At 44.0% G+C, this 72,089-nt stretch overlaps 1 protein-coding gene across 3 annotated transcripts; it reads right to left on the bottom strand.

Moving 5' to 3' along the window:
- Positions 1-23,585: 23,585 nt before the first annotated feature.
- On the bottom strand, positions 23,586-71,698 carry ANXA4 (annexin A4). Of its 3 annotated transcripts, none has more exons than XM_088470824.1 (13): positions 71,453-71,698; positions 50,749-50,802; positions 46,288-46,375; positions 44,016-44,110; positions 40,558-40,671; positions 39,986-40,076; positions 39,482-39,561; positions 38,515-38,571; positions 35,048-35,141; positions 34,159-34,254; positions 32,073-32,131; positions 23,922-24,044; positions 23,586-23,760 (listed from the first exon to the last, which is right to left on the bottom strand). In XM_088470824.1, exons 2-13 carry the CDS (start codon positions 50,755-50,757, stop codon positions 23,701-23,703), a joined length of 966 nt encoding a protein of 321 aa, XP_088326950.1. In that variant the 5' UTR covers positions 50,758-50,802; positions 71,453-71,698; the 3' UTR covers positions 23,586-23,700. The 3 variants fall into 3 exon arrangements, with proteins under 3 accessions (XP_088326950.1, XP_088326953.1, XP_088326952.1); XM_088470827.1 differs by lacking the exon at positions 71,453-71,698 and adding an exon at positions 71,068-71,087; XM_088470826.1 differs by lacking the exon at positions 71,453-71,698 and adding an exon at positions 65,325-65,345.
- Between the last annotated feature and the right edge of the window lie 391 nt (positions 71,699-72,089).

Below are 72,089 nucleotides of genomic sequence, written 5' to 3'. Positions count from 1 at the left end.
CTGTCACAATTGGAAATAGCTCTGGGTGTGGTGCAGTGCAGTCCATGGAGTGTTAGGCAACTTACGCATCCATTCAGCGGACACTGAGCAACTCTTGAAATGAAGGGTACTTTGAACATGAGTCAAAGATCTCCAGTGACTGCCATCATCATCATAAGGCAATATGGGCAGCACAGATGGCGTACCGGATAGCATTACTGCCCTTCATGGAGTTTGTATGTTCTCCTTGTATTTGTAAGGGGTTCCTCCCACAATCCAAAAACATTGCAGAAAAAGTGTGTACTACATAAATAACTGTTAATGAATGACTATAAAGTGGGTATACTTACTGATGTTTCTCTGGCTGCCTCCAGGGGATTCTGGAAAGGGGGAGATCCATATGGGCTGGTATATGAATTATTTTGGCTGGGTTGGTCCTGGACCAGCTTCTCAAAGTAATTATTTTGGCCTGGGTGTGCGGGAGTGTGGAGTCAGTGTGTACTGCTGCAGAGCTGGTGGTGGACAACTACAGAGCCTGTAGATGGACTGGAGCCTTCGGACTTTGGTGAATTCAAGTAACCCTTGTTTGGTCTCTGGGCTGGCATGTAACAGCATGAGGTGCACTGAGTGAGGCAAATAAAGGGGCATGACGGGGGGTCTGAGGCTAGCATATTCACTATGTAGACAAAAGCGATTGGATACCTTTAGCAAATAGATCAACAAGATTTTATTGATGTCAAAACTTTCTTGGCAAACTGTCCACAATTTCCTAACCAACAGCAGGCGGTATGTTTTGCTATTTCACCTTTAGTACAGAGACCAACTGTGACACTGAAGGTTGAGTCGACCTAGAACACACCAGTTGCTCCAATTTGTCCCAGAGGTTCTCGATGGGGTAAAGATCTGGACTCTGAGCTGGCCAGTCCATCCAGATTACCAAACTTTCTGTATTCCAGTCCAGCGTCGCCCTGGAACTATGACAGGTTGCACTGTCGTCCGTAGAACTGCAAGTGCATGGGCCTCCCTACGAGGTGTTCTTGCCGAAACTGCCACATTAGTGGCCATTTGGAACTCCTGTGCAATGGTATGCATTTCGCTTGCGCTGGGGTGTCCAATCACTGTTGTCTACATTGTGTATAAAGGGGCATGACAGTGGGCTCTGAGGCTGGCACATATAAAGGGGCATGACAGGTAGCTCTGAGGCTGCCACATACTGTATAAAGGGACATGACAGGTAGCTTTGAGGCTGGCACATATAAAGGGACATGACAGGGATTGTGAGGCTAGCACAAATAAAGGGGAATAACGGGGGCTTATAGGCTGGTACAAATAAAGGGGCATAACAGGGGCTTATAGGCTGGTACAAATAAAGGGGAATGACAGGAGGATCTGAGACTAATGCAAATAAAGGGGCATGCCAGGGGACTCTGAGTCTAGCAAATATAAAGGGGCATAACAGAGGGTTCATATGCTAGCACATATAAAGGGGCATGACAAGGGGTTCTGAGGCTGGCACATATAAAGGGGCATGATGGGCTCTGAGCCTGGCATATATAGAGGAGCATGATGCGGATCTAAGGCTGAAATATAAAAAGGGGCACGACAGGTTTTTCTGCGTCTGCCATAGCTAAAGAGACATGACTAGGGGGGCTATGAGGCATATAAAGGCATGACTGAAGGGGCTCTGAGGCTGGCATATATAAATGGGAATGACTGAGGGGTCTACGAGGCTGGCATATAAAGGGGCTTGAATTAAGAGTCTCTGAGACATATAAAGAAGCATGAGGAGGCTTTGAGACATATAGGGCTCTGGACTAGCATATAAAGGTGAATGAAGGGGATGAGGCATATATAGGATATAAGGGGGCTCAGGGCTGGCTTATGAAAGGGCGTAAGGGGTTTATGAGACATATAAAGGGGTGTGAGGGAGTCTGAAACTAGAGATGTGCGCCGACCCTCGTGTTTTGGTTTTGGATCTGGATCTCCCCTGGTTTTGGATCTGAATCTGGTTTTGGATTTTTTTCCTTGGTGTTTTGTTTTCGTGTTTTGGTTTTGGATCTGGATTTTTTTCTTAAAAAATAAAAAAAACAGCTAAAATCACATAAAATGTGCCTTTTTTTGTTCCTACAGTATTAATAACCTCAATAACATTTATTTCCACTTGTTTCCAGTCAATTTTGGTTATCTCACAGCTCACAATATTGATTTTTTTCATCTAGTTAAAGGGTCAAAAGGTTGCATCCAGCTTGCTGGCCCAAAACTGATTGATATAATTATTAATAGAGTTGAGGACTGTGCAAAGATGATGGTTGGGATACCCTTGAGGATTGAAGGCATTGGCCTTCATAGAGGACAAGGAAGTTGACGGCCTTGCATTATCATGATGACTGCTGGTGGCAGTGTTCTTGGCCTTGCTCTCCTGTCATGTGACAGCCCTCCATATTTTCTGCGGTCTTGAAGCAGTGTCACAAGCACTAATGGTGTAGCCAAGGTGCGGTTACAAAATTCACACACGTGCAGTCGTGCGCACACAGAAAAAATATACAAAAGACACTATTTTTTTTTTCGGGTCTAGAACTTGGGCCCAGAGCACAGATTGGTGACGACTGGAGTCGGGCAGCACTAGGTTGCGTTGCCGACTTGCTAGATCTTGTGCGGCTAAGCCTATCACGCACAGACACACACAGACAATTATTAGAAAAAAAACCAATAAATTTTAATTTTTCTTTCAGCTTCAGAACTTGGGCCCAGAGCACAGATGGATCACGACTGGAGTCAGGCAGCACTAGGTTGCAACTTGCATTGCTGGCTGGATCTTGTGCGGTACTGAGGTTAAGCCTAACACGCACGCACACACACAGAAAACTATAAAAGACACTTTGATTGATTTGTTATTTTGACTATATATATTTTTAGTCCAGAACTTGGGCGCAGATGGACACAGTACCAGCCCAGATGTATCTGCAGTTCTGCACCAACCCAGATGGACACAACAGACAGCAAAGCACCAGCCCAGAATGGATCAGTAGCACCAGCCCAGGACACAGCAGACAGAACAGACAGCCCAGATAGATCAGCAACAGCCCAGATGGACACAGCAGACAGCACATTGATAGCACCAGCCCAGGATGGATCAGCAGTCACCAGCCCAGAACACAGCAGACAGCACCAGCACCTCTCCCAGCCCTACACTACCCACCCTCCCTGTTCAGTCTCCACAGCCGGAGTGAAATGGCGTCCATCGCGTGGTCCCTTATATACTACATTGATCATAGAGACGAAAGCTCGCAAACCGCAAGATTTCATCTCTATGGTTTTGCCTCAATTTGAGAGATCCGAGTAAGGCGGGAACATCCGAGCCGGCTTGGATCCGACTCGGATCTGCTAAATTCGGGTGGGCTCAGATCTCTGAAATCCGAACCCATTCATCTCTATCTGAAACATATGAAGGGGCCAGTGGCGTATCCAGTGGCATCATTAGGGGGGTGCTGGCCACACCAGTTGACACCAGCCGAACTGCTCTGCTATTTTGGTGTCTCCCCCTCAGATGGTGTCACCGAGTAGAAGTGATGGATGACACAAGTAAATAAAGCTGTCAGGTTAGAAAAACGTCACTGCAACGTAAGCACTCCAAACCACAACAAGTGCAAAGATAGGGTATAGGGTTTCATTCCCTTTTACATGCTTTATTAGTTTTAAATATTGCAAGTAAAACAGGTTTAGTGCTGCAGCATCACGAGGTCACATGCACATGCTTGCCATGACATCACAAGTGTATACACAGCCACACAGGGAATGAGCACTCCCATTTGGAAGGGAAAAGTCCTCTATTCCAAGTGATGGGGGTGCTGATCAACTCTGATCATGGGGCCAAGAAAAAGGTCTGATTTCACCATGTACACACGGCTCCATCATTTGCTGGGACGCTATCATTTTAAAAAGGGGAGTCTCCTCCTTCAAACGAAGGCGCTTCAGTTTAACTAATGCCCAATCATTTTTGATCAGCAGTCAATAAATATGATTCATTTAGTTAGTGGAATGGGATATCTCCCTCTAGGAAGGGAATGTAATAGACTGCGAGATGCAGAGATCAACGCTGTTCCGGCGGGTCTGCCCAATGTTTTAAAGTGGCAATCAGGGGCATAACTAGATATTTGGAGGCCTCATAGCAAAAATTTGTAAGGGCCCCTATGTACCAGCCAATGGTGTATAATGTATAGAACACAAGTAACTATGACAAGGAGAACTGACTCCTCTAAGCTCTGGGCCCCATAACACCTGCACCCCTTGTACCTATGGAACTTACGCCCAGGCTCATCTGTGTTCTGTGTTTATATGAGATAGATAGTTGTGCCTATGTCACACCCCGATAAGGATGTTCTGTACTAAGTGTGGTGTTACGTTAGGGGTGTTGGAGTGCTTCCTTACCAAATACTCTGTCTCTGGATTACCTTGGGTTCTTGAACTCATCCGAAAGGAAAGTATTAGATACAGGCAATAGAAGCACTCACAAGAAGTATTTATTAAACAACACTGAAATATTAAAAGACGATTCTGCACATTAACCTTACATTAAACATTTACAATATATAGGCATTGACACTCTTCAAAACGAAGAAAGGTACACCTTGTTCCGTGTTATTTTTATTATGCAGGAACTCTGGATTTGCGATGTTACTGCGGAATGAATAGGTTAAACATGAACATACGTATCACAACACTTACACATACTTTAGTTCAAATGAAGAAATATGACTGTCAGCTACTTGGTGCACCAAGCAAATACAACAGACTTCAGTCTCAAGTCCTAACCCTGAATGCAGTATGTGATCAGTTTAGCAGTTAATCATTTGAAATACGTTGCCCGGGTTACTGGCTAATTGGAGAATAAGTCAAAGTATCCTCTTTTTTTTAGGCAAAATCCTGCACTGTTGTCTCCTAAACGGGTAAAGCTTATTTATAGTGAAGGTGAAGTTCCAAATTGTAATCCTCTCTGCCTTCTCGTGTAGAATAATGTTATTAGCTGACTTCTAGGTTGAATCTAGGTTTAATGCAACCCTACAGTATTCATCTTTAGGAGCAGCTGGATGGTAGCTGAGTAGGCTCTATTTGGGTTAAAAGGTAGCAATCTCTCCTGGCTACACTTATCCTGGTTCTTTTGTCTTAATGTTCTGCATGGATACCACTCTGTTATAGTGACAGAGTATTTTGCAGGGACACAGGCAGGAGGTGAAGAATACAATGCTGACTTTTTACACTATGATCCTCTGTAATTGGATTTAATATAAACTTATGTTTTGTGTAAATGTCACCTGAGGTGATCATTTGCAAACAGCTGAGGTACCTGTATCCAAGCTAACTCCTCGCATAAACTGTGCTCCGTTAGTGTTCATTTAACTTTGCTTGCTGGCTGAACTCTGTAGCTTATTTGCCCTACTGCACTAAGGCTATGAATGTTCCTCCCTCAGCTGCTGTCCCTGTGTGGCCGGGAGCTGACTTTGACAGATGGGGGAGAGTGAGAGATACAGTAGCAGGGGCTGGATGGGTTACTCACTGCTCAGCCTTTATTGAACGCTGCTCCGTCCCCTCCTGAAGAGACCGCGCCTCCGCACTTGTCACTACCCGGCTGTCAGTCAACCAGAAGGGGGAGGAAGCAGGGCGGCTCCACTGCTGATGCTGCTTCCTCCTCTCAAAGTCCCGGCAGCAGCCTGTGTGCTCCAGTGATCCCTTCATGGCAGAGGCAGAGACAACTCCCCTCAGCGCGGCCCCGGTGAGTCCGGCTCCGGCACCCCACAGGCAGCTACTGTTACTCCGGTAAGTGCAGCGCTGTGTTCCCGCTGCCCGCTTAACTCAGACTTTAAACTACCCAGCGGCCCCCGCGGGTCCTGCTCTTATATCGGCAGTCGCGTGCGGGTCCTCTTCCCGCTGCCCGCACGCGCCGCTTCTCTGCCTCACTCCTATCATAATCTCTCTATAGGTACAGTTCTCCACTCCGCAGCGGCTGCAGTGCAAACGTTCCTGCCGCGTGCCCCTCATTCCTCTCAGTCCAGAGTGGGCAGCCAGCTCCAAATTCCTCTCTGTGAGGGGGTGAAGACACCTATATATATACATATTTTAGAAGTGGGACAATAAATTCTTCAGGGGTATCACACCTATATAACAAATGCATACTCATAAGTATCACTTTTACAGGATATTCATGTCACGACCAGGGTTTCTCGGCATGGAGGTCGACGGGTATTACCTGTGAGGCATACCTCCCAACATGACCCTCTCCAGGAGGGACACAGTGCTCTGGTCCTGGACTTCCCTGGTAATTTATGATTGGTAGAGGCTCCAGAGGTGGGGCTGCAGTACAGTCCAAAATTCAAATAGGGGAGTCACACCAACTGCCAGTGAGTCCCAGCCAGTGATGTTTGGCAGCGTGTGAAATGACAGTTGGTGTGTCTCCCCTATTTGAATTTTGAACTGCGCTGCAGCCCCACCTCTTACCAGGGAAGTCCAGGACCAGAGCATTGTGTCCCTCCTGGAGAGGTCATGTTGGGAGGTATGTGTGAGGTCACTATGGCGGGGAGTGTCTGGCGGTGGTGCTGGTGTGTGGCGAGGGGAATTGGCTGTGCGTGGCTCTGCGCGGGCATGCTGTCACGTTGGGCTGGTGAGGCCTGGCAGTGCTTCCGTTCCATTTGGCATGGGCGCCGCCATCTTGCCTCCAGCCATGTGATTTGCTTGCCCAATCCTGGTTTGTCACATGCTCTCTCTGGCCAGTCACGGCACAGCACTTGGTAGTTAGGGAGGTTCAGAGCCTCACTTCATTGCCAGTGCAACGTGTTTCTCAGCATAGCTGAGAGAGAGTTCCCTGTGCTCACCACCTATTACCTGTGAAACGCTACCTGCTTGTCTGCTCCAACCCCGCTGGACTACCCTGCATCCTCCATTACCTTCCCCTTGCCTGAGTACCTGAGTCCTGCTGTTCTCCCTGCACCTTGCCTCCACTGACACTCTGCTGGATATTTCTTCCTCAGTCTGCATTCTTCATTAATCAGTCACCACCTGGACAGTTCCCCTTGTCTGCCACTACATGGACATTTTCTATTAACCAGTCACTACCTGGACATTTTCCATTGCCTGCCACTAACTGGACTTTTTCCTATTTGCCTCACAACAGCTCCCAATTGCACTTTAGTGCTCTACCCGGACTTTCTGTTTTACTACATTCATGTCTGTTAAGCCACTCATTAAAAACTCCACATTTACTTTTAAACCTGCTTCAGTGTCTGCTCCTATTACCACCCCGGGTCCACAACAAAACCAGAACCTCACAATTCAAGCCCAGACTAACTAGATTATAGACAGTGGCGGGCTGGGCTGGGGGGCAGGGTGCCATGTGCCCCCCGGGCCGCAGCGTCATGCGGGCCGCGGGCCAGTGCAGTCTGTGTCACTGTGACACAGACTGCACCGCGTGTGTAGCGCTGACCGGACGGAGTTCGGTCAGCGCTACACTGACAAACACACAGCCGCCGGCTCCGGCAGCTGTGTGTTTGTTGTAAGCAGCAGCTAATGAGAGTCTGTCAGACTCTCATTAGCTGCTGCTGCTGCGCCCACTGTTGGAGCCGCTCCATCTTCCGGCTCCCGCAGTGGGTAATGGGAGAGACGTCATGATGTCATATGACGTCTCTCCCATAATGCAGAGCGGCCCGGCCCGGGAGGACAGACGGAGGAGCAGATGGCGGCGGCGGGAGCGGGGATTCAGGTAAGTGTTTTTGTTTTGTTTTGTTTTTTAATATTACGTGTGTCTACTGGGGGGGTGTCTGGCACTACTGGGGGCACTACAAAGGGGGGACTGCTACTACTGGGGGCACTACAAGGGGGTGGGGACTACTACTACTGGGGGCACTACAAAGGGGGGACTACTACTACTGGGGGCATTACAAGGGGGGTGGGGGACTACAACTACTGGGGGCACTACAAGGGGGGGACTACTACTACTGGGGACTAATACTACTGGGGGCACTATAAGGGTACTACTACTACTGGGGGCACTACAAGGGGGATGGGGGACTACTACTACTGGGGACACTACAAGGGGGGGACTACTACTACTGGGGGCACTACAAGGGGGGGACTACTACTACTGGGGGCACTACAAAGGGGGGACTACTACTACTGGGGGCATTACAAGGGGGGTGGGGGACTACAACTACTGGGGGCACTACAAGGGGGGGACTACTACTACTGGCGGCACTATAAGGGTACTACTACTACTGGGGGCACTACAAGGGGGGTGGGGGACTACTACTGCTGGGGACACTACAAGGGGGGTACTACTACTACTGGGGGCACTACAAAGGGGGGACTACTACTACTGGGGGCATTACAAGGGGGGTGGGGGACTACAACTACTGGGGGCACTACAAGGGGGGGACTACTACTGGGGACTACTACTACTGGGGGCACTATAAGGGTACTACTACTACTGGGGGCACTACAAAGGGGGTGGGGGACTACTACTACTGGGGACACTACAAGGGGGGAGACTACTACTACTGGGGACACTACAAGGGGGGGGCTACTACTACTGGGGGCACTACAAGGGGGGGACTACTACTAATGGGGACACTACAAAGGGGAGGACTACTACTACTGGGGGCACTGCAAATGGGGGGACTACTACTACTACTGGGGGCACTACAAAGGGGGGGAATACTACTGGGGGCACTACTGGAGGCCTGCATAAGGGTGTTCTCTCCTGTGGCACACGGGGGCACTGCATATGGGCACTACGACAGGGGGCTGCCCTAATCTTTATTTTTACCTTACGTTAATCCCATATGTACTCGCCTCCTCCCTGGAACACTGGAGGTGGGGGGGCGCCGTAGCACGCATATTCTTTGGACACACGCTACTCCTCTGCCAGGGCCGCCTGTATGCATTTGCCCCCCAGGCTAAAAGTTGCCAGCCAGCCCCTGATTATAGATGTATTGACCAACACATGTACAGCTTGTGTATAACATTTCCATCTCTCTAGGAATCTCTGTATTTTCATGCCGGACTTCAGAGCCTGAATTTGAGCAAAACAAACATCACAGGCAGAGGTACACGGATATACGCTATGTTACTGCATGACATTGTCTTACAGTGTCTTCTTAGCTGTGCTCAGATTTGTGGCCTTTAAACGTGTGTAAAAGTGATACATTACACCCCAAAGATCATTACCCGGTGTGGGGCTGCTGGGCACAGTCAGGCGCTGCGCCACAACACTTCCTCTCACACTCATGATCGTGTTCCTGCGGGCACTGCAGGGCAGCCACAAAGCTCCCTACTGAAACGAAGAGCAGGCGCTTCCAGCCCACCCAGACTCAAGTCAGCCGCCAGCCCGCACCACACTTCTGGCACCATGCCGCCATGTTGGATTTGGGCATAGGCCATGCACTGCCACACACAGGGCAACACAGGCCGCCAGGCTGCCCACCTGCTTGCCGGAGTACACCTAGCGCAGTCGATTAACTATGGACTCGGAGGGTGCAGTGGGATGCTTACTGGGCCGCCAGGCCCCTTAAGCCTCCGGGCCCCATAGCAAGCGCACCCCTTGCACCCTCCATAGTTACGCCACTGGTGCCAATTATTTAAAGGCAAATCCTGCTTGGTTTTACATTTTAAACTATTACAGCCTTGAAAAAAAAATCAGGCAGAATGGAAAAAGCGCTAATGCCTGCATCTCGCATGTTATTACATTCCCTGCACAATGTAAATTAATGAACGTATGAACTGCAAAAGTGCAAATGCTCTGTTGTGCCTGGTTTCCCAGACTGATCTGCAAACTAAGATGGCAGCATCTGCCAGGTTGCTAAGATTTGCGCCTACCAATGGGAGGAGTTTGCCACATGAAAAGCGTACTTTGCTAAATGTGGGTTGGATGCATGTGGGTCCCAGACATCAGGTTTCTTTGCTATAATTATAATTTTGCACGTATTAAGGAAAGCACACTTCTAGGTGTACTTCTATACAATAAGATTATTCTACCCACACAAGTAACATGTAATAGACAGTCCTGATGTCCTTTCTATCGATTAATTTAAAACATAAATGGAACTAAATCAAGCAGTGTATTAGGAGTATAATAGAAGCATTTAAATGAATACACTGACAGTACTGTAATTATGTTTGGTCCTTGATGTGATGATGTTCTATTTGTCCACATATTTACATTACATTGACCATAAATAATTTGATTTTGTGCTGGACCACTAACCAGGCTTGCCTACCCTCCCGATTTGGTCGGGAGCCTCCCGAATATCGGGTGCCGCTCCCGACCCCCCGGAAAGGCAGGCAAGCCTTCCGGCTGCCGCCTGCCCCCCGCACAACTACTTGAAACCCCCGCAGCGGGGATGCCCGATGACGCGATTCGCGCTGAATCGCGTCATCGTGGCTCCGCCCCCCGCTTCACAATGCCTTTATTTTTGGCATCGTGAAGAGGAGGCGGGGCCACGATGACACGTTCGTACGGACACGCCCCACCCCCAAAACTTCGTCATAGCCGGCCACGCCTCCCCCTCTATGCTTGCATTCAGCTCCCTCCTGGAAGGAGGGAGCTGAATATCGGCAAGTATGCCACTAACCTGAGGCACCCCTGCAAGTATCCCGATTTATCCCAGGGTGCCACGGTGCACAGTTTATCTTAGAAATAGAGGCCTGTGTATCAGGCCCATTTTTCATAAAATTATTCAGAAACATTCTGCATAATTGTATGTATTTCCACTATGTACTAACCGCCTAATGCAGGATGTTTCACAGAAATTCTCTGCAAAGGGAGCGATATCGTGTAGTGGATATGCGGCTTTAGAATTTGCTTTCTGAATGGGAGCAGCCAATTATCATGGCAAGTGATCTACTCTGCACACAGGTTAAGCAGAACATGCAAATGCAAGTTCAGTGCTCTCCACACTTCCTCTGTGTACTCTGCAGGGCCGGATTTACCATTGGGGAAATCTAGGCGACCGCCTAGGGCCCGCCGGGTCCTAAGGGGCCCGTGGCCGAGCCCCACGCCCCGTCCAGCCCCCCCTGGTTCCTGCCCAGGAGATAACCTGCTGCTCTGTGCACTGGCCGAGGAGAGATCACATCACAAAGGCAGCAGCAGCATGTAACTCCGCCTCCGACCATGCTGCTGCCTTTGTGATGAGCTCACTCCTCGGCCAGTGCACAGAGCAGCAGGTTACTGCAGCGTGTACCCTCCGGTCAACACTGAGATGTGCCGTGTGAGGCTGCTGCTGTCACACGGCTGACTTCAACGCGGGGGTAGGGGGCAGAGGAGAACTTACTGTTCTCCCCTGCCCCCTACCCCCCACGTTGAAGTCAGCCCACACTCCAAACTCTCTCCCCGCAGCCTGCATTGTCCCCTACTCTCCGCAGAGTAGCTAGCTCCCTCTCTGCAGCATGAGCTGATCTAGTCAGCTGATTATAATCAACCCCCCCTAGCCTACGCAGTCACAGTGAGTGCTGCGAATCCCCTCCATTGCAGCACCTCTCACCTCCCCCCGCGGTGTAGTCAGTCTCCTCTAACAACCGCTTCCCGACAGTGTGCTTTCACTCCCCCGACTAATACCACAACTCCAGCTGAGGTCAATGGATCAGACTGGACTTCTGCTTTATGACATGAGATGGCAGTCTGAGTAAGTCAAACTGAAATAAAAAAATTATCTTACTGTTAAATACTGCTCTCTCTACCTGTATGTATGTACATATATATATACATATATATATATATATATAGTACACACACACACACATTGGTCACCTTGAAATATATATGTATTTATTTGCAGAGTCCCTAGCTATTGTGTAGGTGTTTATTTTCATTTTTGTTTTCCCATCTTCTCTCGTCTCTCTCTGTATGTCCCCCATTCCTCCCATCTCTCTGTATGTCTCCCATTCCTCCCGTCTCCCTCTGTATGTCCCCCATTCCTCCCGTCTCCCTCTGTATGTCCCCCATTCCTCCCGTCTCCCTCTGTATGTCCCCCATTCCTCCCGTCTCCCTCTGTATGTCCCCTTTTCCTCCCGTCTCTCTCTGTATGTCCCCCATTCCTCCCGTCTCCCTCTGTATGTCCCCCATTCCTCCCGTCTCCCTCTGTATGTCCCCCATTCCTCCCGTCTCCCTCTGTATGTCCCCCATTCCTCCCGTCTCCCTCTGTATGTCCCCCATTCCTCCCGTCTCCCTCTGTATGTCGTCTCCCTCTGTATGTCCCCTTTTCCTCCCATCTCCCTCTGTATGTCCCCCATTCCTCCCGTCTCCCTCTGTTCCTCCCCTTTTCCTACTGTCCACCTCTGTTCGTTCGTCCCCCTTTCCTCCTTTCTCACCTATTATATATATATATATATATATATATATATATATATATATATATATACACACGCACATCTTATATATACACATACATACACACTTCGTTCATACAGCACATATGTGTACACACACACACACATAAATATATATATATATATATATATATATATATATATTTATTACAGAATTTTATATATATATATATATATACACACATATATAGGTGATCTAGTAACACTACTAACTACATATATTGGAGAAGGTGTCACTGGAGCAAGATACACACATCACACACACACATATATATATACAGTATATATAATGTGTGTGCGTGTATATATACACACACGTATATATTTATATATATATATTATGACGCCTCTATATAACATGATTTGTGTAACTTGATCCAACGACACCAACTGTAATATGTGCACAGGATTGTTTGAGGTAGGGGGGCCCCAAACCGGTATCTTGCCTAGGGCCCCATGAGATCTAAATCCGGCTCTGGTACTCTGGCTGTAAAGGCAGACAGTAAGTGGAAGATGGTTGTGCAGAATGTGGGTACCTTTATACCCCTTTCAGACCTACATCAAAATCCTGGGTTTTTGCACGTGAATGCGCATCAACCCGGCATTTTGGTATGTATGAAAACAATCAAACCAGGGCAATGTCCCAGGTCCATGAGCCTGGTCTTTACCAGGGTCGGGCTGAACCTGGGGAATTTGCAAGGGGTATTAGTGATGTCTGGTGGGCATGTAGGGGAGATTTGAGTCATTCTGCAAACTTAAGCTTTGTGGGGCCATCTTGGGGCAAGTGGTAGGTCCAATTGGCATGTGGTGGAATATTGAAGCAATTAAGTGGCATGCAGTGACATTTTGGGATGAGCTATGTGGGGGTGCTCTTGGTGGTAGTTTTAAGAATATTTTTTTTTATATTGGAAATTTAAGGTAACTTGCGGCACTTGAGATATGTTGGGTTGCCCATCACTACCTTAGACAACCTACAAAATGACCTGTAAAACAAAAGAGTCAAGCAAATATCACCCTCTGTATCTACCTAAAGTAAATATACACCAGTGAAAGTTTGGCTAATTTTCAGATATTATTATGATAATCCTGTACATGGTGGAACTGGAGATTTTATATATATATATATATATATATATAGTATATATAAAATCTCCCCAAGTCTGCAAGTCTGCCGGCACTCCAGTAATAAATCCAATGATATTAACAACGTGCTCCTGTGTCCGAAACATACAATTTATCCTCCAAGAAAGACGGCACTAAGAGACAGCAAATATGCAAAAAACTTGTATTGAAGGATCAACGTTTCGGGGGTATCACCCCATCGTCAGGACCAAAGACAAGCCTGTAAAAAAAGATCCAATACTCACCTTTTGCCCCACGATGTTCTCCGCAGAAATCCAATATGGACCCCGGACACACTGTAACAACACGCTACAGAATATTGTTACAGTACACTAAAGACAGCTCAGGGATTGAGCTATCATTAGTACCGGGCTGCGAGCCAATCAGCGGTGCCTTAACATTAAGGTCGGAACATACATGGATCACAGTGATCTGTGTATGTTTCTACCAAACTTGCAGATCACAGACAGGTGTATTTATTTCACGAGTTTTTACAGGAGAGTTTTCCCATGTCATGAGAGTTTAGAAATTCTCTGCTTGGTAAATACCAGAATCCTATCTTCACTAGTGAAAAGGTTCTCGAGTTTTGCAGATGGTGAATTGAAGAGAGTTTGCTAACTCTCCAGTATTTTCCCGTAGCAAAGGAGATCTCTCTCCCGAGTTTGACATTAGTAAATTTGAGATTGGGAAAAAATTACCAAACTCTCCCTTTAGTAAATGTACCCCTATATGTCCACCACTGCATATATATTACCCCTATATGTCCACCACTGCATATATATATTACAGTATTACTACCTTTAATATTTTGTTAGATGTTTTAAGTACTGTAAAAGCAAACTCTCCCAGACTCGATTCTTAGTAAATTTACCCCATAGACTCATTAATCTAAAGAAACAGGGTGTTGGCAGAGTACTATGTTATCAATAATAGTACTCTGTTATCAATAAAATTGCTAATCAACATAGAAATAAATAGGCTCATAATTGGTAGGAGGCTTCATGTGCAAAGTGTACTGAAACCTGGACATACACAATGTGTGTAGAAGACAAGCATTAGCAAATAAAGCAGCTACATGTGCAAAATGCACTAAAACATGGACATGTACATTCACCATATACAATGTACACCACTGCATATATATATATTACTACCTTTAATACATATATTTTAAGTACTGTATCTCAGCTACTGTACTAATGGGCTGATATATTGACACATTATCATTTATGATAACGGCAGCTTATTTAGCTGATAATACTCTCATCTCTATACTTTATTATGATACGCAGGTTGCATGTTTATAAGTCATACTATAAGGAATTATATTGGTTCCATTTCCCCGATTGTGACTTGGGTGTTTTACAGCCCTTACATATATAGATATTACTACTGTTTTATATGTTCCATATATTACATAACGTGATGAAATTTATTATTGTATATATGATATGATTAAAATAGATCACCACAGGTGTTAGCTCAGCTGCTTTTACATCTAATGATCACGTGTCAAAATATAATATATTGGAACATAAAGTTAATTTTATTGAGCTCCATATGAGGCTGTTTTTTTTTAACACATGCCTGCCTATGTGATGTCTACAGTAGAGATGATTTTTAGTATTAGCAACCAGATTAAGGGCCTGGGAGGTATATCTGTATTTTCTGTAACCCTGTTTTTCTTCTGATTTTTGTTTGTTTCTTTTATATTACAGCTATATGTATCTCTAATTGTACTATGCCTTGATAAAGGTTCTAATATGGACCAAAACATTGGCAACTATTTCTATGCATACTAATAAAGCTTATGTATTATTGTGAATAAACAAGCCTGGAGAGCCTTTATCTCCACAACCCATGGAGTTACTTTTGGTTATTATTGGGTTACCCATATGATAGTGGGAACTCTAAGGATCACCCCAGCAAGGTGTGAGTGCCAGACCACAGACAGTATGTATGTATATATATATATATATATATATATATATATATATATATATATATATATATATATATTGCATAGATGAAAAACCTTACATGTCCCATTAAGGCTTCTTAGACATGTTTCTGCCACTCAAACTTCAAAAAGCAATGACGCCTTAATGGACGTGTTCCTTGCGTAATACAGATATGGTATGCCATGACACCATGTGGTTAACTGCAGATTCAGCACTCTCACAGAGTGAGATTGCGGTCACTCACAAAATGGTGGAGCTGCAAATTCACAGAATTGTGTGCTCATTGGAATACACTTTTTTTTTTTTTGGGGGGGTGGTATTAATCTTTCATTCGGTACAACATCAAATCCTCATGCACCACACGCATACACACTAATCAGTTTTTATTGCTACAAACCTATTTTTATAGAAAAGAATCCAATGAGCATGCTAGTATTAGTATACGGAACACAGTGCACTGTAGTAAATGGGGTTAATGAGTGAGTAGGTTGCAAATACAGCTGCAGAAACAAACCCTTTTAATGGTTATGCTTCTAGAAATAAAAGGAAACAAGTGATTTCTCTGTTTAAGACAGAAACATAATGGACAGTAATAAATAGAAACATAATTGCTCCTCTGAATTATGTTTAGAATAATGTTATTCTGCAGATTTTAAAGCCTGCAAAATAGGCAAAATGTAATTGGTCTCTGGCAAACGATCTAACTGAAATACCACCTGCATATTTAACTATTCTTTTCCGTTTCATTTAAACATTTTATTGAGAATATTTATTATACTTAGTTACAATTGGTTATAGCATTGACCATCTTTAAATGCTTTTTTTTTTTTTTTTAAAGAAAAAAAAAAGTTGGGGCTTGCATATACATATTAAAATTAGAGATGTGCATCAACCCCCATGTTTTGGTTCTAATTTGTCATCAGGTTTTGGTTTTGCCATAACCACCCTCCCATGTTTTGGATCTGTATTTTTTCAAAAATGGGTAAAAACAGCTAAAATCAAATAATGTGGGCCTGTTTTTGTTTCTACAGTATTATTACCCTAAATAACATTAATTTCCAGTTCTCTCCAGTCAATATTGGCCAACTCACAACTCACAATATTGTTTTCACTACTTTCACCAATATAGGCCAAAGGCAGCAGTGAGCTGGCTGGCTAAAGTAAGCGACAGAGCAGCGGCACAATCGCACAGAAGTTTAAGAAAAATATAGGACATTATGAAACATTGCCACACAGCAGTGGTAGGCAGGATGGCAGTTTAATAAACTATAAAAAAGTCAGTCAGTAATGCACCAAACAGTGCAATAATGCAAAGAAAAGAGGCACAAGATGAAATTGTCCTTGGTCCCTCCCACCCACCCTTATGTTGTATATTAAACAGAACATGCACAGTTTAACAAACCAATCACTTCAGTGACAGGGACTGCCTCTTGTGGCTGAAGTGATTGGTTTAGGCCCCTACAAAAGAAGCTACCAATGGCCATCTGACATTGATCTCTACGTACAGAATAGGTCAACAGAGGCAAGATGTCATCACCATTGTCATCCTCACCCTCATCAGTGTGTACATCATCTTCACACAATATTCATACCACACTGGAATCCACCATTACAGGTGCCTCTGGACTTTGATGTAATTGCCGGTGGAGGTCTTCATCAAAATGAACTAGAAATCCCATGAAGGAGATGCAGTGAGATTACCGGTGGCCGGGATGCTGGTCATCAGAATCTTGACCCAAGACTAAAGATAGGCGTCGAAATCCCAACGCCTTTCTTTAGCCACGCCGAAATCTCAACAGCCAGCATCCCAAATGAAGGTAAGCGGGGCTTCATAGGTCTTAGACATGAGGGAGAGATAGGTTTAGGCACCCCTGGGGGGGACTTAGGGTTAGGCATCACCTCGGGGAGGGTTAGGCTATGGAGAGGGGGTTTAGACACCCACCCCCGGGAGGGCCCCATTTAGGGTGTGGGAAGGGGGGGTTAGGGTTAGGCGCTAGGCGGGGAGGGTAGGGTTAGGCACCACTAAGGGAGAGTTGGGATGGTAAGAGTTAGCTTTTGAGCAGCCGGTATTTCATACCGATCCCCCGTGAGCAACATCATCTTTTCCACATTTTGAGGATGTTGCTTCCTATGCCGATTGCTGACCAGCTTCCCGGCTGTGCTGAAAACTCTTTCTGGAGTATACACTGGATGGTTGGCAGATTAAATAAAGCAAAGCCAGATTGTGCAAGGGCCTCCAAATTACCTTTTTTTTACCTCGCAGTAGTCAAAGGGACTGTCTGACATGCCTATTTGGATGCTTTCATTAAAATAATGCTCAACCATTCTTTGAATGATGACCATATCAGATGGAGTCACGGTAGAGATGTAATTTTAGGCAATTATTTTAGAACCGACCAGATGTCAAAATGTTGGTTTGACTCATCTGAATCTTCTGTGGATCTCTTAGGAGAGCTGAGTTTTTTCTTGGCAGCCGCAGTTGCCAGAGAAACTGAAGGAGGAGACATCGTCATGTCACATGCCATTTGAGCTGACAATTTACTCACCAACAGCTCTTTGCAACTCTTGTCCATTGGAAAGACATATCACTTAAACCTAGGATCAAACACAGTCACCAAAATGTATTGATTTGATATTAAGATGCTGACAACCCCTGGATCCAGGCAAAGCGAACAAAGGACTTGATTTACAAGTCCGCCATACTTAGCGGAATTGCTTTGTTTCAGCTCCTCCTTCAGTTTCTCGAGCTGCTTTTCCAAAAGTCTAATTAGGAGAATTACCTGACTCAAGCTGGCAGTGTCTGAACTCACTTCACATGTGACAACTTCAAAGGGTTTCAGCACCTTGCTCAACACAGAAGGTATTCTCCAATGCATTGGAGTAAGATACATTCTTCATTTGTTAAGTCTTGTAGCTTTGGATGACATTTTGCTGTTCCTCCATCCGCTAAAGAATATAAAGGGGAGGAATTCAACTTGGTTACTAACTCTTGCTTCAGCTGGTGGTGGTGCAAATTCAACTGTTCTTGCTGGTGCTGCAATCTTCTATATGCAGCTGCTAAATGCTTAAAATATCTTGACATTTTTCGGGCCACAGACAGCCCGTCCTGCACGCCTCATTTTATCAAAAATTCTGCAACACCAAATTGATTGTGTTAGCAAAACATGGGAAATGTTTGAAATCTACCACCTGTAATGCACTCACAATATTTGTGGCGTTGTCAGAAGTCATGAATCCCGGAGGAGAGTGCAAGTGGGGCAAGCCATTTTGCAATGACTTCCCTGAGTTTTTCTAAGAGGTTGACACCAGTATGCCTCTTAGTGAAGCCGGTGATTCAGAGAGTAGCCTACCTCTGAATGAGCTAATATTTGTTAGCTGCTGCAGCTGTTTATGCTACTTAAGGCAATACACACACTCAGTGGGCTGTCACAGTCATGTAATCTTTAGTTTGCCCTGTTCCTCTTGTCTACATATCTGTGGTTAAGTGGAAAGTGGGTTAAACGCCATCTTGAAGGCCCCTAATTAAGTTTTTTTTATTAACGTGCATGTACAGGCAGGCAATTGCTTTTCTAGTGAAGTTGAATCTAGATGGGATTTGGCAACATTGACACAGGACCTCAATTAACGGTCTAAAACCCACTGCATTAATGGTGACTATTGGATGCAGATCTAATACTAGCATAGCTGTTATGGCGTCAGTGATCCGCTGTGCAACTGGGTGACAGCTGTCATACTTGCTTCCTCTATCAAATGATTGTTTAAGTCAATTGGTACCCTTTTAGGATGAAAATCCACCTCCACCAGGCCTAGCATGCAAGGATTCTATGGGCAACATCTCCACTTCTAAAAACTCTCACTTTAGTAAATTTACCCTTTAGACTCTCCTCAGGGATTTGTGTTGTTTCTGAACAACAGTTTGTTCTACTGCCTTAGTTCTGCAATTTTATGTTTTTCTGCCTGAAACTCTCCCTTTATTAAAGGCGTTTTTTTTCTTTAGCAATATAGTAAAATAAATATTTTTGGATTTTGGATGCCCTGACTGGAAGCCTCTATACCAGGGGTTCCCAACCACGGTCCTCAAGGCACACTAACAGTCCAGGTTTTACAGATAACCATACTTGAGCACAGGTGACTTAATTAGTGCCTCAGTTATTTTGATTAAACCGTCTGTGCACAATCATGGATATCACTAAAACCAGGACTGTTACTGTGCCTTGAGGACCGAGGTTGGGAATCACTGCTCTATACACTTGAGCATCGGCTTTAGTAGGTGACGTTGAAGCAGTATTTTCATGATGACTGGTGGTGGCAGCAGCTGCAGCGTTAGTGCTTGGTTCCTGATTCTGCGGTTATATTGGTTGATCGTGTTCCATATCGACGCATGAATTTATCACAAAATTAAAAAAAAAAAAAAAAAGTGCCCACCAATCGTGACACACTGCACGGATAGTATATGTAGTGGCCCTTCACCTACTGACTGTTACATAAATCACAGACACAGTATCACAGTATGAACTTTTTATCACAATAAATATATATATAATTTTTTTTTTTTTTTAAATGTGCACACTGACTGCAAAACACTGTGCGGTGGTTGTTGACCTACTGACTATTACATATCACAGACAGTATCACGGCCTGAAGTTTTTAGCACAAAAACTTGTTTAAGCCACACACAAGTAATATTAATTATTACATTATGTTCCTGCACTATAAAAAAAAAAAAAAACAATTTGCTGACTGCCTTTTGAAATAACTAGCTCGGCCAGTTTTACCTAGGGGATTGTCACTGTGGGTGGCACTGCCCATCAAAGATAGTGTCACTAAACCTGTCCTACTCCTGACTGTCACTGACTAGTTAAGCTAACTAGCCTACCCTCCTTCCCATGGTCCTGTGACAAATGACGACAAATCACAGCGGGAGGGACTTATATAGGACTCCAAACATACGGGATGCAAACACCAGGAAGATGATGTTGCACCTTGTTTTCGAATCCAAAAATGGCACAGAAATCCTTGGATAAGGTAACTTTGGGTGGTTTTTGTTTCCAGGAAACCGAACCCGCTCATGTCTATTAAAATAATAATGAATATGAGTAATGCCTGAACAATGCAGAAACCACATTGTAGAATCTTTGGTGAAAGATGTAGCAAAGATGGGCTGAACAAGATAAAAATTAAAGTACTATGGGGCCTATTCATTAAACGTAAAAATTCAATGGAGATAATTAGCTTTAGAACTCTCATGGAGTTCTAGCTAATTATAGGTGGAATTCATCATTCCACCTCTCCATAAGTATGTACTCCGAAAAGCTATCATTTTTGCGATGACAGCTTTTCGGGAAATAGATACTTTTCCCTGCCTACACTACCTTATCGCATCTGGAAACAGTGCTGCGCATGCGCTGTTACTTCTGTAAAACCAGCGCATGCGCAGCACTGCCTACAGATGCGATAAGTTTCGTACCCCCCCCCCCCACCGCTCACCTTCCCCCCCCCCCCCCCGACTTACCTGTCCGCGCAGCAGCCTCCGGCTCCGTCCTGCTGGTCTGTCATGTGGTTTCCCTGCAGACCACATGACAGATTAGAAAGAAAAAAAAAATTTCTTTCTTTTTCTAAACTTTCTTGTGCTCTGCTGGGGAGCACACATGACAGACCAGCCTCCGGAGCCTGAGGACAGAGCAGAGCGCCGGAGGGACTCGTCGGGGGACCTGCACACGCGGATACAGGTAAGTGGATTCTGCTATTCGCCACCTCACAGTGGCGAATAGTAACTGCATCAAATTCCGAAAATTGATAATTTTCGGAATTTGATGAATACCATAATTTCCACATCCCCATACTAATGTATGGGGAGTGTGGAAATTAACACAGGGGAACTTAGCAAGGAGATATCTGTGATATCTCCTGTGTTAAGTCTGTTTATGAATACCAAAATAACGTTATTTAAGGAAAATGTCCTTAAAAACGTTATTTTAGTGTTGATGAATAGGCCCCTATGTGTCTAACTTCTCTCCCCACATTTCCTCTTGGCAAGGTTTAGGGCTGTTAAAGAAGTCCCAGGGTTTGGAAAAGTCTCCCTCTAGCACAGTGATTTTCAACCTTTTTTAACTCACGGCACACTACACAAGATTTTAAAATTGCCAAGGCACACTATCCGGTGATGTGGTGTGCGCGGACTATGAAAAAACACACTACATTAGTTCCCACAGGAACAAAACACACTACATTGGCCCCCACAAGAATAAAAAACACACTACATTGGCCCCCACAAGAATAAAACAATCCCATTGGCTGGCCTAACAGAAAAAAAAAAACACATTGCTCCCCACAAAAAAAACAACCATACCACATTGCGCCCCACAGAATTGCTCCCCACAGAAAAAGAAACCTATGGCTGGCCCCACAGAAACAAAAAACAAAACACATTGTTCCCCACTAAATAGGCAAATATATGGCTGGATAACATATGGCTGGTTCTCACAAAAAAAAATGACATGACTGGTTCCCACGAAAAAATACTATGGCTGGTAACCACGAAGAAGAAAAAAATGTCTGGTCCCCAAAAAACCCACATTTCTTCCCCCCTTGTCACTCACACTGCAGCAGGACAGAGCGCAGGCTGGCTGATTGGCGCAGGGCGTTGGCTGGCAGAGCGGGCTGGAGGGCAGTGGACAACGCGGCGTGCGTGACCTGTGATGTCACGCCGCCGCATCTTTGTAGGTCACTACCCGGTCGCGTCTGAGTCTCCCAGAGGAGCTCAGTGGCCCGGGATGCTGAAGTACAGTAAAATGTGCCCGGTGGCTCTGACAGCCCCGCGGCACACTTCACAACCGGCCACGGCACACTAGTGTGCCACGGCACACCGGTTGAAAACCGCTGCTCTAGCAGGACACCTCCATCCCAATCTTGGTGGGGGCTCGCTCATCCCTAAAATGTTATTTTACAAGATCTGCCCTGTCTGAAAAGAAAGAAAAGGGGCAGTTATGCAGGACTGAAATCATCCTTGCTAATCAAAAGATATGTACTGTATGTACGTGAGCCTGAAACAAAGGATGAGGAGATCTCCACCTAGCTGGGTATCGTCTCAGAACCACTAGTGCTGTATCAGTATGGGGTATTAGACAACAGACAGTAGCTTTATGCTGTAATTAGACAATTCTTGAACTGGCTAGCTTTTTCATGAAATGTCTAACTTCAGCAGAAGGCTACAAACATATACAAAAGCTTAAATTGGGCAAAACACGTTGGTCTTATGCTGGGTACACACTAGACGATATGCAGGCGATAGTCTGTACATACTGGACGATGCCTACAACATTTGTCACAGACGATGTGCGATCCCGTGCATTGTCAGCAACATCATCCATCGGACTTGCACCATCAGCGAGGGCCATGCTGCAGAATGAGTACAACATCGGCAAGTGTGTATGCACTTGCTGATGCTGGGACCCCCGCCGGGTCCCGTTGCACGACAGGTCGGCTGGGTAAAAATAAACGTGTACCCAGTAAAGTGTCGTCATTCTTATGTAATTGTTGCCTTTAGTTTTCCCTTGAAGATCATGATCACTTGCAGCCTCTCTGCGTTAAATGTTTGAGCTATTGCTAGGTTTGATCACCCGCCATGCTAGTCCATCATTAATGGCAAAGACTTGTAAAAAATATCTGAATAGATTTTCATTTTAAAATTTCAGATGTAACAAGCAGAAATTATACTTTACAGAGAAAAGGGGTCTATGTACTAGTGAACAGAGATCAGTACCAACCAAACAACTCCTAACTGTAATTTTTCAAACACACAGCCTGTAAAGTGACTCTTAGGATCCGATTGGTTGGTACTTTATCTCCGTCCACTTTCTCTCTCTCTCTGGGGTAGTACTAAGCCTTGGATAGTGATAAAGTGGAGTGAGATAAAATATCAACCAATCAGCTTCTAACTAACTGTCACTTTACAGGATGTTTGAAAAGTTACAGGATCTTATTGGCTGGTACTTTATCATTCTCCAAGGCTTAGTACATAGACCCCAAATAATGCATTTTTATACTGTGCAATAGATTTATGAAAGGAAGATGGGTGGTCGTCTGCATTGCATCCCTTTTAAAGACTGCCAATCAAGCATGGGACGGTATACATTCATACACATACTAATCAAATCCACAAAAGAGATAACCATTTATTTATACTGATTACAGGATAAGAGGCAATACATGAGATGTACATAAACAGGTTTCCTGGGCTTGCAGAATATATTCAGTGCAAGAAACTCATTCAGTCCTCCCCACCGCACAGTTTCAAGAGCAGCTTCCTGTAATCTCCGGAAGTGTCCCCCTGGAATACAAAGCAAAAGATCAGGAGCATTATATTTGTGTTTTTCCCCTATGTTCTTTTAGAGAGACCCTGCCCTTTACACCTATGGCCAGTTCTAAATTACATGAGCAGCTTGCAGTGGACTCCAGCACAGACGCAGGGAATGAGGCTGCAGGTCTCACCTTGATGAAGGAGTGCAGGGACTTTCCATACATCTTCTTGAACTCAGAGCGGATTTCCAGCATGTCAATTTCACAACGAGAAACCATCACTCTGATCAGCGTATTGTCTTCTGTACCTAGGCCCTGTGTCAAACAAAGAACACAAGTATGATCAACCACCAAGCTGTAAAGGTCTCTTGAGCACTGTATACTCAGTCACAAATCAGGCCCTAGTAAGCCAAGATATCCAACCTTAACACATGCAACCACAAAGGAAATATCAAAGACCATTTTAAAACAAACCCACTGCTCAGTATGACAAAATAGGTCTCGTTCTATAAAGGCCAATATAATAAAACATACCAAATTTAAAAAAAAACAAAAACAAAAATAGCCTGCATGATTACTCTTGTTGTATAAAAATAAGGGAACAATGAGGTCTGAAAGAAGTTATTAAAGGGCAGTTCTCAAACCTGCTGCCTATGTAAGTGCTGCTGACAGCCAGAATCCCGACACCCATAGGGAAGACAGGTAAGTGTTTTTCTAACCCCTACCCTAACCCTCCCCGATGCCTAACCCTAACCTCCCCACCTAGTGCCTAAGCCTAACCTCCCCGACCCCTAAGCCTAACACCCCATCCCCAGTGCCTAATCCCAACTCCCCTCTCCCAGCACCATAAATCTAACACCCCTTCCCCGATGCCTAACCATAACCCTCCCCCTAGTGCCTAACCCTAACCTCCCTCTAACACCCAGATACTACCTTCGGGATGCCGGCGGTCAGGATACTGGTGCCGGGATCCCGACCTGTCGGAATTTTGGCGCCGGTATTTAGACAGTCGGCATCCCGCACACCGGGATTCTGACTACACCCGTTATTATACATGTCCCCCTGTGGGTTTTAGCATCATTTACATGGTGCATCCAGTTAAAAAAAAAGTTGGTGTGTGTTTGTTCATAAAAAACAAATAAAGTCAGTATTTGACATTAGCATAATCATAGCCTGTTTCACATAGCTGAACTATATACATTAAAACAAACAAAGCGGTTTATTCTCAACTACACACACCCACCATGCCCTCATCCACTCCTCTGCGCAGGTAGCCACGTTAGTCACTGATGGAAAGATTTATTATTGAAGCACATCCCTTTCTGACAGCTGTGCAGGAACTCTGCATGGTCCATGCAATACTTAATACTAATATGTTCCTACTGATAAGTGGTTAAGTCTATCAGTAGCATGAATATTAGACGTCTGCTTTCCATCCCCCACTCAGGTGGCAAGGCGATTTATATGCAACATCTTTGGAAGACTGCATTAAAGTAAAGGAATTAAAACTAAAAAATAAAACTCATAGCTGCAATTAAAAACGTGTCTGGAGGTTTATTGAGCGATGCAGTGAAATACAGGTTCATATTGGTCTTATGGCTTATTTTTTGCTAAATAATAAAGGGTTTAAAAGTAAAAATGTTTCAATATTTCCCAATAAAATGACATGAGAAAAACGAGACACACGAACGCTCTGGCTACACTGCTTCATATCGTCCTCCAGATTTCCGCGCTCTCATTCACTCTACATCATTTTCCTTATGTCTGTCTCCCAGCTCTCTTTAGCTCTCTCCCCTGCCCAGAACAGACAGAAGACCTGTAATGAATGCCAGGCAGAGCTGTCACTTCTCTACTCATTTGTCACATGTGGTTCGGCTCCAATGGAGCTTAAAAGAGCAAATCCTTCAGTGAGTGAGAAAAATATCAGGGCATTACCAGGACAGTGTGCCAGGCAGGCTCTCCATCCCTCCCTCCCGGGAAGTCAGCAGAGTGACACAGAACCGGAGAATGTATTTCTACTAATCTATTTTTACCTTTTCTCCCTATGTACAGGAAATTGCAAACATCACCATCCAAACCCTCGCAGGTCTCTCCACATGTGCAGTGTGTTCCTAAACGTAATGTGCAATGCTAACAAACTAATGGGTAATGGGTGCTACAAATAATCATTTATATAAATAATTGGAAAAGGAGCCACAAAATGTGCATTCTCAGTCAATGAATGTGGTACCAGCAATTCTCATCATTTGTCCCCTAATTAAAGTACATATATGTCATCATACACTGTGGCTTCAGTAACGCCAAAGTTTCTCTTGGCGTGTCAGGTCCCGGGCATCTCGGCGGCTCCAAGCATCTCTTAAAACAACTGGAAGCGCCAAGACGACTTTGTTAGATTGCACTGATTAATTTGATGTGTGACATATGTACATTGGGCAGCACAGACGGTGTAATGGTAGCATTACTGCCTCACAGCACTGAGGTCGTTGGTTCGATACCCACTACGGCCCTAACTGTGTGGAGTTTGTATATTCTCCCTGTGCTTGCGTGGGTTTCCCCCGGGTACTCCGGTTTCCTCCCACACTCCAAAAATATACTGGTAGGTTAATTGGCTCCTAACAAAATTACCCCTAGTGTGTGTATGTGTGTATGTGCGCATGTGGTAGGGAATATAGATTGTAAGCTCCACTGGGGCAGGGACGGATGTGAATGGCCGAATATTCTCTGTAAAGCGCTGCGGAATATGTGTGCGCTATATAAATAACTGGTAATAAATAAATAAAATAATCTGTGTAAAATGCAACGGCTGCAGCTTTTGCTCACGCCAAGTTTCGTTGTGCGTCATTTGTGACTATGTACATGTTTGAAACTAATTTATGTTCCCTTAAAGTCGCAGCCCAGTGTCTGCAGCACACTCCGAGTGGCGTTGCACTCAATCCGCGATGCAAAGAAGACGCAAAAGTTAAAGAAAAAGACGATTTGTTACACATCTTGGAGCGGCTTAGTCGCATTGTGCTTCTAACGTTGTAGGGTTTATTGAGGCTATGTGTATGAGGACACACTTGTAGCTATCAAGTTGTCTTCCCCATCAACAACTGAAGACGTTATCATAAACATATGCCCGTATACAAGCTGTGTTTATATTCTAGTAAGCGTAAAGAGAGGCACGTGTAACGCTGGTTATGGGTTAAAAGAAGTACTGTACTCATACATGTATGCAATATTCATAAATGTAAAATATTTGAGGTAAAACTATGTATATAGAAGTATGCAATGCATGAAATGTATATTTGAGTAATGCATTGTGTATGTACACATTATTATGTGCTCTAAATGGAGTAAAAATATGCCCCAGTGTATGGGATACACATTCATGGTAGAAGAAGGGGGGGAGCGATATGGCCAGGAGTGATTTGGCTCCTGTCAGGAAAAGAGGGTCCGGTTGGAGAGATGTATAGAACAACTGTCAGCAGCAGCTGACAGTTAGGAGTCCCCTTCCTTGGAAGCTCACCCTCCCAGTGTTCTGCCAGGCACAGGGGGATTGAGCCAGTGAGGGAGCCTTTCACAACAGGAGCTGTGAAGATGATGGGAGCCGGCACCCACCCTGCTGGAAAGGCAGCCGATGGTGGACAGTCTGGTGGCCAGGAGGCTGTCAGTGGCAGATCGCACAGCGGCAGTGACTGATAGCAGACAGTAGGTGGAACAACCAGCTGAAGGGCCATACAGGCTAAAGGAGGCAGTGTGATAGCTGAAAGCTAATCTCCCTGTCCAATGGACAGAGGTGTTGGGTAAGATGTATCCAACCAGCACCTAACATCACAGTAGTGGTCAGGCAGCAGGGAGAGGTCACAGAGACACAGTAGAGTGATGGAGGTGGTCAGCGCTGCTCAGGGGACAAGAACAGCAGTAGTCATGAGTAGTGGAGCTGCCTCTCAGGTACGGGGAAAAGACAGACTACCAGCACTCCCTACTAAGTTAATTCATCCAAATAGAGGGGGATTATAATATAAACCCCCATATTTTTTTTTACATTGGTTACACATATGCTGTTATAGTTGCTCCACTAATGAGAGAGTTGGGGAGTATTTACATGCTCACTTACTGAGAATCAGTGGGCACTACTTCATTATAGTTAGACTATGGGTTTTATTTATTAACATTATTTTTACTAAAATAAAGTGAAAAAGGGTGTTTTCACACCCTTTTCACATTATTTTAGTTTCACCTGTAGTTATTACAGGGCAATTGGAGTAGAATTAGTAAAATTCTACTCCAACCCCTAAGTATCACTTATTTTTAGTAAAGCAGATTGCATTTCCCATAATTGTAATGGGAAATGTGATCCGACCAGAGTTACTAAAAATAAATTGTAAAAAAATACCGGGGGAAGCCCTGCGATAATAACGCCACCTGGAGGTAGCGTTATCCAGGGTCTCCCCCGGTTACCGGGCTCCCACTCTGCTCTAACAGGGAGAGCAGAGGCGGGATCCGGTACCAGTAATCAGCTATGTGGTCTAAACAGACCGCAAGCTGATTGGTGGAAAAAAAAATGGAAACATTTTTTTTTTTTACTTACCTGAATCCAGGGACCGGTGATCGGGCCTCCGGTGATGGCTCCTCTCCGGTCAGCTGGTCTCCCACAGTGCACTGCTGCCCGGTCATCAGGTGATCGGGTCCCAGTGCAGTATGGGAGATCACCTGACCGGGAAGCCCGGAGAAGATCACCGGAGGCCAGGAGGATGCAGGTAAGTGTAATGAAGGGAGGGGGGGGGTCGCGGGGGGTCCGCGATCGCAGGGGGCGGGGCTTAGCGTCGTGGGGGGTAGTAGCGACGGTGGGTCGGGGCATGCGCGGGCTCTTAGTCGCGGTATTTTTTCCGAAAATACCGCAACTAGAGTGCGGATGGGATCCGCAGGGACAGAGCTTTATCGCAAGCTCTGTCCCTGCAAGGGATTTATAGTAAAATCCCTGTGATATTGCCTGAATTCGCAATGCGAATTCACTCGGTAATATCACACTACAATCCGCATTCAGTATGCGGATTGTAGTAAATAGAGCCCTTTATCATCTGGAGGCTATATTCATCCTCTACTGTAGCAGCCAGTCACATTACTGTCTTCCTGACATACACAGTTGAGTCACATTATTATGACCACCAGCTAATAGCCAGAGTAACCGCAGCACGGACAGCAGCTAGACGGGCTGGGAGTGACTCAAAGGTGCAGGTAGGTTGGCACAGGTATTTGGAGCCATGTCGACTGCAGCGCATCCCACAGCTGCTGGAGAGTGCGTGGTGGAGTATCCATAGAGCGAACACAATGATCGAGGTGGTCCCACAGATGCTCAATTGGGTTCAAGAGTGGGGAATTACTTGGAAGTCTTGGTCAAGCTCATCCATCCACTGTCGGACATTTCTAGCCGTGTGACATAACACATTGTCTTACTGGAAGATGCTTTTTCAGTGGAGATAGACTTTAAGTATCTAACGACAGCTGGAGTCATACACTAGCCGGCTGCTGCAGATACAGACTCCAACTTCTTTTATACCAAGGAGGATACGGGCATAATACCCTAGGTATAACGGGAATTTTATGCTTATGGCTCAGAGTGCAAATAACTAAGAGATAAAAGGGACCAGGACTCATAATTACAAACGAGCACCCTCATATTATCGGATACGCTGCAGTCTCTACATAATTTTAGTATATGGATCCATATATACATATACTGTATATTAGTCTGATGTAGTATTATAATATTGCTCAGATAAATTCTATGTATTGCTAGGTATCAAACCGCTTGTGATAAGTTATGTAATGCAATAATATGCATGAATATCATGTCTGTATAAATTGCGTTAAGACTAAACTATACGGGATGGTGTCTACTTACTGGGAGGAGTGGTGAGAGAGTCATTGGAGAACACACAAATCCAAGAAGGACAGTATGTGATGAGGAATATGGGTATACGGTATATATTGTGTTATCTACACCACATTACTTAATCGCTATTAGCATTTGGGTTTTCCCAAGTTGGTCCATACCGACTACTGATACTTGGGTGGAGGCACTGAACTGATAAAATGATCTATACCACTTAGCGGGAGGTTAAGGGTGGGAAAATATACAGTAAGGGAATTAGCAACCCAGTTATCTTTTACAGAGGTAAAAGGGAGGATACACACGCACTTCTGTATAGTGATTTTAAGCTTCAGAAACACTCTTCAATCAGCGTAATACATAAGTAAAAGTGTTATGCAATAATGAAGCTGCAGTCATTGGGATCCAAGGCCACATAGTTAAGACAAAGCATTTTTTGCAAGTTATGCTTGCTGCAACATTATTACAACACATGTAGGATCCAAAATCTTTTTTCAGCTAGCTAAGGGAGTGCAAGCCATTTACACAAGCCCTAACAATACGTAATGCTAAACAGAGAAGCACCCCGGCCCTTCTAGCCAATGTCTTTTTCAATGGAGAGAACAAAGAATAAGCGTGCCAGAATATCAAACATATGGAAACCATAATTACATTTAAATATTTAGTCAACCAATACACAGGTTATAATCTACGTATATAAAGCAACCACAAGTGGCTTTAGTAGCTCTTCAAAAGTTAGCGGCCTTTGTCCAGCAGATTTATAAAAAAAAAATAAAAAAAAAGCCAGTAACAAAGTATGCTAGCTGAAAAAATGTAGAACATAGAAAGTTAGCATCGGAAGTAGCTACTCTCTTCCTCCCCCTCCCCCCCCCCAGTTTTGTAGAAAGGGTCCAGTCTCAGGGCCTGATTCAGACCCGATCGCAAGCGCTGAGCGCTCGCAACCGGGTCGATGGTGGCCCAGAGCACATGCGCACGACGGAGCCGGCTCCGTCGTGCGTATGCGCGAGACCCGGATAGTGACGGGCAAGCCGTCGCTCCGGGTCTCGTACCAAAGGGGGCGTGCTGTCGATGTTGAGTGACAGCACGCCCCCATTGGTGGGCGGGCCGGGGGAGTGGCTGCCCAACGGAGGTGTTCCCATGTGAACGCCTCCGTTTGGGGCCGGCCCCACTGGGAGAGATTTCGGCTCTGTTAGAGCCGAAATCTCTCTGGGACTTGCGGCAACGAGACCCTACCACAAGGGTCTCGTCGCAAGCCTGATGGTCGCAATGGTCTTGACCATCGCGACCATCTTCCTGGGCGCTCGCTATAGCTGTGGGTAGTCACCCACAGCTATGCGATCGGCCAGGAGGCCGTTCTAAAAAAAAAAAAATAGCCCGGCCCTGATTCAGAGCGAGCGCTCCGTCAGAGCGTCCGGTCCTGAATTAGGGCGTCAGTCCCCTAAATGGCCTAGCATTTCAAATTTGCTGGGGCTAAGGGGGGACTGTGAGCAATCACGCAGGACACATTCTGCACATGTGCAGTCTGGGATTGCATAAAAAATCCAAATCAGGAGTGGATTTATGGTGCATAAACAGTCAAATCAGACAACGATAAAGATATCGTTGTCTGATCGTCCTGCATGTGCTGGGTGATTGTTATCGAACATCCAGCACAGCATCCACCCCCAAACGACTGAACGATTGCGGATCCCTATAGTAACCTGGTCGATATCGACCAGGTTGGACTGCATGCATGGGCGATAGTCGTTATCAGCCATCCATGCCTGCGCGTCGTTTGGGGGTTGGAAGGGGCTAAAAAAAAATGGACAATACAAATGATTAACGATAAACAATATCATTATCATTTAGATCGTCCTGCTAAATCTGGCCGTGTGTATGCACCATTAGAGACAGGCATTCTGGGTACTGTTTAATGCAAAATTATTCATTGCCAAACAAATCACAGCAGTTGAACATCTAGTTCTTTCTAAATCAACTACATAAATGCCATTTAACAATAGAAAGGTAATTTGGGTGCCCTAGAGTAAGCAGTAGTTATCATCTACTCTACATACAGCGCCTGATGCAGAGTTGGATGTAAATCAGCAGAATGTTGCTCCTAAACTGCATGCTGGTGGATATACATCTTACGAAGTGCCCACCCTACTCATCTGCCTTATACTAGGTGCACAAAGATACACCTCCATATAGATGTACGTACGCTTATGTCAAACTGCACAGACCACAGGTAGGTCCCTCTCACTGTGCACTGCCTAACTGGGAACACACTGTTTCGACCTCTTCAGTCGTAAGTGTAGATGTGATGGAAAGGGGTGTAACATCCCGGAGCAAGCACAGCACAGAACCATGCAAGTGACGGACCGCAAACAGACGAACGTCCAATTCTGTGTCACCACTGATCCTATGTACGGCATTTGCTATAGCTGGAAGAGGCAATAAAAGCTTACATTTAGAAGTCAGATGCTTACCTTCATGGATTTATATAATCTTTCAGCAAAGAAAGCTGATCTATTCTTCATACATTTTACTGCAAGACAAAAGAAACAGCACATAAGGATGTAAAGCAAGTCACATTGAAAGTGTGCAGATGTTAAAGGACATGGATAAATAATACAGGTGCAGTCTGTGACCAGGTACGATGCCATGGAGGGGTGGGAGTAGGGGGTGGTAATAGAGACCACAGTCATCTCCTGTTGCATCAGCCTGTTGGAGGAAAGATCTCACACCTGAAGCCTATACTAGATGTTTATATTGTGTATCCAGGTATGTACACTATAGGAGCCATGATATGACAAGACAGCAGGAAACACATATTCCAATCTTGGTTTTCTTTTTCATCTCACCTCCCTGTATACATGGTTACACGTCAGTAACTTCCATCTAGCAGCCAACCAGATCTTTAGTAGTGGGTTTGGGAAATCAGATAGTGTTTATATACCAATGTAAAGTCTCAGAAATGAATTAAAATGTGGCCACAGACAAGGCAGCAGATTTTGGGCCATTTTTATTACGATTTCCAGCATTCCAATGCACAAAACCCTCACCTGCAGAGGAAAGGTGCTGCCGGGAAGAAAGGGGTGCAGGGCACAATAGGTATAGGTTTCCCTTTGCCCAGAACTCCCAGGTGACGAGTACACCAAATGCAGGAAGGATCTGGATTATTCAGCATGGACAGAGGGTCTAAAAGGGCAGCACGGATAGTGTAATGGTTAGCATCACTGCCTCACAGCACTGAGGTCTTGGGTTTGATTCCCACCACAGCCCTGACTGTGTGGAGTTTCTACATTATCCTTTTGCTTGCGTGGGGTTTCCTCCAGGTACTCTGGTTTCCTCCCACATTACAAACTATACTAGTAGGTTAATTGGCTCCAGACTAAAAAAAAAAAAAAAAAATTCCCCTACAGTGTGTGTGTGTGTGTACACTTGGGGGGTAGGATATATAGATTGTAAGATCCACTGAAGCAGGAACTGCAGTGAATGGCCAAATATTCTCTGTAAAGTGCGGTGGAATTACTTATAAATAAATAAAAGCAATAAGCATGACTGTCAAGTAGACGTTTGGTGCAGACAAGAGACTGCTGTTGGGATTACTGGGGACTAACCAAGTAGGAGCTGGCTTGGACATACTTAGCACATGGACAATATAGAGATGCCAGAAAATGTCCCTGGCTCTCTCTCTGCTAATCAACTATTCTGCTAATCAACTATTCTGCCTGGGTAACATAAAGCCAAGTTAAGTCCCCAAGTTGCCTTGAAAGTTATCATTGTGACTTACATAGACAAGTAAGACAACTAATTGTCAATTAATGCTTTACTGTATGTACTGTACTTTGTAACAAAATTCACTTCCGAAAAACACACTTCTTTCTGAGAATCCACCCATAAACTTATTTGTGAATAGGCAGTACTGCCCCACATAAAGGTTACTGTGATAAAACTTTGCTTAATGGACAGAAATAGTAACTTTTATAATGACAGTTTCTAGTCTCCTCCTAGCACATGGTCCATCTGGAACTACTACAAGACAGCTGCATTTTTAACCTCCTTTATTAGCACACTGGGGTCATTGGCATTAAGAAGTTTCCAGTGGCATCGGGAAAAGATGGAAGTAAAAAAAAAAAAAACCCACAACTGACCATTCTAGATTTTGGGCCCGATTTGGAGTTGGGAATAAAGCAGAAATAAGCAAGTAGCTTTGCAACCGGGCAAAACCATGCTGCACTGCAGGTGGGGCAGATTTGAAATGTGCAGAGAGATTTAGATTTGGGAAAGGAGTGTCCAAACTCACATCCAGGTTGTGGTCCTGCCCTCCCACCTGGAAGTGCACACTGGGAATTGCCAACAGCTGAAGAGCAATAGGTTGCCTACCTCGGATGTAGAGGTCTCCTGGGTACAGCGTATAAATACAATGTCTGTGCATTCTGGGACATATAGTTCCACACCAGCTGAAGAGTTAAAGTTTGTCTAAAGCTGCTTTATATATTAAGTAAATGCATGATGAGATATTTAGTTAAAAGCAAGGTGGAAAGAATAATAAGATGACAAACCGCTCACCGACAGCCAGCAGGGCATCTTCAAGGTTGCCAGACATCTCAGATTTTATGCTGGACTCCAGGTCTTTCTTTGAAATCTTTTTATATTCTTCAAACACTGCAGACAGAAAAGAAGAGAGAGCCAAGTTCAATTGGTGCAGAGACGTTATGTAGCAGGTTAATCCTGCAACACGGCTGCCTCCATACAGCACGGCAATACCACTGACCACAATTGTATCAGATTAAATAAATGCAGAATTTTATAATATAAAAGATATAAATTATAAAACCCAGTGCCGGATTAACAACAGGGCAGCCGGGGTGGTCGCCCAGGGGCCCACACACACAGGGGGCCCCCACATACAGCTACTTTGCCAGCGTGTGCAGGGCACTATAGCATATGTGAACTAGGGTTTCTATCTGACATAATGTGGGAATTTAACACATTTGTGGTGCTGAGTGCATTTACATGTTATACTTTTTAATAACAATGTCAGCATATCATATTGACAATTTTATTGGTAGGGGCCCCTACAAGTTAGTTGCCACAGGGCCCCCACAAACCTTAATCAGACCCTGATAAGACGTGGTGAACAGTGAACAAGAGAAGCTAAAATTGGCCTCTGGTAGGTTGGGACTCCAAGGAGCAATACCAAGTGATGCCCATCACAGATGGGTTTCCATGTTTACCTATGCCCACAGCACTCCAGCAGACGGCATGCCACCTTGATAAACAAATAATACAGCCAACAGCTATACAGGGCATGTAGCCTCAATTAAATTTTTAATGTCAGTATAAGAATATTAAAGAGAGGGGCATTTGGGAGGTCTGTCTTACTAAAGCGTGTAAACATTTTTTACATTAAAAACCTAACATGCAAAAAAAAAAATACATGAAAAAAAATAATCACCTCTTTGTAAATGCTTTCTGTTCCTAGTGCAAAGAATGGTAAGAAATTTAACTTCATCTGTTCCCCACTTCTTCTCACCGGCTTCATACAGCTCCTGGAAGCAGAGGGAGAGATAATTTGGACACCACATATCCAGAGTCCCCTACAAGTCAAACACTTCATAGCACATGTAAGCAGTAACTACACATGTATGTTTTCCTGGTTCTGCGCATAAAGAAGAGGACAAGATTATATTCTTGTCACCGGGAGAAAAATAAATTACAGCTACAAAAGAGGGATTCTCATTGCACACTGAGAACTGACAAGATGAAAAAAAAATTTGTAAAAAAATATTTGTTTAAAAGAGAAAAACAGTGACTGACCTACAAAATTTTATTATATATATATCTCTATCTTTTTTTTAAATTATTATTATTTATATTATATTTATTACACGCACAAAAACAATATTGGGTGTATTAGAAGACGTGATCACAAAAAGATTTAAAAAAATTAATCACCCCATCTCAACTCAGGGTTATATGTCAATGTTTATTATTTGATGTGTGTTTTTATCTCTTTGGCTCTTTATCAGTAATCACTCTAAGTGGCTTACAAAGTTATGTCTTTTCATAGATAATTTATATTTTCAATTGACCTTTCTTTCTTTGTGCTGTTATTTTATGTACTTTGTTAATATATTTTATTTCTTTCAATAAAAATATATAAAAATAAAAATCAAACAAACAAAAAGGCATTGATCCACTGTGCTCACCATTTACATATTATATATATTATGTTTTGATATCTAAGCTTCCAAAAAAGTAGCTTTTTCAGAAGCTTGAAAAATATATGAACTGTTTTTAGAAACAAAAATCAAACATAATCTTGCAAAGGAAAAAAAAAAAAGGGGATTAAAATGGTTTTGTCGCCATGAGACAGAATAATATGCTACATCTGAGAGGAAAAACCTTCATAACCAACTGAAAATTCCACCCGAGGAGTTAAAAAGACCCACAAGTACAAAGCGCACATTGAAGTGAAAAGAGGCATCGCCTACGCTGGAAGAGATGTAGGGTTGTTAGCGCAAAAGCAGCAGAATTCTGTGGGTTTGGGAAAACGCAGCGTGTCTGTACCGGGGATGTCACAGGGTAAAAAAAGCATAGTGGAAAAACAATGAACAGAAATATAGCAGCCGGAAGCAGGATAAGTGTCAGAAAATTGAGGTTTGTGGTGGAGAACAAAAGAACGGGGTCCTGCTGTGTTCAAATACTTCAAACGCTTCCACACATTCTGCAGACAGCTGGGAATTATCCAGGTGAAAGCTGCTGCCTGAGCACAGTTTATTTTAGAGATTACAGTTGACACCATAAGCAAAACAAGGAAAAGGGATTAAAAGCTAAATACTTCAGAATTGGTGCATTAAATGAAAATTCCATATTTACAGATTGACATATAGTATATAGACACATATAGAAGTCTCAGACATGGAAAATATAGTAAATTCTGTATTCCAAGTCCTAGGAGGTCATTTAAAATGATAAAGGATGAGAGGTGTATAAGAGGTACAGGAGGCAGGTAGCAGCTGCCTGCGCTGCACCATATATCAGTTGGCAGTTTGAGTGATTCTTCTGCGCAAAAGGTCTTCAGTCAGTCACCATTTCTGTATACAGTCAGCAGACTGCAATATGAAGATAACAGGGGAGGTATCAGGGGAGGGACTCCTAGAACTGTTAGACGGCTAGTGTGTGTAATCTAGCAAGAACAGCGTTGTCTAAAAAGTCTATAATCCCTTTAGGAACTCTCCTATGGCAAAGCTGCTTTCTCCATTACATAAAAAGACACCTAAGGAATCAGCAAGGACATATGGTGCCTCCTGTAATACACACCTATAAAGGGACATTCATACCAAAGTCTTCCAAAACAGAAGGATCCCAATTGCAGAAAGTTCAATCTCGCAGCACTGTTACACTGGATATACTGTGCAATACCGAGACACATCGTAGTTTCTTTAGGCAACAAAAAAAAGAGCAAAAAATATTTTTTTTTAAAAGGAAACTATCGGCCTGTTTCAGAGATGTGGACGCTAATGCATTATGATCCCGTATGCAGCTGCTGTGCGAAAATACCCTAGTGCTGTAGCCGGCTGGAAATGTATGGAGACACTTCCGAGCGGCTTTGCAGAAACAGGCATCTGCATACAAATATGTAGCCGCTGTCGCAGTCAATAATCAGCCATCCGAGTAGCCCTGTGATCACGTAGAATAGGGATGTAGTTAGATTCCTGGCGGATGGGATCCCGGACGTCGATATACCGCCATAATGCTGACGCCGATATCCCGAAGGAGATTAGGATACCGGCGTCGGCATCCCGACCCCCACCATCCTGATCGTCAAGAGCCGGGTAAGTATACTACTTAGCCCGGGGATGGGGGGCGTTAGGTGTAAACACCCCCGTGGGGAGATTAGGGTTAGGCACCCCCCCCCCGGGGAGGGTTAGGCTAGAAAGAGGGGGAGTTAGACACCAACGGGGTGAAGGATAGGCTTAGGCACTACTAAAGAAGGGTTAGGTTACTTACGATCCCCAGTCGGGATTGTAAATCTTTGGCCTTCCGGTGTTGGTATGAGAACCAGCGGCTATTCGGCCTTCCGTATTTCATTCAGATTCCCGTAGAATGGCCACCTGAACTGAGACGTCGGAATCACAAAAACATGCGTAGGGGACCACAAATGCAGGCTACAACATGCCTAAAAAATGTTGACGCCACTCCCCAGTACCACCTACAAATGGTCCCCAACTGCCACTCACTTTGCTAAAGTAATCCTCCCAGTGAGTGTCATCACAAAGGTACCTTGGTCGCGCAAGCAGTGCGACGGTGATGCATGCGCAGTTGTCCGATAATCGCTCAACTGTGTAAATATCGGAATAGCGTACATCTCTGAATCATGCCCTATATAAAATGTAAAGAATGCAGGGGTTAGTACTTGCCCAGACACAAGGTTAATGAATGCTTAGGGTGAACTTGCGCATGAAGTGTTCCAGATCACGACATGAGCAATAGGCCCGGAATATAGCGCCAGCATTGTGTTCACAAGAATAAGGCCGGCCCCAAATGTTGAATTATTTAAGCATCATAACATGTCCACAATCAAGGCTGATCCAAGGCTCCTTCCACAATTCATCTGAATAGAAGAAGCCCGAAGGAACAAAGATGAAGGCTCTTGATGACTGCATGTTATTACTAAGCATTTTGCTCATGCAGACATCTGGAGAACGATTCTAGTGTCTGCATAATGCCTCTTTTGTGGTGATGACACGGTCGGGTATAATAAAAGGTAGCACACGCAAAACAAGTAAAGACAGCGTTATCCTTTAGGAGAAAATGGTTGATTAAGTGAAATACACAATTCATTTGGGGATCTGAGGAAAGTAGAGTTGTAGCTGATCAGAATCTCACTTACAGCCGTAAGATTCTGCGTGCACTTACCTTTGCGTCCTGCTTGGCAAGAGACTCATCAACCCTGTCACTTTGGTCTCGACCTCCCTGCAGTTATAAGAAATGTAAAAAAAATAAAATTATATGAACAACCACAGATATAAGCATGATATATTTAATAAATATCACAGTATTTAAAAATCAAATCTAAGGAAGAATTGGGAAAAAAAAAAAAAGAATACAAATGAATGACTGTCACGGAAGTGCTTACAACATAAGTGAGGCTTTGTAGAATGAAATGCCTGAGTTCTCGTATGGCCATACATTATTATTGCACATAATTGGCTAATTTCCGAGTTGCACAAATCCCTTCGCAAGCAAATGGCGAGTTCTAGAATAGAGATGCGAAAATCCACATTTTTGAAAATCTCTGTCCTATTCTGAGTCGGATGAATCTTTCCCAGATCAGACTTTCCACGTAATGTGAACAGTGGGTGTATAGCCAGACTTCCATGCTATTCTGTGCCATGCGTACAGGGAAGGGAAGCAGTTTGGGGGTGGGGACTGGGCTGGCTCCAGCTGAGCAGTTCTGGCGGTCATTCAATTCAGATAGCTGCAATCAACGATGGCGATTCAATGCTGCATCTTCTGACCCAGCACTCGGATCAGTCATGCCGGCAGGAGGCGTCTTTTGTCCTCAGATACCTCCTGCTACATTAGAATAATTTTCTCATTGTTGCTGTGTCTAAAGACGCATCAGTGATGAGAACAGAGTACAACTCAGAATCAGGTCCTATAGCCTGTGCCATTGCTGAAGACTCTGAGCTATAGAAAACATTAATAAATTATACTACATATTACTGAGAAGTGGGAAATCACAATAAAGCAAATAAAGCCCTTGCAGAACTGTATCCCAACATTAACCCTTCTTAAATCTACTGTTTAAAAGTGAAATATAATATGCACAATTCTTGTATCAGCGGTATAATGAACAGGCTTCCTGGTGAGGGAGACTTACAGCAGCCAAAGACACTAGCACCCTCTGAAACATGAAAGATGTGTCCGAGCAAATGTCGTCCTCCAGGGACTTGCTGTATTCTGCAATACAGGTGATAAAACCGTTTAACACACACAAAATGAAATACATTCTGCGAGGTACCATTTATAATACATACACCTGGTGGCAATACAAAGTCCTCCTGTCCAAACTGTGTTTTTTACAATATAGTCTGAAGACTAAATACAGCACATGTATCAATCATGTAACGTGTTGGATTATATTTTGTTGTTTTTTTTCCTACTACTACTCCTTCCACATTTAGTATTGTGGTTCCAAAATCCTGTGCTTTCCCCAGAAGCAACCGTATGCTATTGTATTGGTGTCATCTGTAGAGAATTTCACATAATGGCTATGCCTATCCAGAAGATACAACACGTACATCACAAAAACTTGGTGGTAGTTCCCAATAAACACATACATTATCCTAGAATGATAAAAGAATCAACATCATGATTTCCTTACTTAATCTGTAAGCTATGTTGATGTTACGGATCTCTTCTGAAGAACGCGATGCCAGAATTTCAATCAGACACCCCTCATCAGTTCCTGCACCCTAAAAGAGACAAATAAATAGACCGAGCAGAAATTAATACTGCACAGCTGTCCTAATGGCACTGAACCCCAAACCTTTATGTGGCCGCTACCTTCCCAGTTGACTATTGCAAAACACACCACACCAAGGCGGCTCCAGGGGTGGGGCTGTAGCGCAGTCCAAAATTCAAATAGGGGAGTCACACCAACTGCCAGTGAGCCCCGGCCATCTATGTTTGGCAGCATTTTAAATGACAGTTGGTGTGGTTCCCCTATTTGAATTTTGGACTGCGCTGCAGACCCACCCCTGGAGCTGCCCCTGCACCACACAACAGCTTTTAGCCTGGAACCTTGTCTGGCGCTCTTCACAGAAAGAAATTGGACAGCTGTGCTACATTTCTCTTCATTGCTGGGCAGGCATGTGGACAATGCGGCATAGGCAATTACAAAGAAACATATGTGGGAGTGTTGTCCGGGTCTCCTGTATATATCCCGTGTGTTACCTTCATGGCTTTCTTGAGTTCCTGGACGTCATACAAAGTGATCGGGGTCATAAGGCCGAGGACCACTTGTTCAAAGCGCCCGGTGAGTTCAGATTTTAGGTCATCCTCTAAATCCTATAAAAAGAGGAGGTTTATTAGGAAACCCCCTAATAAAGAAGGACAGAAGGGGTGGGCAGAGAAAGGGAAAACTAGAATGTTTGAAAAACAAAATGAAAAAATTCACTATAGCACACACTATAGATGGGCAGACGCCTCTGGTTTTATCGTTATTTATGTAGACAGAGCACCTAGCTTGGCATGGCAATCAGGAACACCATTAACAGGAGTATACCTGCATCACACCACTAGGAACGCATTGCGGGTATTCGTGTGAATGAGCATAAAAAATAATAATAATAATAATAATAATAATAATAATAATAATTTACAGAAAAAAAAAATGCTGGGTTTTAGAACCCAACTCTTCGTAAATAAACCCTTAAATGTGTTTTGCATTTAGTATTGCAGTTTTAAATTTTGGGGTCAAAAACCGCTGCAAAATTGGTGGCTTGTAACATCCGCTGCTTAGTAAATCTTACTTTCATTTTTCTCAGTATTCATATCTAATTTAATTTCTATACATTTAATGGTACACATTTCACTCCTCGTGTTGCATTTTAACAAAGTGCATTGCTAGCTACACACACACTCCAAAGCATGTAATAAGCTTGACACACAAGTATTAAGTGTCCTATTGTCCCATCAGTAATTAAAACTAAATATAGTAGTATTTTAGGATAAAAACTGAAACATATGTACAGAAAGGGGTCACACTATAAACAGTAGGAGGTTGAAACTTACACTTTTGCAGTGTGTCTCTTCACATTTTTACTATTTCTACAAAACTAGAGACACAGTTTTCAGAGGAGTCTGCCCAGAGAACAGAATAGGAATGATCCCGATGAGTTGGATGGACTCGCCCTGCACATGCGTGCATCATAATGAAATTAACACATTAATAAGAATGACTGCTGCCCCTTACTTGCTCTGCATTAGTTAATTATTTGCTTACACCAATAGAAGAATAGCAACAATAGATGGTAAAGACAGGATACAAAAAAGTGTTAAAGATTTAAGAGAAAAAAAATATATAAATAACTATAATAAAGTTCAAAGAGTTTAACTTTCATAAATTCTAAGGTGGCAAGTCAAATAGTGGTTCGGCTACAGCGTTCATTTCCTGAGTGGCATATCGCAACCAGCAACATTGCTACTTACACTCACACATCATCATCAAGGTGGGAAGGAGAACTAGCGATGTTGAACCTAGCGTAACAGGAACATGTGCGCAGCTGAAGACATGATGTTTGGAGGTACAGTGTTTCTTATTGGATTAGCCCTAAGGCTGGGTACCCAATGGCACATATCACATATACACCAACCATTCCCTCCTGTCAAACCCTAAACATAATTTATAGTTCTGAATTAAACTGCCCAGCAGTAATGAAGCTGAATCTCATTTTTATCCATTAATTCTAGTTCATCTAAATTTTGCTTGGAAGGTTCCTGTATCTATTAACATCTACTGATATACAGATGTGCCCACATACATCTATCCTCCGTGCACTACAAGTCGCGCCACACAACGCGGGACCTCAGTGTGACTGGGTAGCGCCCAGCGTCTTTTTACCTTCAAATGCGTCTTATACCCACAATGAATAGCCTATGTTCTCTGAGCGAGTGCGAGTGTATCTGCATACGAAATGCTACGTCACAGTGTCTGCGGCTGTAACACTAACGTAGTGTTAGCATGCAGATACACACGCAGGCACACACAGAACATAGGCATGCTGCATATCATTTTAATCAACAGAAGCGGCTTGTGCTAAATATTCACATCGTGCGAATAAGACTCAGTTGAAGGTAAAAAGATGCACGAAAAAACGCTCAGTGCTACTGAGTCACACCACGGCATGGGGCGACTAGAAGGGCTGTTTAATGCGCCAGGAGGCTGTATGTATGTGGACCCATCTGTAGCGCCTGCACACTCTGCAGCACTTTACAGGTACCACACATTTAATATGAATACTGACACTAACATTTGCACACCTCTTTTTTTCCCCATCTTTTCTAAACCAGTCCCCATTTCCCTCTACCTATCCCTGTTCTCCTTCTACACTACATGGCTTTTGTATTCACCAGCACAGATTAACCAGTTTAAAATCTCCTACAGCTCTACGATTTGTGATGAGGAAGTGAAAGAGTAAACAGGGCACAAGGGAATGAGAATTGGATGTAACCATCAGCACTCTATACACGACTTACCCGTCAGACACAAAGCAGCTAAGTTTCTTTGTAAATTTAGCTACGCAAACACAATTAAGTCCTATTCAAATATCCCTTCAGCTTGATGTGTTGGCCTTACTGACTCATACTGACACCCCCAGTCTAGTTTCTCAGCAACTGAATGTCACATTCAACCTCCTGTGTTTCTATTCCACAGCTAAAGCTGCCAGCTGTGAATGGGCACTGTAAGAGGGTAGATATCATGTAAAGAAATCATAATCTGTACGGTCCTGCAATGCCCGATGCTTTATTCCAAAAAGTGGTGCGATTCACATAATTAATTAGCCCACACATTGAGGATTGCTGAACAAAAGGTCACATGTAACTACCATATAGCCAAAGTCTAATAAAGTCATATTATGGAAGTCCCACCTTAAAGAGACACTGACACTGCAAACCCAAACATGTTCTTATCTTAAATGCACCTCAATGGGAAAATAACTTGGGGACGGTCTCCCATCTCTGTTGATTTTAGACTAAACTAGTTCCCAATTAGAGCAAACCAGAATTCACATTGAAGCCTCCACCCCTTGTCATAAAACCAAATTTATAAAGTTGTTGTAGTGCGACAAGATTATGGGGATTAATTACCAGTAATGTGGAAATCTTTAATTGGATCGATTTAAATAGAATAATAAAACGATATCTAAAACAAAAAGGAAGTGTTTATATAAACAAGAATAAAAAAAAAAAAAAAAAGAAGAAGAGGAAGCAGCAGACACTCAACAAGTCCCATTTGAGTGTTTATATATTTTTCTATATAAACACTTTCTTCCTTTTTGTTTTTGCTGTACCCCCCCTCCCTGCAGCCGCCGCTGCAAGTGTACGGGCGATCGCTGACCGCCCATACAAACTGCACGATGGACAGATATATCTGCCATCGGCTGTGCTACATGACATCATTCACAGACATATTGCTGGTACGCATTGGCCGACGGGCACACAATTTATTGGCAGACCAATTAATCGGCCAATATATCTGCCAGTGTGTACCCAGCGTAACTCTTATTTTGGATAACCTTATGTGCATGGCCTGTTTACTGGAGGAGGTTTACAGATTTAGGTCACACCTTAAAACTAACAATGCTGTATTTGCCCTGTACATTGAATGTCCACCAATAATAGAGTCTTACCTTTCCTACAGAAGACTTGTAAGCAATTTTTATTTCCTGGCGCTGTGCCAGGGTTCTGTTTGCAATCACGTCAATTATGGCGTCTTCATCTGTGCCTGAAAACAAGAGGGGAACAAGTCACTCAAATCTGCCAAGAAAGCGAGTTACCTACACCCATCTCTGCCTGCAAGCAGATTAGTCCTGTACATGTAGCAATACAAAGAATACACAATATTGTTCCTTGTCATGATTTTCATATTAGCAATAAAAGACAATTATGTTTTATCGGCTCTTTGCCAATTGAAACCCGTAAGATTACCATTCTGCATTAAAAAGGGGGAGGAACAAAGAGCACATTATCAGTAATGAAGACTAAAGTTTTCAGAGTGTAGAATTTATGGTTTTAAACTGGAATTTTAATCCTATAGACCAGTGGTTCTCAAACTCGGTCCTCAAGACCCCACACAGTTCACGTTTTGTAGGTCACCTTGCAGGTGCACAGGTGAATTCATTACTCACTGACACATTTTAAAAATTCTACAGGTGAAGCTAATTTTTCCCCTTGTGATTCTGTGAGGAGACCTAGAAAACATGCACTGTTTGGGGTCCTGAGAACCGAGTTTGAGAACCTGTGCTATAGGCAATAGATACATTCTAATATACTAAGTAACCTGTGTAAATGCAAAGCATACCCACAGTCTATTCACAGCCCCCATGCACACTGCTGTCTAGGGCTGCATTGCTCTATTACTGCAGAGGACAGCCTGACACTAGAATGGTCTGTCCAGATTAGTCCACATACACATAGCATTGAATCTCGCCAAATTAGTCCACATACACATAGCCTTGAATCTCGCCAAATTAGTCCACATACACATAGCCTTGAATCTCGCCAAATTAGTACACATACACATAGCCTTGAATCTTGCCAAATAGCCCCATTTAGGGTTTGCAACAAACTTTAGATAAAATACTAATCCTAATTACAGAACTTCATATACTATAAGCAAACCAAGATGCAAAATAGAAAAAAAAAGTAGCACAATGAAGGAAAAAGTAGCAAAGTGGAGGAAAAAGTACACCGTGGTAATTGCAGTATATGGCATATTCAATTGGGGGTAAAAACCTTGCGCCCCATTTCGGATTACTGAGGGTATGCTCCGGGGTGCTGTAAGGGCAGCGTTGTGACCGTCTGGAGCATCCTAAGGACACTCCAGACGGCACTGCTGCAGAAATTCTGGCTGCAGGGTGCCAATCCAGATACAGGAGCTATGGGTGAGCAGCAGTACCGCCCACAGAGTGCTGTGCTCTGTGCACCCGCACACCACTAGTTGCGGCCCTGCTCACGAGTGCGGGGGTTTACAGTGGTCTCCACAGGCTGCTGGGATATGTAGTTCTCTCAGCACCAGCTATACACTCACATGGCGGTGGGTCACTCACACACTCAATTAAGGACTAATTAAGCTAACTGGAAACTTCCAATTGCTTAATTAGTCCTCATGGGGGTGCTGCGCTTGGGTCCCAGAGCAAGTGCCGCTGATTTTTCCTAAAATGAACGATTTTAGGAAAAATCAGACTTGCTCTGGAGGTGAGAGAAAAAAAAAATACACTGGCTTATTTTCAGTCCCTTAATTGAATAGCAAAACCTTGCGGCTGCGGAAAAATCCACGCCGCAAGGTTCTTTACATATCCCACCCGCAATTGGATTCCCCCCCTAGGTGTCTCATGCCATTTGGTGCAAAAGTTATAGGCGTATGAGGACACATTTGTACACCTAACATGGGTGCAAATTTATGTCCCCATAGCCTTTACAGTCACAATAAATACTATATACATAACCTACATCCATACAGTAAGGAATCAATTTATTATGCCATATGTTACAGTGATAATTAAATACAGATGCGTAAAATGAGATATTAACTAAACCTTTGACACTTGCTTTTTTTCTAAATAATGAATATGGTTAAAATATAAAGTGTGGCTGTAAGTAAAATACATTTCTTACCATTTCAAAGATAAAGGTTATATTACAGCCATGGACACTTATTTAGTCCCAGGAGACTGTAGAGGTGAGTCTCCTAGCCCAGCCATCACAGGTTAGCGAATGTATGCTGGAGTAGTAAGACACAGCAAAACGACACATAGCGGATAAGCACTAAAGTCTACTTTGTCAGCGGGAGGGAAATGTGTGCGTGTCAATTAGAAAACACATGTACCAATTCATAGTTTATATGTCAGAGCTATAGGTGGAATTGTCCTTCAGCAATCAAAGAATTACCCAGACACTCACCTGTCCCTTTCATGGCTTTACGCAGCTTTTGTACATCGTCGGCTGCATTGAAGCTTGAGTAAGGTTTGATCGTTCCCTTAGTTCCAACCTGCAGACATGATTAAGGGAATTATTTATGACTAGCAACAGTGGATGTGACTAAGGTTGTGGTGGCCTGAAATGGTTGCGGCTTTAATAAAACCAGAACTAAAAAGGGAGTACATTTCACTTTGTGCCCTGGACCAATATTTACTAAACTACATCTGTTCAATTAATTAGAAACCAGAACTTGATCTTTCTCGAAGGTTTGATACCTCTCCCCCTTTATCTTTTAGTAAAGTCTGTGTTACAGTGGAGAAATTGCCCAAATCAGTCTCGGTCATTCATCTACAACAGTGATGCTGGGTACATACTGGCAGATATACTGGCCGATCATTTGATCGGCCAATATATCATGTGCCCGTCGGCCAGTGTGTACCAGCGATTTGGCTGTCAACGACGTTGTTCAGACATATTGCTTCGACTGTGCTGCACGGCCGATGGTGATGAGATTTTGAGGGTAGGGCCTAGGGTGTGACCGCTCGATCGCGGCCCCACCCCCGCTACACAATGCCAAGAGTACCGGCATTGTGTAGCCGGGGGCGGGGTCACGATGACGCGATTCAGAGCAAATAGAGTCATCAGCTCCCCCCCCCCGGACCGCTGATGCAAGGAGTGAGCAGACGCCGGCAGCAGGTACAGGTTGGTGGTGCTGGCCAGGATACTTGCCTACTCTTCCAGGGGCCCGGGAGCGACACTCGTTTTTCAGGAGGCTCCCGGCAATTTCGGAAAAGTATGCAAGTATGCTGTAGATGTTAATAAAATGAATGTGATTAGGCGGCTTTGCACCAGTGTGACGCCTGTCCCAAATGTTACCCGCCAGCCATTTTGTATTTTCTTGCAGGTGTCGTTACGTCATAGCTAAAGAAGTGTTTCTGCAGCTCCACATCCTGTATGCTTTTTGTGATCCTGCATCATTTACACATACTAATAATGCACGTTCAACACGCTAAATGAGCCACAGATTCTGAGCAAGCGCTGTATGAGTGTGACATATCCTGATTGCTAGCCAATTACAGAGGTGTCCTCATACATATAGCCTCTTTGCGCCTTAAACAGCCCTTTCAGTCGCCCCATTCCGTGGCGTGACTCGGTAGCGCCGAGCTTGTGCCTCCTATTCGCATTGCTGTGTGAATAAGCTGCATTTGAAGGTTAAAATATGCAAGAAAAGACGCTCGGCGCTACAGAGTCACACAGCGCTCACACGTTATGTGTAACGCGACTTGTAGCGCTCGGAGGATAGATTTATGTATCTGTATGGCCGCTTCTTCTGTTGTGTTCTTGTGAGAGTGAAACGTTATAGGCTACAAAATGTCACACAACATGTAAAGTTATTATTTTTGGGCTGCAATTGTCAAGATCAGCAATTACCCATACACGCAGAGACATGAAGGCTAGCATTCAATTATGTTTTTGTTGTACTATTTGGCAGGAGAATGGTAAGGTTTGCCAGGGTGCTGCGTTTGGATCTAGGGTTATGGAGTTTTTTGTTTATATAAAACACAAGCACGTTATTTAATAGCTTACTGTAGCTCACTAGGAGGAATACTTTACTAGTTATTGTGTAGAAATTCTGAGTACAGTACTGTTATTGCTACAATACAAAAATAAAAAATACTGCATTACCAGAGGGTTTACTGGTAGTAATGAATTAGTGAGGACTTTGTTGCTTAAAATAAGTATTGCTCGTCAACCATAATGCCAAGTCAACAGCTGCTGTGGAACTAAAAATACCAGCAAGCTCTGACTTGTAGACTACACAATGGGCAGAAAGAAACGGTTTATAAATACTTTAAGTTCTTCCATCACCTGCATTAGTTGACTTCAGGGAAGGGCAGATTATAATTTGTATGAATAACAAGAAATCCCTATTGCACTGTTAGAAGATCTCTTGTGCATGATTTAGTGTTTGAGTGTTGGTTGCAGTACACCAGACATAATAAGCCATTCATTATCCTCTAAGGCATAAATTACCTTGCCCAGATTTTAGACAATGTGCATAATGAAGCAAGTTGATACATACAACCAGTGTCGTGATTATGTTATGGATTACAAGATATTAGGCAATATGTAACCCTTTGGGGGGAATTCAACTAGCCATGGGGCGAGTACAAAAGCTATTCAATTAAATAGTATTTTTCCCTCCAGGTGTTAACGCGTGCAAACCCATTGAGTCCGCGTAAAGGACAGAATCAATAGGTTTTCCGAGGGTAAACCCCACTAATTGAATCTCCTAGTGCGGGTAATTATCCACTTTGTGCTTATTAAATAGATTTATTAGGACTACCAGCATTGTGACCTGCAAATGATCCTTGATGTATAAGGCCTACCTGCAGGGTTAATTATATGTCTGAGAATAGGAGGGTGGCAGATTTATGTATAGCCCATTAGGACTGCCAGCACATGATCCAACAGACAGATAATGGTAAAATTATGGAGTCTTAATTGCAGGCTTTCCCAAAATGAGGTTGACCTGGACAGTGTCACCACTCCATACCAAATTGACAGCATGCTCTGGACAAAGGGCCATAAAACCTACAGTAATTAATATCTACACAAGATGGTGAGCCAGAAGAAGCGGGGCTGTGTGACAGCTCAGGTAGGCATACCATGTTGAAGTCTGAAACTTTGACTCCAAAGAATTGTTCAATCTGACATTGGGAATTGTCATTATCATGTGTCTCCCCACAAACAGATTCATGTAAGGTGAGACTTAAGTACTTATACACATAAAAAATATTTGACTAAGACTATCTTTCTCACTTTAAATTTAATTTAAGAAGATTGGTCTCTGCGATTCTTATTTGATCCATTTGGTGTATGCATTCAGCTAATCCATAGTACAGAATAGTATTTGGGTAATGATAACCAAGACTTTATTGTATTTGTAGGGAGGACTTAATGCTTCCTATTTGTAGTGAATATATCCTGAAAAAGCCTTAAGTGGTGGCAGACAACTTAATAGTGAGTGGGAGAAAAACTGGGGAATGTAATAATTTCAGTAGACAGACCAGGTTTTTTTTGTTTTGTTTTTTACTTCAGACCCACGTCATGCAGGCTCAAGTGCTGATCTTGACAAAGTTATGGACAACGGTTAGGGATTGAAGTAACTTGGAACCAGGTCCATGACAACCAGTACATATTTGATTAAAAATACGTCTGGTTATCTAAATTAGTACACACAAATTTTACGCATTTTAATTAAAACACACCCACACCACAATGGCCATTTGTCACTGAATGATTTGTATGCATACAGAACAAATTTGATGTGTTGTGCAAATTAGGTTTGCTTTAATTAAAATGGTTCAATACACTCACGTATCAAGTTATACAATTATTTTTAAATATGGCAGCATTTTTTTTGCCAGACTTGGAGGATCGTTAATGATCTTTTTAACTAGATTGGATCTTCGGCGGGCCTTATACATGCACACACGTATAGTGGCAATGGTACAAGCTCACTCAATATCATATTGTGAAAGAGAATCCTGCGTGAGCAGCATTGGAGAATTCATTCCTTTCAAACCCAATTTGGACAGAGCATGGGCACAGCACCTGGATCACATCCGCTGGTATTGGGACCTGTTAATCTAGTTTGAAGAAAACCTCAAATATAGGGGCAGATGTACTAATCTCTGGAAAGAGATATATTGGAGAGTGATAAAACGACTAACCAATCAGCTCTTAACTGAAATTTTTCAAACACAGCATGTAACATGACAGTGAGGAGCTGAGTGACTGGTAGGCTATCATTCTCCAATTTATCACTTTTTATAGCTTAGTACATCTCCCCCATTAACTTTTTGCTGCACACCTACCAACCACATTTACTAATACGACTGATAATTAACCAAGGAATTCACTATTAGCAGACGTGTTAGGCTATGGGGGTGGATGGGGTGTGGCAGGGGGATTTACATGAGCTGGGATACCAAGCCATTCGTTGATCACTGAAAATATATCAGCCTGTCTGGCTAGCGTATGTTGCAGGAGTGGATCCCATTGAGTGTATCTGTTGCCCAGAGATGTTGTTCACGTATTACATAATAGAGGCTACTTCCAGCTGTACAGTGTTTTTATCTTTAGAGGGGAGTGAGATCTATATCCCAGGGATAGTTTGCAGTAATTTTTTTGGCTAGCTGCTTCCTTTTAAGATAACTTCCAATAATAAAACGGAGACATTACAGCTCCAAAGAATAAATGAGTTGTTTCCCAGATCAGAGCTGGTGATCAAAGGATGGCAGTGTAAAGTTCAGGGTCAGCAGTTTATATAGACAGAGTGAACTTTTTATCAATTGCAAACAACGCGTCCTATAGTCTATTTACAACCATCCTGATAAGGATATTGATTTGTTAACATATGGCACTACTAATACTTACTGCTGCCATGATATCCTCTTAATGGCACACTGCAGCGTTTCAGGCAGATGGCAACTGCAATAATAGAAGAAAATAAGATTTTACAACCAGGGATAGATTTTTACTTCCACAATTAATTAACTACACAGAAAGAGTAAACATGCAACATATTGATCTGCGGATGCATGCAGAGCCCATGGTTACATAATCACATCAATCACTGTAGATTCAGAAAAGCATAAACACACACATTAGCCCTTTCCAAGGAAAGTCCCTCCTGCTCATTAGTAGTTATTAAAGTGCACGATACAGCTGCTAACATGGGAGGCAGACATTTTGTGGGCTAAACCATTATGCACTGGGATGCAGGCCATTGATTCACAAGAAGCCAGCACATCAGCGAGGTCAGTGGTTCTGTCTTGTGATTGGACATGCACATTAGCGGAGAAAAATAATCAGAATATAAGGAAAAGTTTTATGGCGTATTCAAATATGTAATTTTTTTGTGTTTTTCCATAAGAAAAGTATTTGTGGTAGTGTATACACTGTAGGTGTAACCTGTTACACATAGCTATGAAGATAACCAATGTAGTGTTCATTCTAGCACCCTGCACCAGTCACAACCTGTGTCGATCCTCTTTACTGCCTGGGGTGTCGCTCTCTGCTCTGGTGCTTCTAGCACCCTCAGCTAGTGCAACACACTGCTGAGATACAGACCAGAGTCTGCTAGAAGCACCAGAGCATCGAAACACCGCTGAGGCAGGAAAGAGTAACTGCACGGGTTGTGACAGGTGCAGGGTGCTAGAATAAACACTACCAGGGGCAGATTGGCCGTTATTGTCTAAGGGAAAAATCCCGGTGGACTGATTGTTTGTGGGACCGCTTTTCAAATGAGGCCCCCGCCCCCCGATTCGCATCACCTGGCCAGTCGGCTCCATAACACACAATGACACAGACAGCCCGGCCACGGCTGCTTGTCAGTTTTTCTCGCAGTCCGCGGGTGAGCCTCTCTCGCGTGAAGAGAGGCCAGCCTACTAAAGCGCCACCCAGCCAATGGTCAGTGTCATCGAAAGGATTGAAAGTGCGCAGGCAGTGATGGCGGCGGCTGTCGTGGTCGCGCCGGGTTAAGTTGCGGGGCCGGGGGCCACCTAGGCAGTCTATCAGCAATCAGCCCAATAGTCTCCTCTCCACCTTCCCCTCCCCAGGCTGTGAAGTTTAAGTTTCATTTCACAGCCTGCAGCCTGGTATGCTCAGAGTCTGAAGTTAACAGCTTGGGGAGGGGAGAGTGGAGAGGAGACGATCGGGCTGGCTGCAGTCAGTGGTGCCTGGTGGTGGCAGTGGAAGCTAGGCTAGCCACCAGAGGTCAGGGGTTTATTTAAAATCATGAAGAGATGATCACTGGCTGGGGAAGGACAATGGCAAAAGCTATTGCCAATGGGGCTGGGCTGGCTGCTGGTAGACCAGGCGCTGTATGCATGCTGTCAGTTAACATGACAGGTCGGGGCTGGGCTGATCATAGGGAGAAGGAGTCTAGAGAGAGCTCTAAATATCTCTCAGTCTCATCTGTGTCAGGGAAGCTGTGCTGTAAAGAGCTGTGCTGTGAGGGGGGCTGTCATGTGAGGGAGACTATGCTCAGAGGGGCTGTGCTGTGAAGGGGGCTGTCATATGAGGGAGACTGTGCTGAGGGCGGCTGTGATGCGAGAAGGGCTGTCATATGATGGAGACTTGCTGAGTGGGGCTGTGGTGTGTAATGGGCTGTGTTGGGAGGGGGCTGTCATATGAGGGAGACTGTGCTGAGGGGGACTGTGTTATGATGGGCTGTGCTGTGAGAGGGCCGTCATATGAGGGAGACTGTGCTGAGGGGGGCTGTGTTGTGATGGGGCCGAGCTGTGGAGGACTGCGCTGTGTAAAGAGCCATGCTGTGAGGGGGGCTGTCATATGAGGGAGACTGTGCTGAGGGGGGCTGTGTTGTGATGGGGCCGAGCTGTGGAGGACTGTGCTGTGTAAAGAGCCATGCTGCGAGGGGGGCTGTCATATGAGGGAGACTGTGCTGAGGGGGGCTGTGCTGTGGAGGACTGTGCTATGAGGGAGGCCGCGATCAGGGCCGGTGCTATCATTAGGCAACCTTTGGCAGCCGCCTAAGGGTTCCGGCCACTGGTGGGCGCCGCTGAGCCCACAAAAAAAAATAAAAAAATGAATCACATAATTGTCTGAGCAGCATATAATGAATTTGTGGCACAGCTGTGTGGCATATTATGAATTTGCGGAAGTGTTATGAGGTACATTATGATTTTGGCGCTCTGCTGTGTGTAATATTCTATATAGTATTATTATTATTACATTTATTTATAAGGCGCCACAAGTGGTCCGCAGCGCCGTACATACAGTACAGGGTACACAGAACATTACATTACAATACAGTAACCAACTTATAAACAGAGCACAAGTAACAATTAGCAACACAATTCTCCATACACAATACAGCTGGGAAGGTGAAGGCTGTCATAGAAGTGCTAGAGAAGAAGGCTGTGAGACAGTGGGGAGGAGGACCCTGCTCCTAGGAGCTTACAATCTAGGGGAAAGGGGAGACAGACAGATGACATGAGGCATGAGTATGTAGAGGGGGACCTGAGTGCAGGAAGTAAGCAAGGTAGAGATGGCTGAGGCGGGAGGGAGAGAGACCTGGTAACATGGTTATGTGGTGGAAGGGTATGCTTTGGTGAACAGGTGGGTTTTCAGTGCACGTTTGAAGCTCTGCAGGGTCGGGGAGAGCCTGATCGAGCGAGGGAGCTCATTCCAGTGAAGGGGGGCTGCACGAGCAAAATCTTGGATACATGCATGAGATGAAGTAACCAGGGTGGAGGAGAGGTAACAGTCATTGGCAGACCGAAGTGAGCGGGAGGGAGTATGTAAGGAAATGAGGTTTGAGATGTAGGGAGCAGTAGAGTTAGAGAGGGCCTTGTATGTGAAGGTGAGGAGTTTGAAGAGGATTCTGTAGGGGAATGGGAGCCAGTGCAGGTTTTGGCAGAGGGGAGCAGCAGAAGTGGAACGGCGGGAGAGGAATATAAGTCTAGCTACCGCATTGAGAACAGACTGGAGGGGAGCAAGATGGCAACGTGGAAGGCCAGTAAGGAGAAGGTTGCAGTAGTCAAGCCGAGAAATGATTAGTGAATGAATAATCAGTTTGGTAGCATTCTGGGAGAGGAAAGGCCTAATACGAGCGATGTTGCGTAGCTGGAGCCGACAGGATTGAGTCAGAAATTGAATGTGGGATGTGAAGGAGAGGGTGGAGTCAAGGGTGACACCCAAGCAGCGAAGTTGGGGGACAGGGGAGATGATTGTGTTGTCAACAGTGATGGCGAGATTGGTTGGAGTGGAGACTCTATTAGGGGGAAAGATAATGAGTTCGGTTTTGTCCATGTTGAGCTTCAGAGAGCGCTCGGACATCCAGGAAGAGATGGCGGAGAGGCAACTGGTTACCTGAGAGAGAACAGAAGGGGAGAGTTCAGGAGAGGAGAGGTAGAGTTGTGTGTCATCGGCATAGAGGTGGTATTGGAGGCCAAAGGAGCTGATGAGTTTTCCTAGTTTAGAAGTGTACAGGGAGAAGAGCAGTGGGCTCTTAATATATAATAAATTTGGGAGACTGCAGTGTGGCATGTTATTGAACTGGGGAGACTGATGCATGGCATATTATGAATTGGAGGGAACAGAGGTGGTTGGTGAATTGTTGCCTAGGGCGCCCAGAAACCTTGCACCGGCCCTGACTGTGATGAGAATAGCTGTGCAGAAGGAGGCTATGAGGAGTGCTGTGAGGGGAGAGGGTTTTGCGGTGCCTTGGGAGGATGCTGTGATGTGGGGAGGGGGTTGTCACTAGGGGCACAGAGGAAATGGTGCTGGGGCAAAAAGGAGATGGCCCTGGGGGCAAAGAGGAGCTGGAGTTGGACAGTGGGATGTATTGGAGAGACCCAGTTGGATGGTATTGGAGAGTGAGAGGGCGATGGTACTGGCGAGAACCTCTGTTGATGACATTGGCTTTATTCCTACGCTAACAGGCAGTTTCCGGACCATGTGATTGCCTATTTCCCTATAGACTGTAAGCTTACGAGCAGGGCCTTCCTACCTATATACAGTCTTGTCCATAAATATTGGGACATTGACAGAATTTTCAGATATTAGCGTCTATATTCCGCACCACAATGGTTTTGAAATGAAACAAACAAGATGTGCTTTAACTTCAGACTTTCAGATTTAATTTGAGCATAACTACATCCAAATCAGGTGAACGGTGTAGGAATTACAACAGTTTCAATATGTGCCTCCCACTTTTTAAGGGGCCAAAAGTAATGGGACTATCAACTCAAAAGCTATTTCATGGACAGGTGTGGGCTATTCCCTCGTTATTTCATTATCAATTAAGCAGGTAAAAGGTCAGGAGTTGATTCTAGGTGTGACATTTGCATTTGGAATCAGTTGCTGTCAACTCTCAATATGAGATCCAAAGAGCTGTCACTATCAGTGAAGCAAGCCATCATTAGGCTGAAAAATCAAAAAAAACCCATTAGAGAGATAGCAAAAACATTAGGTGTGGCCAAATCAACTGTTTGGAACATTCTTAAAAAGAAAGAATGCACCGGAGAGCTCAGCAACACCAAAAGACCCAGAAGACCACGGAAAACAACTGTGGTGGATGACAAAAGAATTATTTCCCTGGTGAAGAAAACCCCTTCACAACAGTTGGCCAAATCAAGAACACTCTCCAGGAGGTAGATGTATATGTGTCAAAGTCAACAATCAAGAGAAGACTTCACAAGAGTGAATATAGAGGGTTCACCACAAGATGCAAACCATTGGTGAGCCACAAAAACAGGAAGACCAGATTAGAGTTTGCCAAACAACATCTAAAAAAGCCATTACAGTTCTGGAACAACATCCTATGGACAGATGAGACAAAGATCAACTTGTACCAGAGTGATGGGAAGAGAAGAGAAGGAAAGGAACTGCTCATGATCCAAAACATACCACCTCATCAGTGAAGCATGGTGGTGGTAGTGTCATGGCGTGGACATGTATGGCTACCAATGGAACTGGTTCCCTTGTATTTATTGATGATGTGACTGCTGACAAAAACAGCAGAATGAATTCTGAAGTGTTTCAGGCAATATTATATGCTCAAATTCAGTCAAATGCTTCAGAACTCATTGGACAGCGCTTCACAGTGCAGATGGACAATGACCCGAAGCATACTGCAAAAGCAACCAAAGAGTTTTTTAAGGCTAAAAAGTGGAATGTTATGCAATGGCCAAGTCAATCCCCTGACCTGAATCCGATTGAGCATGCATTTCACTTGATGAAGACAAAACTGAAGGGAAAATGCCCCAAGAACAAGCAGGAACTAAAGACATTTGCAGTAGAGGCCTGGCAGAGCATCACCAGGGATGAAACCCAGCGTCTGGTGATGTCTATGCGTTCCAGACTTCAGGCTGTAATTGCCTGCAAAGGATTTGCAACAAAGTATTAAAAAGTGAAAGTTAGATTTAGGATTGTTTAGTTTGTCCCATTACTTTTGGCCCCTTAAAAAGTGGGAGGCACATATAGAAACCATTGTAATTCCTACACCGTTCACCTGATTTGGATGTAATTACCCTCAAATAAAATCTGAAAGTCTGCAGTTAAATCACAACTTGTTTGTTTCATTTCAAAGCCATTGTGGTGGTGAATAGAGGACAAAATCTGAAAATTCTGTCAATGTCCCAATATTTATGGACCTGACTGTATCTGTGTGTTACTACCCAGTTTTGTTCTATTTATGTTTCCAAATGTAAAGCGCAACGGAATATGCTGCGCTATATAAGAAACTGTTAATAAATAAATAAATGTGATCTCCTGCATGAATAGTGAATACCAAATCAAGACACTGCCTGTCCAGGTTCCTTGTTGCAGTGAAATCATATAGGTAAGGAAATACTTATTCATATGCTGGGCCAAATGTAATAGGGTGAGAGTTTAGAAAATGTGAGAGAAAACTCTCATATTTTTAATCTCAGCCAATGTAATAAAGTCACAGAACTTGCAAGCCAGCATGTTTTTCAGGCTCAAACTCTCATCCAGGTGTTTCAGGTTTTGAAAATACAACTCAATCAATGTATTAGTGTCAGAGTTTTACTACTAAACTCTCACCTTATTACATGTGGCCCGCTGTGTTTATTCACTGGAGAGAGGGACTGGGGGCATATCATTCAGCTCCCGGGGCGGTGGGCATGCCGCCAGCGTGATGAAAACATGGGGTGCTGCTTGCGGGCATAGCATTTCACACACGGCCTCACCCCTTGCCACAAGGCCACACCCACTTTTTCAGGCACAAGCACAGTCACTTTCGGTATTTTTACCAGGGCCACTTTCAATTCCCAATCCGCCCCTGAACACTACAATAGCACTAAAAGAACCAAAGGATATAGAGAAGAAGGTGAGAAAACATTGTGGGGGAGATGTATCAAACACTTTAAAGACAGGGAGAGAAGCTCATAGCAACCAATCAGCTTATAGCTATCATCTTATAGAATGTACTTAATGAATGATACCTTGAAGCTGATTGCTGTTTATGGCAAGTCATCATCGCCATGTATTTGCACCGGCCCTACAGCAAAATATACATCTCCTAACAGGCATATATGGAGGTTTCCAGTTTCTACAGCTCTGCACGAGCATCAACACATCTTTACTGAACTCTGCCGACGCTAGAATGCCCCTGTCATCAAGATTGGGAAACGTTCAATATCGCGGAAGATGGCAGACACCTGTCAGAATCCTGGCGTCGGCATCCCGACTGCCAGAATCCCCTAGGTAAGTAGCATCGTTAGGGGGAGGGTTAGGCACTAGGGGGAAGGTTAAGTTTAGACAGCGGGCAGGGAGGGTTAGGGTAGGGAGAGGGAAAGGGTTAGTGTACTGACTGACAGGTGTTGGTACCCTAACCTGTCGGGATGCCGGTGCCAGGATTTTGAAAGCCGGGATCCCGTACCCATCAAGACACAGACTGGCATAACTGGCACAAGTCTGCCTAGTCATTATACACACGCCCACTTTCTGTATGCAGTGCAATGTCACATAAGGAGGTGCTACACAAACTGACAAGTGTCCCACACAGCAGGTAGCAGTAGAGCATTAGGTTGGGTCATTTTACCACTTTAACCCACCCACCAACACGATTACAGTTATCAATGCCAATGAGTGTCCTGCAAATCATTTGCTCCTTTGTGAAGGCAGAGGTCATTAGTTGTCCCCCTCTTCCAGGGTCATTTCCAGAGAGGAGGGGGCCCGTGTGCAGCCCCCGACATGGGCCCCCTCCTCTCCGCTGGCGGCCGGAAGGGCACTGAGGTGTGTACGGCCAGCGCAGGAGTTATAGACTCTGGGCACTAAACTGTGGCCAGAGTCTATAGAGTATGCACAGGTCACCATGAAAATGGCCGCGGCAGCCATTTCCCAAGTACTGCGCAAACGACGAGAAAATGGCCGCCGCGGCCATTTTCCAGTCGTTTTACAGCACTGGACCCACCCTCCGACGTGGGACTTCAGAGAGGTAAGTCAATGGGTGCAGGGTAGGCGGTGTGGGGCCCCCCTGGACCCAGGGGCCCGTGTTCCCCGCACCCATTATAGATACGCCCCTGCCCTCTCCCCAGCCTACTAATCAAGCAAAAGAAAGGGAGATTCATTTCTACCAAGTATAGTTCTAGAAAAGTTGTTATTTTTGCAACCTTTTCCCACAAGATGTAGAAATGACTATACACGGGTCCTCGCTCACCTTTGCCACCAATGCGGCACACGTACACATTCAATTTGCATAGCTAAAATAAGATATTCTCACAGAATCACATCGTACTTCTCCCCCTCTAAAGCGGTGTGGTTGAAATGTAGTAAATATTTTCAATAATTCTAAATATGCCTTCTACTACAGTATTCAATACTCTACTTTTATAGAATAAAAAACGCGTGTTGGGTATGAGAGTGTTAGACAATCAGAAGTTCAACGCTCATAAAAGGGGTCAGTATCAGTGTCAGGTCGAAGCCGTAATGCAGACCCATTACGAATGCAATTTAAAGCATTTTACAGTGATGGATTTACCATCACGTGTGAAGTTGTAAAGCAGACACTATTAAAATGCTTTAAATTGCATTACTAAGAAGTCTGTATTATAGCTTCCACCTGACGCTGTCACCGTTCTCTGTGTTAACCTTTTGATTGTCAAACTTGTAACTGCATACCAAAACACACACACACACACACACACACACACACACACACACACACACACACACTTTAAATCCACCGAAAGTCAACTAAAAAGCATTTATATAAATCACCTAAAAGGTGCATATAGGCGCTATGGGGTTATATACAGCTGCCGCCTCACAGAGGTTTTATAAATGAAGTTACATTTCTGTCAACAAGAGTTAAACTGGGTCCATTTTAATAATACGTAGCTAATCATTTCCATAACAAATACCCCCAAAGTAATCCTTCCGCCCCCTACCCCCTTCTACATTTGTTTAGAGTAGTACAGGACTCTCCATACTGACTCAGCTCATCACAAATACATGTCTATAGGAGTAGATTAAACTGTAAATCTTATTTTCTTCTTGTCTTCTGGAGCTTTTACTCAATTTACTTATCTTAGCTAGTTAAGTAATTTGACTTCATAACTTATAGGGGTTTATTCAGCAATAGTGTCGTAATTGGCACAAATATTTTCAGCCAACATCGCCAGAAATTCTTTAATTATCTCCAAAGTTTTCCCCATTATGCAAAACTTCTCAGATACAGCGTGTTAACACAGGTCCTCACAGGCAGTCTTTTCGGTTGTCTGAATATAGACTGTCCTGCACTGCGCATGCCCCATATCCTCACATTACACATACGAATTATATATATATTTTATACACACATACATATATACACAGTCAGGTGCATAAATATTGGGACATTGGCAGAATTTTCATATTTTCTATTCACCACCACAATGGCTTTGACATGAAACAAACAAGATGGGCTTTAACTGCAGACTTTCAGATTTAATTTCAGGGTAATTGCATCCAAGTCAGGTGAACGGTGTAGGAATTACAACGGTTTATATATGCTCCTCCCACTTTTTAAGGGGCCAAAAGTAATGGGACAAACTAAACAATCCTAAATCTAACTTTCACTTTTTAATACTTTGTTGCAAATCCTTTGCAGGCAATTACAGCCTGAAGTTTGGAACGCATAGACATCACCAGACGCTGGGTTTCATCCCTGGTGATGCTCTGCCAGGCCTCTATTGCAAATGTCTTCAGTTCCTGCTTGTTCTTGGGGCATTTTCCCTTCAGTTTTGTCTTCAAGTAAAATGCATGCTCAATCGGATTCAGGTCAGGGGATTGACTTGGCCATTGCATAACATTCCACTTTTTAGCCTTAAAAATCTCTTTGGTTGCTTTTGCAGTATGCTTTGGGTCATTGTCCATCTGCACTGTGAAGCGCCGTCCAATGAGTTCTGAAGCATTTGACTGAATATGAGCATATAATATTGCCTGAAACACTTCAGAATTCATTCTGCTATTTTTGTTTATCATCAATAAATACAAGGGAACCAGTTCCATTGGCAGCCATACATGTCCACGCCATGACACTACCACCACCATGCTTCACTGATGAGGTGGTATGTTTTGGATCATGAGCAGTTCCTTTCCTTCTCCATACTCTTCCCATCACTCAGGAACAAGTTGATCTTTGTCTCATCTGTCAATAGGATGTTGTTCCAGAACTGTAATGGCTTTTTTAGATGTTGTTTGGCAAACTCTAATCTGGTCTTCCTGTTTTTGTGGCTCACCAATGGTTTGCATCTTGTGGTGAACCCTCTATATTCACTCTTGTGAAGTCTTCTCTTGATTGTTGACTTTGACACATATACACCTACCTCCTGGAGAGTGTTCTTGATTTGGCCAACTGTTGTGAAAGGGTTTTTCTTCACCAGGGAAATAATCCTGTCATCCACCACAGTTGTTTTCCGTGGTCTTCTGGGTCTTTTGGTGTTGCTGAGCTCTCCGGTGCATTCTTTCTTTTTAAGAATGTTCCAAACAGTTGATTTGGCCACACCTAATGTTTTTGCTATCTCTCTGATGGGTTTGTTTTGATTTTTCAGCCTAATGATGGCTTGCTTCACTGATAGTGACAGCTCTTTGGATCTCTTATTGAGAGTCGACAGCAACTGATTCCAAATGCAAATGTCACACCTAAAATCAACTCCAGACCTTTTACCTGCTTAATTGATAATGAAATAACGAGAGAATAGCCCACACCTGTCCATGAAATAGCTTTTGAGTTGATAGTCCCATTACTTTTGGCCCCTTAAAAAGTGGGAGGCACATATAGAAACCATTGTAATTCCTACACCGTTCACCTGATTTGGATGTAATTACCCTCAAATTAAATCTGAAAGTCTGCAGTTAAAGCACATCTTGTTTGTTTCATTTCAAAGCCATTGTGGTGGTGAATAGAGGCCAAAATATGACAATTCTGTCAATGTCCCAATATTTATGCACCTGACTGTATACATACAAATTTTGTGACAAGGGCACCAGAGATGGCTACAGAAGTATCTAAGTTAGGAAAGTTTCTGAAACAGTCTTGCAAAAGTGGATGAGATTCCTTGCAGTGACTTTCAGCTTACAGTGATAGCTATTAAGGTGTGAAGTCTTCCCAAAGAGTTACAGGTCCAGATAACCAAACTGTTTCTAAAGTTGATGATAATGAATTAGACAGTGATTGTCTGACCTGTGAGGCAAAGATACAGCATGTACAGAAGTCTATAAAGATAGTGATGGCTTCAAACGATAAGAATATGTTGTTACTGTGTGTTCAGAGTGATATGAATGCGATTCAAACACACAGTTTTGCAGTACAAAGCAGAACCTTAAAGAAAGTTAATATTGACAGTCTTGTGAAGAGTAATACTCGTTCGTGTATGTGAAACAGGGCCTTCATGCAACCAGGATGGAACTTGCAATGCAGCCGAATTTGTCTGTGGGGAAGAGGAGTGGTCTCACACAGTGGTCTAAGTGGAAATTTTGAAGTGGGGGTATGGAAATATCAGGGGGGCTTTACTTAGGCAGGCACAATCTTGAGCCCCCCTTATATTTCCATACCCCCACTTCCTCCCCTCACAGCTCCCCTGCTCTCATACCTCCCAGCTCACCCGCCATCACACCTCCCAGCTCACCTGCCCTCACACCTCCCAGCTCACAGCACACCTCCCAGCTCACCTCCCAGTACAGCTCATCTGCCCTCACACCTCAGCTCCCAGCTCAACAGCCCTCCCAGTACAGCTCACCTGCCCTCCCAGTTCAAAGCACAGCTCCCAGCTCACCCACCCTCACAGCTCCCAGCTCACCTGCCCTCCCAGCTCACCTGCCCTCCCACCTCACAGCACAGCTCCCAGCTCACCTGCCCTCGTACCTCACAGCACAGCTCACAGTTTGTCAGCCCTCACATCACACCTGCACTAATACCTCCCATTACAGCTCCCCTGACCTCCCATTACAGCTCCTCTGACCTCCCATTACAGCTTCCATGCCCTCCCATTAAAGCTTCCATACCCTCCCATTACAGCTACCCACTCACCTGCCCTCACACCACAGCTACCAGCTCATCTCCATGTAATCTTCCAGCACACACCAGTGCCACGCTGCACTCTGCTGACCGGTGCTGCTCCCGCCTCTTCTCCTCACTCCTCATCGGTGCAGCATATTGAATTTAGCACCAGCCGCGGACTGGCAGCCAATTAGGGGCGGCCACGTGGCCATCCCTGATTGGCTTGCGGCCAGCGCCAAATTCAATATGCAGCAGGTCGCTGCTGATTGGCTCGTGGCCAGAACCAAGAGTAAACAGGCAGCGCAGGCACAGCCGCTTGTTAACGTGCGCTGTGGCAGTGACAGTCCCAGCGCCGGGTGCCGAAGTGAAGTGCCGGTATGACATACCGTTTCATACGGGCACACTTCGAGCACTGGTCTCACATTATAAAGCTTGAAGCAAGTAGTCCAGCTAAACTGAACCTGAAATAAGACCTCTGGGGAATGAACTTCAACCTCTGCTGGTGGAATAGGTGGAAGTTGTTAGTCATATGTTCAAGTCCCAAGAAGCAGATGCACAAGAAAGTCCAAGAGATATATGCCTTATTGAAGTGGCAGATAGCCATCAAAGCCATGAGATAAAGTTTGTGAATCAATGGAGCAAATCTTCAAGTATCTTACGTGGACATGAGAATCCGGAATCTGAGGGTGGCAGTGCCAATACATGCTCTGATGACAAATCCAAGGTCTGGAATTTGTGGTGCTGGTGACTCTCAGGATGAGGGTGGCTATTTGAAAGAAAAAGGATTTGCCAGTGAAGTATGCCAATAGCCAATACAGGGCTTTGAGGTAGGTTGAAGGTCAGAGAGGTTTCAAGCAGAAGTTGGCCAATGGGTGTGCCTTTAAGAGGTTTAAGCAAGAGAAACCTTTATTCTGTTGTTATAAAAGAAACAAAGAAGCAGCTTTTCTTGGTCTAAACCAGAACATTCCAAAGAAAATAGCTTGCTGGCTTTTGATGCCATTGACAAGTATGAATATGAAGTGTGTCACTTTGGGAACAATTATTTGAAGTTCTTAAGGCCTGAAGTGGTACCCAAGGATGAGCCTCAAGTACTGCATATAGAAAGCAAAAAGTGCAAATGGTGCCCTAAAGTGAAAAAAGTTAGAAGGAAAATAAACTCCGGAACTTTGAGAATGAGCCCGCCAGATGACAGACAGTGGTGAAAGGCCCTGATAAGAAGAATGAAGAGGGACTTCGCCATGAGAATGCCTCATCCCATGTCACTGAACCTAGGGGTTTCAAGCTGGGGATGGGGATATGTGACAGGATTACCAGAGATGGCGATAGTGAGCCAGGTATTCTGCGTGGGGCTGGAGGGATCCTCCACACTGGGTAGATAAACTGACAAACTCCAAGCATTGATTAGACAATAATGGGCGGCCATCAGTCAGTATTTGGCCCAGAAGTTGATTGACAGCATGCCAGGGTGAATTGAAAAAGAAGGGTCAACACTGCAAATATTGACTCTGCATAAAACTTAGGGCCTAATTCAGACTGGCTCGCAAGCACTATGCGCTCGCAAGCGGGTTGATGGTGGGGCATTGCGCACGCGTGGCGTGCGCAAGCCCCGGAGCGAGTGAGAAATTCACTCACTCTGGGGCTCGCTACAAACGGGGCAGCTGTCGATGTTGATCGACAGCTCGCCCCGTTTTGTAGGCAGGGAGGGGGGGGGTGGCTAGTCAAACGGAGGCGTTCCTGAAGCAATGCCTGCCGTTTGTGGGCGTCCCTACCAACATCACTCGTGATGTCAGTAGTAAGCTTCCTCCTCTATTAGAGCAGGAAGCTCACTGAGGCTTGCGGTGGACGAGACCCTACCACAAGGGTCTCATCGCAAGCCCGATGGTCGCAACCATCACCTGACCGCTTGCAAAAGCTGTGGGTGGTCACCCACAGCTTAGCAAGCGGCCAGGAGACCGGGTAAAAAATAAAAAAAAGCAGCCGCCCTGATTCAGAGCGAGCGCTCACTTTTTGCGAGCGCCTCTGAATCAGGCCCTTAATGTAATGGTCAATAAAAGCCTTTGACACTTATGAAATACTTGTAATTTTACTTCAGTATACCATAGTAACATCTGACAAAAAGGTCTAAAAACACTGAAGAAGCAAACTTTGTGAAAACCAATACTTGTGTCATTCTCAAAACTGCTGGCCATGGCTGTATATTCAAATAACTAGATGGTGAGCGTACTGCTGTGCGACATTTATGGCCGGTAAGTAGTGCTGGCGACAACTGAATGCTATTACGGCACTTTATTATCACATAAAAGGTTATGTATTTTTGTTTGTTCACGCTTGTTGAAGTTTTTACCTGCAATATTTAAGGGCAAGATGAACTAAAATCAGAATTAATTGTTTTTAAATAAGCAGACAGCGTTATCTAACCTACCAGGTGTTCCCAGCTCCAGTATCAGGCAATAGATACAACATGACCTGATAAAATAACCTATTGTCCACACATAACTGTATTCCCTGAGACACTCTAGATGTGTCCTGGCCCTGAGACAGTCACACACAGCGCCTGCATCCTGCCTGCAGGGAGTGCAGTCAGCTGACAGAAAGTGTTATGAGTAGGAAACTAAAATAAGTGGAAAAGTTTTGAAGCCAGCACTGGGGAGAACAGAGACTGGTGGTTATAATTACAACTTGGGAACATTTCCCTCTTCATAGCAAGAATTCTGAGCTACTCCCACCTCTGGCCAAGCAAGGTAGGAGAAGTCCAGGGGTTTAGCAAGTTTTATCATTTACAAATGTCTGGTTTGTTACTGAAGTACCTAATTAAGACAACAAATTATTGTTCAATATACTTATATAACAGTATCAAGGAGTCTGCTTACTCCCTCCCTCATTCTGGTTACTACACAGCACTTCTGTAATAGGAGTTCTGAAAGTACTTTGATTTAACCTATTAGCTGCTTAAAGTATATCAAATAACATCCCTTACTACCATGTATCAGAGTAGACTGCAGGAAGCTCCCTTCATAAGGAGGCAGAAAGAGGAATCACTAACATTCCGTCCACACCCAGATGATTAAGCAAGGATTTACAGGGGAGTATAAACAGATCTGATGATTCCTCCGCCCCACTGGGCTGTTCATGCACAGACACTGCCATAAACACACGCTCACTCCTCCATTGCATCAGGAAGAAGCTGTATAGAAACCACTTGTTAGGTAACAGCTAGAAACGCTCTGTCCAGCTTGTTGCAAATGGGACAACTGAAGTAAAATAGTTACACAAAACCTTTTTAAAATGCAAAAATAAAAACCTATTAATTGCATTTTATAGGTGATGTCATTTATAAAGTGCATATAATAGAGATGTCCTTTAATCCATGGAAGCCAGATGCAGGCCCTACCAGGGATGAGAATTTTCCCCGGGCCTCTAAAATTTTCTGATTTATTGTTTTTGTGTTCTGACTTTTTTTTTTTTCTAATATATTTATCCATTTGCTAATTTCGAAGTAATAAAAATTAACGCCTAAACATGCTAGTTGGTTAAATTGACATAACGCACAGCGACGTATGCGCTTATTCCTCTTTCTATGCATGATGCATCTATCCACACAGACACATGAGAAGGTCACTTGTCCTTGAGATTTGGCGAGGTGAGTGACTCCCAACTTTGCAAGGGAATAGTTTGCTTATAACTAGGAGACTTTTGGAATTGCAAAACTGACGTGTTTAGTAAGTTAGTTTCTTTTATTATAGATTCCAAAAAATGCCGAGTACCCGCTGCAATGTTTTTATAAGCCGTACGCCCGGCTCCAATGACGTAAATTCATCCCAGACGCAAATTATAATTTGGTGCACCCCCCCTACAAAAATAAATATCTATCTGTCCATCCATCTACACTCACAAAAACACTAATATAGAATATGTGAATTTGTTTCTATTAGGCCTATTTACTAAAGTACATTTGCAGGATATCCCCCTAAAACTCCCTTTTTCAAGAGAGAGCTTCAAATTTATAGAATCCCTTCAATGTATCTGCATTCCGGAGACTGGCCTTGATAGTTAGCACTATCTCAAAGTGGAGTTAGCTGCTGTTGCCTCTGGGGATCCATACAGGAGCGTATTTATAAATGGATACAAGGTGCACATGGGCCCCTGGATCAAGGGGGCCCACACACCGCACATCCTGCACCCAATTAAATATACTTACCTCTCTGTTGGCCCAGCACTGGCTGCAGAAATCACTGGAAAATGGCCACTGCGGCCATTTCCTGTGACCACGCATGTGCCCATTGCCGGGGAGGGTTCCTCCCCAGTAAATTTTGTGTAGCCCATTGGCTACAGCAGTACAACGACATCATTAGATGGTGTAAACTGCAGGGGCCAAATTCTGGAAGGCTTCATATTCCAGAGCTTGGTAAATTGACAGCTTGCCTTTGCAAGCCCCATAGAAACCTAAGGCGGATGCGACTGCTGTCACAATTGGAAGGACCGTAGCAGATATCTGCTATGATCCCTACATAGTACATCTGGTGGATACTTAATATTTGCGGATATCCCCCCAAAAAAACTGGTATTTTGGCAGAATAGGTTGCAAATATTTAATGATAAATAGGCCCCTTATGAATTTGATAAATTGTTAGATTGCAAGCTCTCACGAACAGGCCCCTCTTCCTTTCCTTACATATTCCATCATCTCCTCCTTGCGATCAGTGACTATGAGCCTTTGTGCTGCCCACATCCACTAGGGTGCAGACAGCTGGTTTTGATGTTATGGTGAATATACTGTATATTCGTAGATGTGCATATATTCGTAAATGTGTACTTATTCACTATTATGTTTATATTATTTTGTACTCCGATAGGTTCACACTAATTTTTATACACTATGAAAGTTTATATTGTCAGTGTATCTAATGTTGTGGGCTCCTTGTGGTGCCCTATATATAATGTCTACTTTTGGGAAACCCTTTTTAAATGGTCCTTTATATAATGTACATCAAACAACAACAAAGAATACAAACCCATTATCTAACCAATGCCCCATGGTGCTGAATCACACAAGTGCATAGAAAGACATCCACAGGTCTGCAATATGGCTTTATTGGGACTTATGGGCAGATATAACCATGACAGCTGCAGAGGGGTGTAATGTCAAATGTACTAGTCAATGACAGGTCTCATCACCTTGGCTCTGAAGCCATAGGTTACCTTCTGCTTGGGCTGTGTGGACACACCAGGCTGGTCATTTGATCTACTGCTTGTCTACGAAGCTATTGTGTGGCCAAGGAAAAACTGCATGTTCCCCATCACTGCTGTTTACAACCTGTTTCCGGATCCCTTTACCTCATTGCAGCTTGTTCCAATCCAATTGGTCTGTAGCAGTATTGCTGAGGATAGTCACTGAGTGTGCACTGGTCTATGGGGGAGAATTTCTTTTACCTCAGTAAAGTGTTAAAATCTGTCAGATGCATGTTAATTTGGTATACAATAAGTACATAGAGAAGGGAGGGTGCACGGTCTCTGTATATATTCCGCTTTTAGATAGTGAACCAAGAACGTATTGTACTACAATTGAGGATGTTAAGCCATAAACCAGCAAGGTTGAACGAGCACAATGCAAATCCCATAATCCATTATCAAGAACTTTATTGTATTTTGCATGAGATGTCTCTTTTCAAACGGTTCATACAGTTGCTGGGCCAGTGTGAGATATACACGACACAACAGGGGGAATTCACTTACCAGCAATGTGCCACGAGCATCACCATGATGTGGGCTGCACACATCGACCAGTTATGGTATCACAGATATCGCTCATTTCCCTGCACACCTCTATGCCGTCGGGAGTCAAAACTTACGATGGTCATGATTGGTCATTCCTTAACAGCACATCTAACCATTGTGTCCTGTTGAGGGTTCCCTTATTCTTCTTTTATAAACAGAAGAGGGTTCTTTTAAGCTCGGTACACACCTATACAAATCACACTTTCGCCGCAATGTTGCGATCGACTTCACTCCCAATCAGAAGTCCCAACCACAGTGCCGATCACACCTGTACAATAGTACTTTGCAAGCTTCGATCCCCATCTGACCAAAATATCGCAAGTAATGATTGTAACACCGTACACACTCACCTGATTTCTGCTGGAGGACCATCGCAAGAACAGTCGCCCAGAGCAGTCGAAGGTTCATACACACTTCCCTTTTGCTCCAATATGGCACCATTGAACTGGATGAAAATTACACAGCCCATAAGACGCGATCTTTTATGCGACCTGTTTTCACCTGTCAAGAAACGATTGAAGGCGCGTACACATTCTAGCAATAGGTCAGGAATCGCAAGAACGGCCCGACAATTGTACAGGTGTGTACCCAGCTTTAGCGAGATCATGGTCAGAAGATAACAGAGACTTAACACCGCAACAAATTCTCACACACTATCCAAAGTGTATTGTACATTCACCTATCCATCTTAGTAGATTTGGTTTAGAAAATTGAATATAACTACTTATTTCAATAAAGTTTAGTTTCCACCAATATGTCACAGCAGATTATGGGGTCTATGTACTAAGCAGTGATAAGAGACAGAGTGAAAAGTGATAAGTCAGTGATAAGGTGCCAGCCAATCAGCTACCAAATGTCATTTTTCAAACACAGCCTGTGAGATTACAGTTGGGAGCTGATTGGCTGGCACCTTATCACGTTTCACTCTGTCTCTTATCACTGCTTTGCACATAGACACCTATATGAGCAGATGTAACGCGGCCCACACATCTGGGGAATTGCGGCAATCATCCGAAATCTGCCAACGGCAGAGAATCGGAGATATTCAACATCTTGAACAAACTCTATTCCGACAGGAAATGGTCGGAATTGGCAAGTCAGGGATTTTGAACATGTTGAACTTCCCCGATTCACCGACGGATTGACAGTCATTCTACATGTAGCAGTACAAAAACATGAACGCCTGTACTAACAGGAGTATGAGATATAGACACACACACACATCACAATTACTCAATGCTGTACATCATACATGAACGCAGAATAAGTCGCAATATTACTGCAAAAAAAAATGATGCCTCTCTTTTTAATATCTTACAAAAAAACTCAACCCACTAGAGCAGTGATTCCCAACCTCGGTCCTCAAGGCACACTAACAGTCCTGGTTTTGGTGATATTCAGGCTTGAGCACAGATGGTTAAATCAAAATAACTGAGGTAATAATTAAGTCACCTGCGCTCCAGTATGGATATCCTCAAAATCTGGACTGTTAGTGTGCCTTGAGGACCGTGGTTGGGAACCCCTGCACTAGAGATAAAAAACACACTTAGGAAGTGCTATTGTAATTGGTTTTACAGATAATATGAGAGTGGGCTGTGGTCAAACATGTACAGGTGATTGTGAAGGGCCGTGAAAGCTTGTACCGTACAGCATGCCAGCACAGCATAACTAATTTTTCATGGGACCAGCCTGTCAGGTTTTACAGGAATTGTGAATATGGGAATATAGGACAATGCATGGTCACTGCAGCGAAGCAACTTTCTCAGGCTTTTACTTACACAGAAGTATTCCTGAAATAGGATAAATATGTATAATCAGCTAATAAAGAAGGAAAAAAAAAAAAAAGAACATGTGACAATACAGAGTCTCAGGTGGTTGTCAAATATTGATGAACCCACAACTGAGCAAGTATTTGCAGTGAGCACAGATGAAGTATTTGTTCCTGCTCTACATGCAGGCAACTAAACCCAGTAAAATGAAGCCATTATACCAGCAAGATACAGCCCCACCCACTGCTGTTCTTACAGTCACCCTCAGGGCATTTACCATGCACTTTGTACAGACACACCTCTCAGCTAGAAAAACTTTAAGCGCACAATGTTTTAAAATACTTATTTTATATATCTTGCTCAGTTTTAGGGCGGTATTCAATTGTTTTGCTATACGATATGAATTTATTGTCATTGCAAAAAGAGTGACAGGAGATCGCGGGGCGCTATTCAATTGATGCCGGTTATCCTGCCCATAGAGGTCGGGTTTAGCCGCGTAAAACGGCTACCCCCGACCAAAGTGCTGGGCGTGATTGCAAAAAATGCTGTTTGGGCACCCAAACAGGTCTCTTTTCACCCCCATCGGGGGGTGCGAGCTAATATGGTACGCCGGCAGCTGACGCGCCCGACAGGAGCAACAATTGAATAACTTCTGTCAGGCGCGTAGAAGGACGAAATAATTGAATACCGCCCTTACAGTCTAAAACCATCTCACAAAAGATCTCCAAGTACGGACCGGGTGGCAGTTTATGCAAATTAACTTAAAGGGGCAGTTTATTTGCACCCCCTTATCCACCTTGACAAACTGTATTATACAAAGCAACAAAAACACAAAGCTTGCTATAAAGAGCAACAAACTCCACAATGCACTAAAACAGCTTATCACAAAATAAGACATTTCTGGAGGAGGGTATCCATACAGTGTACAGACCAACCCAACAGGGAGAAGTCATGTGAGGAGAGCATATACCATCCCAGGCATTGGACTGATCATACTCTCTCGTCTTTTTATCAGTAAAAAGAAACAAGCAAGCAACAACCCTCAAACTACACAACAACAAAAAAGAAACAAGCAGGCAACAACCCACACATGAAAGGAAAAAAATAAGGGGTGGGTGGCTGCTGCCAGTATAACTGCAGACATTAATACAACTTTTGTACTTGTTCACTTTCTGTTACCTTTGTGACGGGAGATTTTGGTAGTACAATTAACCGGATGGAGGTAGAGGACATTGAAAGAAATACAAAGTATCAATTATTATCAACAACACCTGGTGCTGGGAAGGGGACGGGTTGTTGGAACAGGTCAACCTAATGCTGTCAGTCATTTTCCTGGTCATCCCTGGCTTCCTCCCGTGGGCAAGGGTACTTCAATTATAATCTCTGCTCCAGAAGTTAGAAGTACACAAAGCTATGACTCACACACATGCCCCAACTATTAGTTACAAAGTATGCATTACATTTACACCCCATCCCCAGAGCGCAGTAGGTTGTAGTCCCCTTCTCAGATGACTCCCAGCTCCTTGTCACCTGCAGGGGACGGTCCCACCCAGCTCCCTCTCACCTGTAGTGGATGATGGTCCTCGGGCTGCTGGGCACACAAGACCTAAGTATCCAGACTTGCAGAGGTCGGAATATAAGTAGTGGAAGCTGGCTGGGAGGTGGCTGTGCTACAGGCCGGGGTGTGGATGGTAAATCCCTCCTCCTCTCCTGTAACAGTTCCTTCCTATGTCAGTTCAAGTTGACTGTGATCCCTAGGAGAAAGTATTAGTGTGTATTGTAACCACTACGGTGCTGTGTGTGCTGCAGGGCGAGAGTTTCAGTTGTCACTTCCAACCTGTAGTAGTAGATTGTCCCCGGGCAGGGGAAGCAGGGGCTGGGAGTTATACATTCTGGGTTATAGGTAAGAGTTTCTGCTGCAGGCCGGACTCCCCTATTGGAGACGAGTTCCTGTTTGTGACTTTGTGGCAGCAGCAGACACATTACTGTATAATACACAGGGATCTGAGGCTCTGCAGCTGTAAGTAGTGTCATCATGCTGGGATCTGAAGTGATAAAGACGGAATAGTTCTGGAAAATAACTTGGGCTCTAGAACAGAATGTAACTCTACGAAATACAGAAAAGAGCAACCAAGAAAAAATTACTTTCATTTTGGGATTAAAAAAAAATAAAATGAGGAACAAGTTTTCAAATAACGAAC

The sequence above is a fragment of the Taudactylus pleione genome, unplaced genomic scaffold (genome assembly GCF_031769625.1).
Source record: "Taudactylus pleione unplaced genomic scaffold, aTauple2 ptg000105l, whole genome shotgun sequence".
NCBI lineage: Eukaryota > Metazoa > Chordata > Amphibia > Anura > Myobatrachidae > Taudactylus > Taudactylus pleione.
This window is presented reverse-complemented; position numbering and strand designations above follow the sequence as displayed.

Bases quoted from the DNA above. Each gene is read 5' to 3' on its own strand.
- ANXA4 (XM_088470824.1), bottom strand. The intron at 44,111-46,287 runs GTGAGTGTCTGG...TCTTGTTTTCAG, and splicing joins TAAAGCCATGAAAGGGACAG to GCACAGATGAAGACGCCATA. The intron at 38,572-39,481 runs GTAAGTCTCCCT...TTATAACTGCAG, and splicing joins TGCTAGTGTCTTTGGCTGCT to GGAGGTCGAGACCAAAGTGA.